At 41.2% G+C, this 60,948-nt stretch overlaps 4 protein-coding genes and 1 pseudogene across 4 annotated transcripts; 1 reads left to right on the top strand and 4 right to left on the bottom strand.

The window, feature by feature from the left end:
• Positions 1-1,238: 1,238 nt before the first annotated feature.
• LOC113266620 (olfactory receptor 1L4-like) lies at positions 1,239-2,169 on the bottom strand. Its single transcript, XM_026514354.3, is given in 2 exon segments — positions 1,239-2,036; positions 2,038-2,169. Coding segments are annotated over 2 exon segments (930 nt in total).
• Positions 2,170-20,907: 18,738 nt separating this feature from the next.
• LOC113266619 (olfactory receptor 1L4) lies at positions 20,908-21,855 on the bottom strand. Its single transcript, XM_026514353.3, has one exon. It carries the CDS (start codon positions 21,838-21,840, stop codon positions 20,908-20,910), a length of 933 nt encoding a protein of 310 aa, XP_026370138.3. The 5' UTR covers positions 21,841-21,855.
• Positions 21,856-36,893: 15,038 nt separating this feature from the next.
• Positions 36,894-37,841, bottom strand: LOC113266378 (olfactory receptor 1L4). Its single transcript, XM_026513914.4, has one exon. The coding sequence runs from the start codon at positions 37,824-37,826 to the stop codon at positions 36,894-36,896; it is 933 nt and encodes a 310-aa protein (XP_026369699.2). The 5' UTR covers positions 37,827-37,841.
• A 1,494-nt stretch (positions 37,842-39,335) lies between these two features.
• LOC113266379 (mitochondrial import inner membrane translocase subunit Tim9-like) lies at positions 39,336-39,600 on the top strand (annotated as a pseudogene).
• Positions 39,601-57,877: 18,277 nt separating this feature from the next.
• On the bottom strand, positions 57,878-58,855 carry LOC113266272 (olfactory receptor 1L3-like). Its single transcript, XM_026513736.3, has one exon. The coding sequence runs from the start codon at positions 58,853-58,855 to the stop codon at positions 57,878-57,880; it is 978 nt and encodes a 325-aa protein (XP_026369521.3).
• Positions 58,856-60,948: the final 2,093 nt, after the last annotated feature.

Below are 60,948 nucleotides of genomic sequence, written 5' to 3'. Positions count from 1 at the left end.
TCCATGTTTGGCAGGAATATCATAGGAGTAACATTTTATTCTCCTCTTTGCATTTTATCAGGTGGCACATGATTTTGAATTGTCCCATTAATGTTGATGTTAATTTTGATTACTTAATTAAAGTGGCATCTGACAGACTTCTCTGTGAAGTTACTTTTCCTCTTTGTTAGCAACATATTTTATGAAATGATCTAACTATCCCATTCCTCATCAAAATTCTTCTCATCTGTTCATTTACCTATATTGGTATGGACTCATGTTTCTTACTTTATTCAGTGAGTTATAATTTATTGCTTCTATGTCCTTTTGATATGTTCCCACCATTTTCCAGGCACTTTCTTGCTTTCTATCACAAGATGTTTCAGGATCATCTTATTTTTTCTCTGTTCCAATCTTGGAATCCACTGCGTCTCCAAAAGCCAGGCTCCCAACAGGTTTGCCCTCTTCACTCTACTTGGATTCAGGACACACCAAATCACCCCTCCTTGAGGATACTCTCATCACCCATTTTTGTATCTGACTCCCCTTTCTAGGATCGACTCCACACAGATGCCTATTTTGTCATTGAAGGAAATGAGACTTAGAGTGATAGCCTTCTTCACAAAACTGGGAAGGCCAAGTTGTGACCTAATTTAGGGTTTCTTGACTTAGAATTCTAGAGCCTTTTTACCACTCCAGGTTAGTCCATTATCCCCTTAGACCATGAAGTAAACAGCTATAGAGTGGTTAGAGCTTTATTATATTTATATTTGTATTTTACTAAGCAAATCTGTGCAGGTCCAAGGGAACCATGTGTAGAATTGATGACTTATTTGGTAGGAACATTAAACCATATGACTAAACCATTGAAAATACACATTGAGAAGCATTTCTTCCTTATTTTTTTATGGCTAAACATATTGGTTTACACTGGTAATTTACATAAGATTCATGAACTAGAGATTATAAAAAGGAAGAGATAAAAGAAGAAGGGAGGAGTTGGGGAATTATTTTATAATCTATTAAGATATTTATCATTATTTAATTTTATGAAAAAGAAAGTCAAATTCTGATTACAGTAAGCTGTTGGCAATCTTTTCCTTTCTGATAACTAGACTATAAGTATTTTTGAGGACAGAAGTGATGATTTATTTTGCCTTTCTCACAGAATTAAACGTAGTACCTACAGGTCATAGGTGCTTAACCTTTAATTATTGGATCAATGAGTAAACTCCTAGAGGGAGCCAAATATTCGTATTCTATTCTTTTCTCCTAGTCAGCTTTCTCAAGGCTCGTTTCATGTCCTTGTTCCTAAGACTGTAGATAAAAGGGTTCAGCATGGGGATTACCACTGTATAAATAACAGTGACCACACGATCCTTTGTCACTGAGTAGGTGGATGAAGGGCGAATGTACACAGAAATGGCAGTCCCATAGAATAGTGCCACAACCGTGAGGTGGGATCCACAGGTGGAGAAGACCTTGTACCTGCCTCGCCCGGAAGGGACCCTCAGAACAGCACGGGTGATAAAAACATAAGAGACAATGATCAAGATGAAGGGACTCATGATCACAAAGGAGCCCTCTGTGAAGGCCAAAAGCTCATTGACAGAGGTGTCAGAGCAGGAGAGTGTCAGCAGTGGCTGGACGTCACAGAAGAAGTGGTGGATGACATTGGGCCCACAGAAGGTTAGGCGGGCCATGAGAATCGTGTGGGTGAGTGAGTGGAGGTGGGACAGCACCCAGGATGCCATCACCAGCAGGAGACAGCGCTGGGGGCTCATGGTCATGGTGTAATGCAGCGGGTTACAGATGGCCATGTAGCGGTCAATAGCCATGGCAGCCAGGAGGAAGCTATCAGTGATTGCACAGGTCACAAAGAAATACATCTGTGTGAGGCACTGAGCAAAGGGAACCTTCTTGTTCTTGCTCAACATGTTTGCCAGCATCCTTGGCACAATGACATTTGTAAAGCAGATGTCCACAAAAGATAGGTTGCAGAGGAAGAAGTACATGGGAGTATGGAGGTGGGTATCCCCCCAGATAGCTGCAATGATGGAGGGAGTTGCCAGCCATGTTGACCAGATACATGGCGAGGAAGCTGGCAAAGAGCCACCCCTGCTCTTTGGGGTCACTGGTCAGTCCCAGGAGGAGGAATTCAGTGATGTGACTCTGGTTTCCCCTTGACATTGTTATCCTGCAAGTAGAAAATATAAAGGAATTTTAGGCACGTGTCCTAGGTTGGAGTCTCCAGTTGCTCTAACTTCCTATGAGTGGCTGGTATAGTTGATGGGAGTATGGATTTTGGTGTCACAGCTTTCTGGCTTTCCATTCTGCCTCTGTCACTGATTTACACAGAGCACGAAGTCACCTCCTGAACTTTCATTTCTTCATCATGAAGGCAGAAATGATGAAATTTACCTCCTCAGACTATTCTGTTTTGGCCAGGATTTCTCTCTGTTTGGCTTCTAAAAATGGATATCAGAAGATCTTAACTTCTCCCTGAAGAAAAGACAGATATATATCCTAGAGGATGTACTCTTAGCTCCAACCTCTTTGGGAAAAGCTTGCAGAATGGGTTTGGATGTTGGAATAACGTATCAGGAGTGTCATGAAACTGGAAAGGCTGCAATCCCGCAGGAGGTGAAACTATATGGCATGAGGGCAGACCACTTTCTGGCAGTGGGAGGGCTTCTGTCTGGTTTGGTTAAACTTTTGTTTGTTTATATGTTTACTTTTTATTTTTTATTTTTTAATTATTTTTTATGTTTTAAAAATATTTTAAAAATTATGTTAGTCACCATACAGTACATTCCTAGTTTTTGATGTAAAGTTCCATGATTCATTACTTGCGTATAACACCCAGTGCACCATGCAATACGTGCCCTCCTTATTGCATGCAAGTGGGTGGCATTAAGAAAGTCATAAGAAGACTAACAGGTGCATATCCTGAGAGTAGATTAGGGTGGAGTAGAGTCATAGGTGCTTGTCTGAACATGAGAATTATATAAAAGGTGCAGATAATACTGAAGGACTAGATAGCAAAGTTCTGGGCTTCAGGAACTGGATTCTTACCTTTGAAATAGGTGCAGAGAAGCAAGATACAGAAGGAACAAAGCAGGATCCAGTTTGGAAGGAATTGTGGCTCTGCTCAGCAGTTACAAAGGCAGAGACTTGGCTGCTGTGGGCCATGATCAGAAATCCATTACCTGCCATTCGTCCCCAGAATCAAAACCTGGCTCTTGGCCAGAATGACTTGATCCTGAGTCAGTCACTATGTTCCTGGCCTTGGGCTCCTAATGTTCACCTTGCCTAGGGTCAGGATTAGTGCCAGAGCAGAACTCAGGGAGAGATTTGCAGATGTGCATCAGTGATTCCAGGTAAAGGGAGAAACAGGTAAGGGAAGATGAGTGAGAGGAAGTCTACACTCAAGGGCACTGAGTACCAATGATTTTTTCCCCCCGATGTTTAAAGCACGGAAATAAAATACTTTGCAATGTTGGAAAGGACCCATATTGTCTGCATCTCTCTAGGCATTTTTCTAAGATACAGAAGCATGGGCTTCTGAAGTATCTTTTTTTCTCCCAAGTGCTTGGAACTTTGGACCAAATGATTTCTCCTACTAGGAAGGGCACAGTGAGACACCATTAACTCGGGGAGGCCCAGGCTATCACTTCAGGGAGGGCAGGGACCCGTCTGGCTGTTAAACACTGTATCCCCAGCTCACCACCATATCCATGTAGCAGGTGCCACATGCAAATACTGAACACATTGAGAGTATTTACATGTGCTAGATACTGTATCATGATTTAATCCATATAAGAACTCCGACAGTATACAGATGAGGAAACCAAACTGTAGATTTATTAGAGACTGCTCAGTAACTTGCTCAAGATCATATTATTAGTAAGTGACTGTATTTCCAACCCAAGCAGTTTGGCCTTAGGGTCTTGTTCTTTGCCATTATGCTAGATTACCTCTCTGTCTGTTGTATATTTGCTAACAGTATAAACTCAGAATGGACAACTTTGACAGCAACTTCAATGATGGGAGCATGTTGCATAGGTGGCCAGAATTAGATACTTTGGATCAGGAGAATTAGTGGAAACAGTCCAGGATTTGGTTTTAGTCCTGGTGTAGTTACTTACCAGCTGTTTCCCTTGGAAGATCTTTGTGCCTTTCTTATTTTTCTCATGGGAAAACGAGAGAGGTACAACACCATTTCCATCAGAATGTTGTGGGCATCAAATGAAGGAACACATCTGAAAAGTGGTTTGTAAATGAGCAGGTGCTGTATCATTGGTAATTGTATAAATAATATGTAAAGTAATATATGAGAATGGAAAATAATAATCCTCATGTTTAAGATATACTACCTGGTCTAGCTAGTTAAGACAAAAGAAAGTGAGGAAGTAAGTGTGTGTGAAATGGTTGAGGTGATCATAGAAAGGAGAGTAAGGTCCTAGCTTCTGGAGAGGTGCCGGACAGGCAACATTAGAATTTCCTGATCAGAGAAGCGGAAGGAACAGAGATTCCAGTGGGTTTCCTGCTTTGTAGAGTCTTTTCTGCAGTAGTGATGGGTAAGTGATGGATAATGCTGACAGTCTTCCCACAACCAGGTCACTGAGAGTGGTTTGTTGTTGTTGTTGCTGTTTTTAAGGTGAATATTGTTTTTTTTTTGAATTTTATTTAAATTCAATTAATTAACATAGTGTATGATTAGTTGCAGAGGTAGAGTTCAGTGATTCATCGGTTGTATATAACACCCAGTGCTTATCACATCAAGTGCCCTCCTTAATGCCCGTCACCCAGTTACCCCCATCCCCCCACTCCGCCTCCCCTCCAGCAACCCTCAGTTTGTTTCCTAGAGTTTAAAAGAGTCACTTATGGTTTGTCTGCCTCTGATTTCGTCTTATTTTATTTTTCCCTCCCTTTCCCTATGATCCTCTGTTTTGCTTCTTAAATTCCACATATGAGTGAAATCATCTGATATTTGTCTTTCTCTGATTGACTTATTTCACTTATGGTTTCAAATAGCTCAGCAAAGCCAGATGACATTTCTTCATCCAGTATTTGGACTTACTCATGTCTTTTGATGTGGGGCAAGAGACTGGTTTGCTACAGCACCCTCATTCCTATGACTATCTCTGTGCATCCTCCTTGGTTCCAAGGCAGGCTGCTTCTGAGCTGAGATAGTGGGAGGAAATGAGGAGGACAGCAAGAGGCAAGGGGGCGTGATGATGGCGTAGGTGCGTGTGTGAGGTAGTGTCAAGGGCCTTGCCCAAGAAGTTTCCAATTAAGAAGCAAATGATTGAACTCCTACAACTCAATAGTAAGAAACCTGATAACCAAGTGAAAATATGGGTTAAGGACTTGAATAGACATTTTTCCAAAGAAGATATGCAAACGGCCAACGGGTATATGAAAAGATGCTCAACATCACTCATTATCAGGGATAATGGCTATTGTCAAACAAACAAAAGACAACAAGTATTGGCAAGGATGTGGAGAAAAGGAACCCTTCTACGTTTTTGGTGGGAATGTAAATTAGTACAGCCATTATGGAAAACCTGTATGGAGGTTCAAGAATTTAAAAAACAGAATTACCGTATGCTCCAGCAATTCCACTTCTGGGTATATAGCCAAAAAAATTGAAATAACTATTTTGAAGAGATAGTAGCACTTTATGTTCATTACAGCATTATTCGTAATGGCCAAGGTGTGGAAACAACTTCACTGTCTGTTGACAGATGAGTGGAATGTGTTATATATCTACCAATGAAATACTGTTCAGCCTTAAAATTGAGGGAAATTCTGCCAGATGTGACAATGTGGAAGAATTTTAAGGAACTTAGGCTAAGCAGAAAAAAGGCAGCCACGGAAGAATAAATATTTCGTAATTCCACTTACGTGATATATCTAAAATAGTCAAATCCATAGAGTCAGAAAGGGAAATGGTGGTTTCCAGAGGCAGGGGCAGTGAGGAGTTATAATCAATGGGCATAAAGTTTCGGTTAAGCAAGATGAATACGCTCTAGAGATCTGTTTTACAACATGGGATTTATAGTCAATAATAATGTGTTGTATACTTAAATATTTGTTGAGGATAAACCTCACATTAAGTGTTCTTACTAAAATTTTTTAAAAATTTTTTTAAATTTTTATTTTTAATTTTTTAAAAGATTTTATTTATTTATTTGACAGAGATAGAGACAGCCAGCGAGAGAGGAACACAAGCAGGGGGAGTGGGAGAGGAAGAAGCAGGCTCATAGCGGAGGAGCCTGATGTGGGGCTCGATCCCATAACGCCGGGATCACGCCCTGAGCCGAAGGCAGACGCTTAACAGCTGAGCCACCCAGGCGCCCCTAAAAAAATTTTTTTTAAAAAGGAAACCAAATAAGGACAGCAGAGAGGGGATTGAGGAGAGTGTAACAGGACCTCTTAATCTCAGGACCATGTGGGGTGTGACTGGGTTGGGTCCAGCTGCAAACTCCACTGAGTAGCCTTGTGGCTATGATTGAGGACTCATCAGACAGTCCTGGGTTCAAGCCCTAGCCTCACCTGATTTTGGCAGAGTGACTTGGGGCAAGCTGCTTAACCTTAGACCTTAATTTTCTGGTTTAGGAAACAAGAATTATATAGTAGGATTTGCCTCTAGACAGTTATGAGGATTCTCATAATATGCATATAAATCAGTTAATAATATAAGTGGGACAGAATAAACTCCTGATAAATCCCAGCTGTAATTATTTCTGTTCTTTGACATTATTTAATGGATTTGTGTATGTAAGCCTTAGGAAACTGGCACATAATTGATGTTCAGGAAGTGCCCGAAGAAATATGTAGAGATCTGAATAACCTGAGTCAGAAGAAAACTCAGCAATCATCACTTCCAAACCACCACAGGGCAGGAAACTTGCAGTAGCCCTGATGATGGTCATCCAGCTTGACTACATCTAGTGACAGGAAACTCACTGCTTTCCAGTTTTTATCCATGGAGTTCTATTGAGCTATAGTTACATTTTTGGTATTAAAGCCAAGAGTCAAGAATTCTAAACCTCATACTTCCAATATCCTTTCTTAACTGATTTCAGTTGTAACAAGTAACCACAATTTTGCTCTTCTTTTACTTGTGGAGTTTTTGATTTGTTCAGCATTCAGTAAGTACGTGTTGAGTCACGGTAGGCCAGCACTCATGGGAGGTCCTGGGGACACAGAGGTCAACAGATACCAAGTTATCCCTACAGGTGTTTGAAGACAGGGACCATGTCTGCCTGCATCTTCACTTTTCCATGTCAACTCTCCTGCCTCCTCTGGCCTAACCCCTCCAGGACACAGCCTCAAGTTTTCCCTCATCTCTAGTCACCCTCTTCCTCCATCCCATGACCAACACTCCCATGTGACAGACCTGTCACCAGCGAGGTAGAGTGTGAATAGGGACTGAGGAGTCCCAGGATCTTCCTCTCTACCCAGAAAAATTCTGCTTTCATGTGTTTTACAGATTTAAAAAAAAAAGGATGATTTTGAAGACATGCTCTCAGTGCTAAAGAAAAGTGTCAAAACTGAAATTCTAATCTACATGATCAATTTGCAGAGGGCCATTTGAAACCCAAAGAAGGAAGCTGGTCATTTATGTATTTATTATATTGAAGTATAATTGACACACAATGTTACAATAGTTTCAGGTGCACAACATAGTGATTCGAAAACCCTATACACCATGCTATGCTCACAGTAAGTGTAGCTACCATCTGTCACCAGTTACATTGCTATTACAGTACCATTGACTGTGTTCCCTATGCTGTGCCTTTCATCCTCACGACTTATTCATTCCATACCTGGAAACCTGTATCTCCTACTCCCTTTCACCCATTTGGCTCTTCGCCCAACTCCCTCCCCTCTGGTAATCATCACTTTGTTCTCTGTATTTATAAGTATTTTTCTGCTTTTTTGTTTGTTTGTTTTGCTTTTTAGATTCCACATGTAAGTGAAATCATCTGGTGTTTGTCTTTCTCTGTCGATGTATTTCATTTAGTGTATTACCCTCTAGGTCCATCCATGTCACAGATGGCAAGATCTCATTCTTCTTTATGGCCGAGTAATATTTCATTGTGTATATATAGCACATGGAAGTTGGTCATTTAATACTGCACCGTGAATTCACAGCAGAGCTGGAGTGATGGCCCAGGTCTTAGGAATTTTCTCCTCCCTTACCATTTCTTGTTTCAGCCTTTCCCACAGCCTGTATCCCCTGCTACTCTGAAGTTGGGGTAAGGCCACTGATGTGGGTTCTCTTTAGTGCAGGACTGACTTTGGGGACACTATGAAGCCAGGCTGGGATGACAGAGGCTGAACTTTTACCCCCAGCATCCAAGCAGCTACACCATTCCTCTGAAAATGTCAGTCTCTTTGCTTGGAGTCTCACACATTCATCACAAATCCTTCCATTTTTTTGTGAATGGAGAAGAGAAACAGAGGCACATGGAGGAGTCTGAGACAAAAAGTAATGGAGGCTGGGTGGTAAGGGTCACATGACTTGGCTTGTAGTCCTACCTGTGGCATTAACATGTTGCATGTAATTGGGCAGCTCATTTCCCTTCTCTGTAAAAATGAATGTATTTGTAGGTTTCTGACACTCCTGGTTAGAAACATCTAGGTGGGGTATGGTTGGGGATACCAGTTACTTACTCAGGTAAGGGATGGTAAGCTCCAGTGGCCTTTGGAAGATCCAAGCACCTTCTCCTCAGCCTTGTTGGTCCTGATGTCTAGCAGAGGAATGGAGGGTTTGGAGCATAGAAAGAATGTTCATATCAGGCCAAGAAAAGGAAAAAGCCCCAGCTTCTGGTGAGAGGTGTCAAGACCTGCAATGTTGGGTGTGTGGGGCATGTGTGATTGTTGCTTCAGTCTAGAGATAAGGTTATCAGCAACTGAAGTTGATGCTTTTCTGCTTCCTCCAGAGAGGTGACCCTTCAATGTAGCCCCAGGCAGTGGAATCATGATTCTTTCTTGCATCCCCAGTCATCCACCACCTTACTGCTTCAGTTCCATCAGATGTTAAGGGATAAGGTGTGTGCTTAGAACTATCTGACTGTCCTGTATGCGACCTCACCCCAAGGAGGTAGGCAGCCTCCCCAGGCACCAACCCCAGGGAACTCATTAAACACTGTGTCTGGGAGAGAAGTAGAGACCTCTCAGTAGAGACCAAGGAAAATCAGGCTGCCCTACCAGTGTTTTTCTTGGATCTCCAGATAATTAGTCACTTGTTATTCTAGTGATTTCTAAGGAGAAAAGAGGCAAATGCATGGAAAAAGCCTGGGGCTTCTCCCAAGATGTGGGAGAATGCATAGAGTCAAGGGAAGAGCCCAGGTATTCACATAAAATTACTCCTCTTTGCTGATAAGCTGGTGCTGATACAGCCACACCTATCAATCCATTCATTAAAAAAACCACTTTTTAAGTTGTAAACTATACAGAACATAAAACTTATCATTTTAACCATTTTAAAATGTGTAGTTCCGTGGCATTAAGTTAACAATCTTGAGCATCTTTTCATATACTTGTTGGCCATTTGTATGTCTTCTTTGGAGAAATGCTATTGAAATCCATAGCCATTATTTTTATTTACTTATTTTTTTTAATAGTAATTTTTTATTATGTTATGTTAGTCACCATACAGTATATCCTTAGTTTTTTATGTAAAATTCCATGATTCATTATTTGCGTATAACACCCAGTGCACCACGCAATATGTGCCCTCTTTAATACCCATCACTGGCCTATTCCAATCCCCCACCCTCCTCCCCTCTGAAGCCCTCAGTTTGTTTCCCAGAGTCCACAGTCTCTCATGGTTCATTCCCCCTTCTGTTATTCTCCCCTTCATTCTTCCCTTCCTTCTTCTACCGATCTTCCTATTTCTCATGTTCCATAAATGAGTGAAACCATATGATAATTGTCTTTCTCTGCTTGACTTATTTCACTTAGCATAATCTCCTCCAGTCCCGTCCATGTTGCTGCAAATGTTGTGTAATCGTTCTTTCTGATAGCTGAGTAATATTCCATTGTATAAACGGACCACATCATCTTAATCCAGTCATCTGTTGAAGGGCATCTCGGCTCCTTCCACAATTTAGGTATTGTGGATAATGCTGCCATAGCTATTTTAAAATTAGGTTATTTGTTTCTTTTCTAATGAATTGTAGGAAAATACTATTTCCCCACAATATATCTTATAATGGGCTAATCTCTTAACCTAATAGATGATCAGATATGTTTTGAAAGTATTTTCTGCTATTCCCGAGTGGCTTTTTTTTTTCACTCTGATTGTTTTGTTTGCTTTGTAGAAGCTTTTTAGTTTGACACATTCTGACTTGTCTAGTTTTTTGTTGTTGTCTGTGCTTTTGGTGTCACATCTAAGAAATCACTGCCAACACCAATGTCAAAGAGCTTTTTCTGTAAGTTTTCTGTAAGAGTTTTATGGTTTCAAGACCTACATTTAAGTCTTTTTTTTTTATTTTTTATTTTTTATTTTTATTTTTATTTTTTTTAATGATTTTTTATTATATTATGTTAGTCACCATACAGTACATCCCCGGTTTCCGATGTAAGGCTCGATAATTCATTAGTTGTGTATAACACCCAGTGCACCATGCAATACGTGCCCTCCTTACTAACCATCACCGGTCTATCCCATTCCCCCACCCCCCTCCCCTCTGAAGTCCTCAGTTTGTTTCTCATAGTCCATAGTCTCTCATGTTTCATTCCCCCTTCTGATTACCCCCCCTTTCTTTATCCCTTTCTTCCCCTACCGATCATCCTAGTTCTTATGTTCCATAGATGAGAGAAATCATATGATAGTTGTCTTTCTCTGCTTGACTTATTTCACTTAGCATTATCTCCTCCAGTGCTGTCCATGTTGTAGCAAATGTTGAGAACTCGTTCTTTCTGATAGCTGAGTAATATTCCATCGTATATATGGACCACAACTTCTTAATCCAGTCATCTGTTGAAGGGCATCTCGGCTCCTTCCACGATTTAGCTATTGTGGACAATGCTGCTATGAACATTGGGGTGCATATGGCCCTTCTCTTCACTACGTCTGTATCTTTGGGGTAAATACCCAGTAGTGCAATGGCTGGATCATAGGGTAGCTCAATTTTTAACTTTTTAAGGGACCTCCACACTGTTTTCCAGAGTGGCTATACCAACTTGCATTCCCACCAACAATGTAGGAGGGATCCCCTTTCTCCACATCCTCTCCAACAATTGTTGTTTCTTGCCTTGTCTATTTTTGCCATTCTAACTGGCTTAAGGTGGTATCTCAGTGTGGTTTTGATTTGAATTTCCTTGATGGCTAATGATTTTGAACATTTTTTCATGTGTCTGTTAGCCATTTGTATGTCTTCATTGGAAAAGTGTCTGTTCATATCTTCTGCCCATTTTTTGATTTGTTTATTTGTTTCTCGCATATTGAGTTTGAGAAGTTCTTTGTAGATCTTGGATACCAGTCCTTTATCTGTAGTGTCATTTGCAAATATATTCTCCCATTCCGTGGGCTGCCTCTTAGTTTTTCTGACTGTTTCCTTGGATGTGCAGAAACTTTTAATCTTGATGAAGTCCCATAAATTCATTTTATCTTTTGTTTCTCTTGCCTTTGGGGATGTGTCATGAAAAAGGTTGCTTTGGCTGATGTCGTAGAGGTTGTTGCCTATGTTCTCCTCTAGAATTTTGATGGATTCCTGTCTCACATCGAGGTCTTTCATCCATTTGGAGTTTATTTTTGTGTATGGTGTGAGATAGTGGTCAAGTTTCATTCTCTTGCATGTAGCTGTCCAATTTTCCCAGCACCATTTATTGAAGAGACTGTCTTTTTCCCACCGGATGTTTTTTCCTGCTTTATCAAATATTAGTTGCCCAAAGAGCCGAGGGTCCATTTCTGGGCTCTCTATTCTGTTCCATTGGTCTATGTGTCTGTTTTTGTGCCAGTACCATGCTGTCTTTGTGATCACAGCTTTGTAGTACAGCTCGAAATCCGGCATTGTGATGCCCCCAGCTTTGTTTTTCCTTTTCAACAGTTCCTTGGAGATTCGGGGCCTTTTCTGTTTCCATACAAATTTAAGGACTGTTTGTTCCAGTTCTTTGAAAAATGTCCTCGGTATTTTGATCGGGATAGCATTGAAAGTGTAGATTGCTCTGGGTAGCATGGACATTTTAACTATGTTAATTCTTCCGATCCATGAGCATGGAATATCTTTCCATCTTTTTATGTCTTCCTCAATGTCTTTCAAGAGTGATTTATAGTTTCTAGAATATAGGTCCTTTACATCTCTGGTTAAGTTAATTCCAAGGTAACGTATGGTTTTTGGTGCTATTGTAAATGGGATGGATTCCCTAATTTCTCTTTCTTCGGTCTCGTTATTCGTGTATAGAAATGCAACTGATTTCTGAGCATTTATTTTGTATCCTGCCACGTTACTGAATTGCTCTATAACTTCTAATAGTTTGGGAGTGGCTTCTTTTGGGTTTTCCATATAGAGTATCATGTCATCTGCAAAGAGAGACATTTTGACTTCTTCTTTGCCAATTTGAATACCTTTGATCCCTTTTTGTCGTCTGATTGCTGTTGCAAGGACTTCTAGTACTATGTTGAATAATAGTGGCGAGAGTGGACATCCTTGTCGAGTTCCTGATCTTAAGGGAAAGGCTTCCAGCTTTTCCCCATTGAGAATAATATTTGCAGTAGGCTTTTCATAGATGGCTTTTATGAGATTGAGAAATGTACCTTCTATTCCTACACTCTGAAGGGTTTTAATCAGGAAAGGATGCTGTATTTTGTCAAATGCTTTTTCGGCATCGATTGAGAGGATCATATGGTTCCTGAGTCTTTTCTTGTTGATATGATGTATCACGCTGATTGATTTGCGAATATTGAACCACGCTTGCATCCCAGGTATGAATCCCACTTGATCGTGATGGATAATCCTTTTAATGTACTGTTGGATTCTATTAGCAAGTATCTTGTTGAGGATTTTGGCGTCCATGTTCATTCGGGAAATCGGTCTGTAATTCTCCTTTTTGATGGGGTCTTTGCCTGGTTTGGGGATCAAGGTAATATTGGCCTCATAGAATGAGTTTGGTAGCTTTCCTTCTGTTTCTATTTTTTGAAATAGCTTTAGGAGAATAGGTATTATTTCTTCTTTGAATGTTTGGTAGAATTCCCCAGGAAAACCATCCGGGCCTGGAGTTTTGTTATTTGGAAGGTTGTTTATCACTGACTCAATTTCTTCATAATTAATTGGCCTGTTTAAGGAATCAATTTCTTCCGGTTTCAATCTTGGTAGTTTATAGGTTTCCAGGAAGGATTCCATCTCTTCCAGATTGCTTAGTTTATTGGCATATAGCTGTTGATAAAAATTTCTAATAATCCTTCCAATTTCAATGGTGCTCGTCGTGACCTCTCCTTTTTCATTCATAATTTTAATAATCTGGGTCCTTTCTCTATTCTTTTGGATAAGTCTTGCCAGTGGTCTGTCAATTTTATTGATTCTCTCAAAGAACCAACTTCTAGTCCTGTTGATCTGCTCTACTGTACTTCTGGTTTCTGCTTGATTGATTTCAGCTCTAATTTTGGTCAACTGCTTCCTCGTGCGTGGATCAGGCCTGTCCCTCTGTTGCTGTTCCAGCTTCTTGAGGTGAGAATATAAAAACTGCATTTTAGATTTTTCTATTCTTTTGAGTGAGGCTTGGATGGCTATGTATTTCCCCCTTAGGACTGCCTTTGCAGTATCCCATAGGTTTTGGACTGTTGTATTTTCATTCTCATTGGTCTCCATAAATTGTTTAATTTGATTTTTGATTTCCTGGTTTATCGAGTCATTCCTGAGCAGGATGGTTCTTAGTCTCCAAGTGTTTGAGTTTCTTCCAAATTTTTCCTTGTGGTTGAGTTCCAATTTCAGAGCGTTGTGGTCTGAGAATATGCAGGGGATAATTTCAATCTTTTGGTATCGGTTGAGACCTGTTTTGTGTCCCAGAACATGGTCTATTCTTGAGAATGTTCCATGGGCATTAGAATAGAATGAGTATTCTTTGGTTCTGGGGTGTAGTGTTCTATATATATCTATGAGGTCCAACTCGTCGAGTATGGCATTCAAAGCCTTTGATTCTTTGCTTAGTTTTTGCCAGGGTGTTCTGTCTATTTCTGATAGTGGAGTGTTGAGGTCCCCTACTATTAATGTATTTTTATTTATATGTCTCTTTATTCTGGTTAAGAGTTGGCTTGTGTATCTTGCTGCTCCCCTGTTGGGGGCATATATATTTATAATTGTCATATCCACTTGTTGAATACTTCCCTTAAGAATAATATAGTGCCCTTCTGCGTCTCTAACTATAGTCTGTAGTTTAAAATCCAATTTATCTGATATGAGAATTGCTACCCCAGCTTTCTTTTGAGGTCCGTTTGCGTGAAAGATGGTACTCCATCCCCTTACTCTCAGTCTGAATGCATCTTTGGGTTTGAAATGAGTCTCTTGTAGACAGCAAATGGATGGGTCATTTCTTTTTATCCAATCTGCAACCCTGTGGCGTTTGAAGCCAGAATTTAAACCATTAATGTTCAGGCTGAGTACTGAGAGATATGCTTTTAATTCTGCCATGTTGTCAGTAAAGTCTTTGTTTGTATTGGCTGTGACTTTCTGTTCTGTATCACTCTTGGGGCCTTTTAACTTTTATAGAACCCCCTGTAATATCTCCTGTAGGGCTGGTTTCGTGGTTACAAAATTGGTTAGTGACTGGCGATTCTGAAATGTCTTTATTTCTCCATCAATTCTGAATGACAGCCTTGCTGGATAAAGGATCCTTGGCTGCATGTTTTTCTCTGAAAGAGCTTTAAATATGCTCCCCCAACCCTTTCTCTCATTCCAGGTCTGTGTAGACAGGTCTGACGTAATTCTGATGCTTTTGCCTTGGTACGTGAGAAATTTCTTTGCCCTGGCCGCTTTCAATACTGTATCCTTGCATCTAATATTTGCGAAATGCACTATGACGTGACGTGGCGTAGGTTTGTCGTGGTTGAGCTTGGGAGGGGTCCTCTCTGCCTCTTGGACACGAATGTTTGTTTCCCTTGCTAGATTAGGGAAGTTTTCAGCTACAATTTGTTCAAATATCTCTTCTAGACCTCTGTTTTTCTCCACCCCCTCGGGGATGCCGATGATTCTAACATTGGATCGTTTCATTGAGTCAGTAATCTCCCGTAACCTACATTCGTGGGCGTGGATTTTTTTAAGACCATCTTCTATTTTCATTTTTTCCTCTATTAACCCATCCTCCAATTCACTAACCCGTTCCTCTGCTTCTGCGACCCTGGCCGTCAGAGCCTCTAGTTTTGCCTGCATTTGGCTCATAGAATTTTTAATTTCTGTCAGATTCGCTCTCATTTCTGTCCTTAGGGATTCTATATTCTCAGTAACCTTTTCGTTAATAGTTTTTTCAATTCTACTCATCATTTTGACCATCGTTACTCTGAATTCCATTTCTGATAATTTGGTTACATCCATATCCATTATTTCTGTGGCAGAGGCCACAGACTCACTGTCTTTTCTTTGTTGGTGGGGGGTCTTCTCCTTCTTGTCATTCTGATGAGGAGAGGTTGCGGGGTTTCCAGAGCCCAAATTATTGACTGGGTCCCAGGCCGTGCCCCTTGTTTTATAGGGATCTTAGGGATGTGGGCTTCTTCTTTAAAGATTTTATTTATTTATTTATGTGGCAGCCAACCAGCGAGAGAGGGAACAGAAGCAGGGGAGTGGGAGAGGAAGAAGCAGGCTCCCAGCGGAGGAGCCCGATGAGGGACTCCTTTCCGGAACGCAGGGATCACGCCCTAAGCCGAAGGCAGGCGCTCAATGACTGCGCCACCCAGGCGCCCGGGTTGTGGGCTTCTTCATTTTTCAGCCTGCCTCTGGGGGAGGGGCCTGCCGCGCCGATACTCAGCAGCCCTGTTTGGGTAGAGTCTCCGCGTCCCCTGTGAGGGGGGATGGGGATGGGCACTCCCTGAGCCGGTATTTCCAGGCTTTTGTTCTCTGGCGGCTTTCCCTGGTGGTTTGCTGTGCCTCTTCTGAGAGTCAGAGCAGCAGCGGCCAAATTTCAGCCTCTGTCACGGAACAGAAGGATTGCGGCCCGTTCTCTACTAATGTTCTGGCCACTTTAACTCTGTTACTGTTGGTGCTGCTCAACCCTGCAGCGTCCCGGGATGTGCGCCCCACACCCGGCGTCCCAGCCCTCACTTCCAGGGCCGGCACGTCTCTGTCCTTTGTGTTTCTAATGCCGCCAGCCGCCCCGCGCGCGCTCCGGAAGCTCCCGGTCTCAGTCTGGATCCAGTGAGCGCACCAGGATTCCGGTGTTCCGCCAGAAGCCTGGTGGCGCGCGCGCACCCGGCTCACGGTCTCAGTCTGCTGTTTTGCGGGTGCCGACTGCGAGTCCGCCCGCTCCCCCGTGCAAGTGGCTACCACTTCCCGGCACCCGAACGCGGCGGCTCCCTCCCCCTTCCGTTTATCTTCCGATATCTGGGCACAGTTTCATGGCTCCCCGCTTCGTACCTCAATACTCAGCGCTGGAGATGTTCATTTGTAGAGATCCAGATGCGTCTTTCTGCGTCTCAGGCTGGTTCCGTGGTTGTTTAGGCTGGTCTGGTACCTATCCAGCTCGACTTGGAGGACCGGCTGAAAACGGTGTCTCCTACTCCTCCGCCATCTTAACTCCTTCCTCTACATTTAAGTCTTTAATCAATTTCAAGTTGGTTTTAGTGAGTAGTGTAAGAAAAGGGTCCAATTTCATTCTTTTCCATGTGGATATCTAGTTTTTGTAACATCGCTTGTTGAAGAGACTACCTTGTTGGGGCGCCTGGGTGGCTGAGTCGTTAAGCGACTGCCTTTGGCTCAGGGCGTGATCCCAGGGGCCCTAGGATCGAGCCCCACATCAGGGTCCCTGCTCCCCTGGGAGCCTGCTCCTTCCTCTCCCACTCCCCCTGCTTGTGTTCCCTCTCTCACTGGCTGTCTCTCTCTCTCTGTTATATAAATACAATCTTAAAAAAAAAAGAGACTACCTTTTCCTCATTGTATAATCTTGATGCCTTTGTTTAAAATTAGCTGACTGTATGGACTTGAGTTTATGTCTGGGCTTTCTATTCTGTTTCATTAGTCTTTGCACCAGAACCATACTGTTTTGATATTGTTGCTTTGTAATATATTTCAGAATCATGAATTGTGAGCGTTCTACTTTGTTTTATATTCTCAAGATTGTTTTGCTATTTGGGATTCTTTGTACCTTCTTTTTTTTTTTTTTTAAGATTTTACTTATTAATTTGAGATAGAGAGAGCACACAAGCGGGGGGGGGGAGGGGCAGAGGGAGAGGGAGAAGCAGATTCCCCACTGAGCAGGAAGCAAAATGTGGGGCTGGATCCCAGGACCCTGGAATCATGACCTGAGCTGAAGGCAGATGTTTGACTGAGCCAGCGAGGTACCCCTGCACTTGCTTTTTAAAAAAATTTTATTTTATTTAAATTCAATTAATTAACATATAGTGTATCATTAGTTTCAGAGGCATAACACCCAGTGCTCATTACATCATGTGCCCTCCTTAATGCCCATCACCCAGTTACCCCATTCCTCTACCCACTTCCCCTTCAGCAACCCTCAGTTTGTTTCCTGTGCTTATGAGTCTTTTGTGGTTTTTCTCCCTCTCTGATTTCATCTTGTTTTATTTTTCCCTCCCTCTGTACTTTCATATGAATTTTAGGGTTCCTTTATTTATTGTTGTATATGCCATTGGGATTTTAGGATTTTTAATGGGGATTGAACTGAATCTGTAGATCACTTTGGTTAGAATGATATTTTGATGGGGTGCTCCGGGTGGCTCAGTGGTTAAGTATCTGCCTTCAGCTCGGGTCATGATCTCAGGGTCCTAGGATCAAGCCCTTCATCAGGCTCCCTGCCAGTGGGGAGTCTGCTTCTCTCTCTGTCTCTCCCCTTTGCCCATGTGCACACGCTCTCTCTCTCTCTCAAATAAATAAATAAAATCTTTAAAAAAATGATATTTTAACAATACTTAGTCTTCCAATCCATGGACAGGTGGTATTTTGCCTTGTATTTGGGACGTTCTTTAACTTCTTTTATGAAATGTTTTTGTTTCCATTATTTAAGTCTTTCACCTTGTTTTTTTTTTTTTTTTAAGAATTTGGGCTATTACGTCTTTACCTTTTCAATTTATTTATTTATTTATTTATTTTATTTTAATGTTTTTTATTATATTATGTTAGTCACCATACAGTACATCCCTGGTTTCTGATGTAAAGTTTGATGATTCATTAGTTGCGTATAACACCCAGTGCACCATGCAATATGTGAGTTTATTCATAAGTAATTTATTCTTTCTGATGCTACTGGTGAGGTAATTACTTATTTCCTTTCAGACTGTTCATCGTGAATGTACAGAATCACAACTGAATCCTTAACCCACACCAGTCTCCTTTCCATTCTTCCATTGCAGCTTCGTTAACAATGTCACCAAAGGCCTTCATGCCATTAAAGTTAATGGAGAGTCTTCCAGGCTTATTTCACTTAAACTCTGTTCATATTTTATTTTTATTTATTTTTATTTATTTTGTTTAAGATTTTTTAGTTATTTATTTGACAGAGAGAGACAGCCAGCGAGAGAAGGAACACAAGCAGGGGGAGTGGGAGAGGAAGAAGCAGGCTCCTAGCGGAGGAGCCTGATGTGGGGCTCGATCCCAGAACGCCAGGATCATGCCCTGAGCCAAAGGCAGACGCTTAACTGCTGTGCCACCCAGGCGCCCCTCTGTTCACATTTTAATGTTGGTTAATAGTCACAGCCTCTTGAAACTTCTGTTCTTAGATAATATGACTACTCCTTTTGTGTCCTCTTTGCTAATACCTTCTCTGTCAGACTCTTCAATGTCAGAAATACTCAGCACTCTTCTCCTCAGCCTTCATGTTTCACACCCCTCCTAGTTTATGTCACTCACTCTGATTAGCAGGCAAAATATGTTCAAGAAACTAAATTTTTGCTAGTTTAGTATTGAGCAAAATCTCCAGCATTTACATATATATAATGAGCTTGCAGTAGAAGGACCCGATACATTTCCCTTCACAGTTCCTCCTTAAACAGGTTTCTAGTATTATTTCGCTATTGTACTTGGCCAGCCTCACAGATTATCTCTCTGTATGGTGGGAGGAGGATCTGTCAAGGGGTTTCCTGGTCTCCTCCCAAGGGCCACATAGAAACACTTTACCTGACTTGGCAGGATGTTCAGGAGGCCTACTTAGACCTTTGTTCTGATTACATGTACTTTCAGAAGGGATTTATTTCATTCTTATGATGTTTATTAGCAAATTTCCAAGTTCACCCTAGGCTTTTTTGTTTGGATAGCAAAACTTTGATTAAAGTCCTTTGATACTATCTGCTCATCAGCTCCCTCCTTCTAGAGTGGTAGCATATCTTATGGAAAGTGCCTCCTACTGTGATAGACAGCACTCTACCTCTGGTTGAGAAGGTTAGGACTAACCTGGGGGACAGATTTGTAACACTTTCACCACAACATGTATCTCCTGGTCTTTTTTTTCTTTAAAATATTTTATTTATTTGAGGAAGAGAAAGAGTGAGACAGCACAAGTAGGCAGAGGAGCAGAAGAAGAGGGAGAAGTAGACTCCCCCCCTAAGCAAGGAGCCCAGTGTGGGGCTCCATCCCAGACTCCGGAGATCATGACCTGAGCTGAAGGCAGATGCTTAACCAACTGAGCCACCCAGGTATACCTCATTTTCTCTTGTTATCTAGAATTCCCTTTAGTGTGAACTTTAGGGAGATTACTTGTTGACAATGAATTATCACAAGTGGTGTGAGTCACACCTGGACCAGAGTATTTAGATGGCAGTGCAAAATCTTCAGGTTTTCCTCAGCTTCTGATGGAGTGATGATTAAGGTTTACAGTGGTGTCTGCTCCATCAGCTTTGGTCCCTGAGTGTTTAAAGTGAGCAGCACCCTATGCTTTTCAGTGGTGAACATGCAGTGTCAATATGAAATAAATCTTTGGTTTCGGGTCCAACGATTTTGACATTGTTTGTTTCATCAGCACAACCTAGCTTATCCTGACTGACACACATTGCTATTCTCCAGGATATAAAGGACATTTCAGCGAGGATCATGGCCGTGTGGACAAAGGCAGAAGCAAGGGGGAAGGGAAAGGAGTCAAGTGCTGAGAATTCACTGTGAGGACACCCTGGTGTTGGTGCGGGCACCACATCTGCTTTGTAGATTCTTCCATCTCCCCAGCCTTATTCTCTCTGTTCTCAAACCGAACAAGCCTCACAGGGCTTTTCCACTGTCCCTCAAACACATTCCAGTGTTTACTGTCTCCTCCTCTTTGTGTGCTTCCCACTATTTGGAATGTTTTGCCCATTTCCTGCTGTATTGAACTTTGATCTGTCCAAATCAGTCCATCCTTCAGGACAATCTTAGGTCGTGATTCCAAGAAGTTTTTTCCCAATTTCCTACCGACTTTGTGTATCTTCTAATTCTCAAAACCAGTAGGACTTTGTACTTTCTTGAGTTCTAGCCAAGGTCAAGCCCATGGGAGAGGTGTTTGGAGATAGCTTTATTTTACTTCGAGATGGCTGTATTTATATACATGGCAGGACCAGTTTCCCTGAAATGTGGATCCCTAGCAGCACTTGGCCTGGGATTGCACATGTAATTGGTCAAGGTCATTGGTAGAAACCAAGTGTTCTATCTTCTAGCTCTTATTGCTTTCCAGCACTACCTTCTCTGACCTGTTTGGGCACCATGTGAAAAATGGGCAGGAGGGGAAGACGATGTGATCATCTCTTAAGTCATCTCCCAGTTAAGGTGTTCCATCTATTTGCTCTTCCTATGAGTGAATTCTGTCCCTTAATTTCCCCAAACCCCTCTTCATATCTTTGTTCCTCAGGCTATAGATGAAGGGGTTCAGCATGGGTGTCACTACTGTGTACATGACTGTGGCTACCCGGTCCTTCACCACTGAGTACATGGACAGGGGCCTAAAATAGACATAGATGACACTCCCATAGAACAAGGCCACTACAGTGAGGTGGGAGCCACAGGTAGAGAAGGCCTTCCACTTGCCAGCTGCAGAGGGAATTCTGAGCACAGCGATGATGATTCGCAGGTAGGAGAAGAGGAGGCACAGGAAGGGGGTCGCGATGACAGCCAGGGTCTCGGTCATGACCACAATCTGGCTGGAGGATGTGTCAGAGCAGGATAGCTTTAGCACAGGCTGGGTATCACAAAAGAAGTGCTTAATGACATGGGAGGCACAGAAGGACAGGCGGGACATGAGTAGCACCCGGAGCAGGGAGTGCAGGTGGGAGATGGTGCAAGAACCCAGGACCATGAGGAGGCAACGCCGTGGGTTCATGACCATATCATAGTGGAAGGGGTTGCAGATGGCCACCAGCCGGTCTATGGCCATTGAGGCCAGAAGGTAACTGTCCGTGTTCCCACAGGCTATGAAGAAGTACATCTGGACCAGGCATCCCACGAAGGAGATAGCCTTGGTCTCTGATAGTAAATTTGCCAGCATCTTGGGCACAATGACTGTTGTGAAGCAGATATCCGTGAAGGACAGGTTGCTGAGGAAAAAGTACATCGGGGTGTGGAGTCGGGAGTCAGAGTGGATAACCAGAATGATGAGTAAATTGCCCATCACAGTGACCAGGTACATGATGAGGAAGATGGCAAAGAGTGGTTTCTGTAGCTGAGGGCTGGAGGAGAGGCCCAGGAGGATAAAGCCCGAGTCACTGCTGTAGTTCTTTGTCTCCATGTCTGTGCCTTCGTGGACAGGGTGTGGAGAAGCAGCTGGAGAGATGTGAAGGGCAATTTCATCAAGTCACCTTCTTCCCTAATCTCCAGCCTATTAAAAAAAAAATCCCTCTGCTTTGTTAGAATTTTAAAGAACATTTACTTTAAGAAACTATTGGGAAGGGAGAGTAAAATCTGACATGGAAAAAATAAAGAAAATTCTAAGCTGCTTTCTCAGTAAGGAACTAAAAGTTTATCCCACATGTCTTAGGAACTTCTAGTAGCCTACCGTGTGTGTGAGTTCTTCTCAATTCTCTTTTTAAATATTCTTCTTAGGTTGTTTCTTGACCAACTGCTTATCTTCTTTTTTTTTCCCCTTCATGTGGCAGGGGAAGAGGCTCTTGGGTCCCAACTTGAGTCAGGATACTTTCATAGAAGGCATATCCATGAATGATGTCGTTTCATAAGGATTCTGTCCTACTCATAGGAGCAGAGGTGGTGGCTGTGGTAATGGGGATAGGATAAATAACATCGTCATCGGTTGTCCTTGGTATCCACAGAAATTAGATAAGCCTCGCTTAAGTCTTCAGAGCAAAACCTGCTTCATGCTTCATGTTTATTTAAGCGTTTTTGTTTGGCTAATATGATTTAGATACTTACGGTTTTGGTTCAGGGATGCCAATCAAAATAGAAAGACTACCATGAATAGCTTACATTACTGTGGTTAATTATTAAAGTATATATTAATTTTTTGATTAAAAAACTATGAAATCCTCATTCTCAACATTCATATATTATTGGAATAGAAAACTTTGAATGTAAGACTCTTTCTTACCACTATCATGGATAAAAACCACACATTAAAAGATACAGTCATTTTGGGAGGTGATGGAGGTCTTAACTAACCATTCTGTGGCAATCATTTCAGAATATGTATGTGTATGAAGTCATCATGTTGTACACCGTAAAGTTACACAATGTTACATGTCCATTATATCTCAGAAAAGCTGGAAAAAGAAGTCAGTTTTCTCAATTTATAACATTCAGTGTGCCTATAACAATACCCAAGGGCATTTTAATGGAAGTTGAGAAGGTCATTTTTAATGGAAGTTGAGAAGGTCATTATAAAACTCATCTAGAGGAGGAAATGGCTACAGAAAGACAAGATAATTTTGAAAAAACTAAAATAATAACAGAAGTTTTCTTTTTTTTTTTTTAAAGATTTTATTTATTTATTTGAAAGAGATAGAGACAGTCAGCGAGAGAGGGAACACAAGCAGGGGGAGTGGGAGAGGAAGAAGCAGGCTCATAGCGGAAGAGCCTGATGTGGGGCTCGATCCCATAACTCTGGGATCACGCCCTGAGCCGAAGGCAGACGCTCAACCGCTGTGCCACCCAGGCACCCCAATAACAGAAGTTTTCTAACCACAATTCAAAGCATGTAATAATGAAAGACAGTAAGCTAATGGAACACACAGAGAAAAACAAATGAGGGGTCAACGTAAAGAATTCTTTATACCTGTATTTAGACCTGTATTTGGATCTTGAACTATGAGCAATTTCATATAATGGGTTTATTTCATAGCAATGAAAAATGGATGAACTATTAAATCAGATATTTGATATTTATGGCAATTGGCTGCAACTTTAGAAAAGTTAAAGCTGGATTTCTATCTAACACACATAGAAATAAATCCCATATAAATGAACAAACAAAGTAAAGATATACAAACCATAAAGTAAGTATTAGCTCAAAAGCAGTATATATTTATGGTCTCAGGACAGGAATGCCATTCCAAGGAAGAAAAAAATGTGGAGGCATAATGACAAAATACTGTACTCAAAAATATGAAAATTACACCAAAAGAGGTAATATGTAAAGCTAAACTATATACTCATGACTCAAAGAAAATGTCTGCAACACATTTCTGAAAAACCATAGAGAAAATGCTTGGCTTCCTTAGTAACCAGAAAATATACATTAGACTGAAATATAATTTTCACCCTTCAGATTGTCAGTAGTTTTTTTTTTCTACATTATCCAAAGAGAAAAAGAACCTCACATATACTGATAATGAGAGGGTAATCACTGTAGGATTTTGGCAATCTCTATCAGAATTGAATATACATTTGTTTATCGAATTGTTCCACTCACAGAAATATACCCTGTAGATAGAGTAGCACAAAGATATGTACACCTTTTTATTTTAGCATTACTTTAATGCCAAACAAAACAATATAAACAAACACTAAATTCTATCCCTGAAACTAATAATACAGTATATGTTCACTAAATTGAATTTAAATAAAAAATTAAAAGAGAAAGAAAGAAAACAAACATTCCCCAAACATCCTAACTATCCACAATAAATGAATTTTTAAAGCAGTTTATACTGCATTCTCTTTATGCAATATCACACAGTGTCTGAACAAATACTGTGGAGCACGTCAGCCAACATTTATTAGCATTCAGTGTATGTCACACTACTGAGCTGAGTGCTTGGCATGTCTTTATCATTTTATTTTCTCCAAATCCTAGGAGATAAGCACTGTTATTATCCCGATTTTAGACACAAAAAGTAGAATTTAGTAAAGGTAAGTAACTGACTAGATCCCACTGTTAGTAAGTGGTAGAGCTGGGATTTTAACTCAGGCAGTCTGATGGCAGAGCAGAAGCTGTATGTTGCTAAGCTGTATTATCAAGCTTACACTGCTGTCCCTGATATTTTGTTAAGTGAGAAAGCAGGTTGCAGAAGGATACATAGAGAATAATTTTTGTAAAGAAAATATTTTATGTTGTGTTTGTTGTGGTTTGTGTGTTTACTTGTGTGTGGCTTCCTCCTGAAGTGAGATTGAAGACATGCACTGGGGAGTTCCTTCCATATTTAACTTTTTATTTTATTGTCCGTATTTAAAAATACTCTACACATGTTTCTTTATATTAATTATATAATTAAGAAGGTGAAATTTCCCTATAATTCCAGTTTTCACGGAAGTAGAGTTGTGTGCATATTTCAAAGTTTTTTTTTCTCTGCATAGATCTAGACAAATACTATATACAGTAAGTGTATCCATAATGCTTTTCTCCCCACAGTTGGTGTTACAGTGGGTATTTGTGTGTGTGTGTGTGTATGTGTGTGTGTGTATCTTTGCACTCATGAGACAGTTTCTTTGGTATGGAATACATCTTGAGATGTAGAATGCTGAGTTGGAGTTTATGAACATTGAACATTTTAATAGACACTCCGAATCCGAGACACAACCTTCATCCCACTATGGGGCGATGTGTTCATTTGACTCTCTGGACTCTTTCTCCATCTCCTTCACCGTGTCTTTCAGCCTCACTGCTGGGACATCATTTTCCCTGGTGGTGAAGGGCTTCTGATCCTTTTTGGGCTTGTACCTGGAATTCCCCTGATCTAGGCAATATTTCTCTGGGGCAGTAGTTAACCCCCTACCCACTGAGCTGAATCAGATAAAATTGTATATTTTCTTATGCCTTGGGCAAGTCGCTTCATCTCCTTAGAGCTGTCAATAAGATGTGCTGGTTCTACATTCTGTCCTGCCTACTCCTGTCACCTGGACACTCCAGTGCCCCTTGACATACGCATATACCTGTGATAGCCTCACATGAAATTGCATTAAATATGTGCAGTTTTTTTGCATATCAATTATACTTCAGTAAGGGTGTAAAAAAAAAAGGAGAAGGGGAAGAGGAGGGGTGAAGGAAGGGAGGAAGGGGAAGGAAATGGGAGGGGTAGGGGAGGGGGAGGAAGAGGAGGAGGCTAAGAAGGAGAGGAAGAAAAGAATAGGTACCCCACAGCCTGTCACAGATTTACCTACACAGGTAATGATAAGGGGACCCTGCCCATTTGGCAGTCCCTGAATACTTTCAAAGGTAGACCTGAAAAGAATTCAGTGATTTTGACTGTGGTTGGTTGAGCAGTCTCTGTGTTTTATGTCTGTGAGTCTCATAGACGAAAGTCAGCTCCACTTACTTGCCGTACTTGTTTGCTGTCCCCAGAGGACAGTTAGTGGAGGGATACTCGTGCTATATCTAGTGCCAGATAATTACCATCTTCTCTATCCTGAGATTTTGAGGTGAAAACGCGGTGTTAATAATTATTGTAGTAGAATTTGGAAATGAAGTGCCTGTGCCTCCTTTCAAAAGTTTAGCCTATAAATCTTAAAAAAAAAAACAAAACGTGGAGGGGGGCGCCTGGGTAGCTTGTCAGTTGAGCCTCCAGCTCTTGGTTTCAGTTCAGGTCACGATCTCAGGGTGGTGAGATTGATCCCCACATTGAGCTCCGTGCTTTGTGCGGAGTCTGCTTGAGATTCTCTCTCTCCCTCTTCCTTTACCCCCCTAAAATAAATAAATAAATCTTAAAAAAATAGTTTAGCCTCCCTGTCACGTCAGTACTGGTTTTGCCTGACCCACCTAAGGGGGAGGTCGGATGAGGCTTTATCACAGCTCTTGCGATGAATAAGAAGCAGCATGGGGTTTTGATTCACAGTCAATTTGAGAGTAAAACTGAAAGGCCTTTGATTTCTTTCAAAAGCACAATTATTATAACGTTATTGGATTCTGTGCCTTCTTAAGTTTGTATTATTAATTTACATACAGTGTTTCACTACCTTCCTATTGTGTAAATGAGATGATGTGTGCAAACACATTTTGACATGGTATGGCACCATGTAAATGAAAGTTATTATGGTTAGTAATAAAACATTTTATGTTCCTGGCCAAAAAAAGAGAGTTGAGTGAAAGAGCTTGGTGAAGCTTTCTATAGGTGGTTAGTATGATTGCTCATGACATTTTATTTTATTTTATTTTAGATTTATTTAAGTATCTGAGTGAGAGAGAGAGGAGGGGCAGAGGGAGAATCTCAAGCGGACTCCCTGCTGAGCACCGAGCCCATCCTGGGGCTCCATCCCTTGATCCTCAGATCATGACCACAGCTGAAACCAAGAGTCAGTTGCTTCATGGACTGAGCCACCCAGACACCCCAAGAAATGACATTTTAATGACGATTTTGGTCCTCAGTTAGTGGTGGGAAGGACCAGGGCAGACTTAGGGTCTTTCTAAGACTTTTACTTTTATTTATTTATTTTTTATAATAATTTTTTATTATGTTAGTCACCATACAGTATATCCTTAGTTTTTGATGTAATGTTCCATGATTCATTATTTGTGTATAACACCCAGTGCACCATGCAATACGTGCCCTCCTTAATACCCATCACCAGCCTATCCCAATCCCCCTTCCCCCTCCCCTCTGAAGCCCTCAGTTTGTTTCCCAGAGTCCAGTCTCTCATGATTCATTCCCCCTTCTGTTTACTCCCCCTTCATTCTTCCCTTCCTTCTCCTACTGATCTTCCTATTTCTTATGTTCCATAAATGAGTGAAGCCATATGATAATTGTCTTTCTCTGCTGACTGATTTCACTTAGCATAATCTCCTCCAGTCCGTCCATGTTGCTGCAAATGTTGTGTAATCGTTCTTTCTGATGGCTGAGTAATATTCCATTGTATATATGGACCACATCTTCTTAATCCAGTCATCTGTTGAAGGGCGTCTCGGCTCCTTCCACAATTTAGCTATTGTGGACAATGCTGCTATGAACATTGGGGTGCATGTGGCCCTTCTCTTCACTACGTCTGTATCTTTGGGGTAAATACCCAGTAGTGCAATTGCTGGATGATAGGGTAGCTCTATTTTTAACTTTTTAAGGGACCTCCACACTATTTTCCAAAGAGGCTGTACCAACTTGCATTCCCACCAACAATGTAGGAGGGCTCCCCTTTCTCCACATCCTCTCCAACATTTGTTGTTTCCTGCCTTGTCCATTTTTGCCATTCTAACTGGCGTAAGGTGGTATCTCAGTGTGGTTTTGATTTGAATTTCCCTGATGGCTAATGATTTTGAACATTTCCCAAGACTTTTAAATTACACTATCCCACCTTAAAAAGTATATACTCCCTTCCCTGTTAGATGGGAAATAGAAACTATTTCTCTACTTCACAACTTCCTCTATTGGAATTTCCCACGTTGTGGGCATCCGTCATCTCAGGTTGATGTTCCCTTCATGCTTGCTCACCATTGATGCAGGGCCCTTCTCCTAGCTGCCAAACCACATCACACCGGGGGCTATATACTTGAAGCAGAGCATGCCCTTCCTAAGCAGGAAATAAAAGTGGTTGGTGTGTAATGTGCTGGTGAAAGCTGCACATCATGCAAGCACCTACTCCTGTGAATGAGCAAGGACAGTTGGGAACTGACTCAACTGGAAAAAATTCAGCTACCCTTTCTTGGGAAGGTTCTGGGCTTAGCACTTGTCCATTGACTCCGCACACTAGCACTATGTTGTTAGAAGCGTTGCTTTCCCCCTTTGATAGAAAAAGGGACTGAAATTCAGAGAGCCACGCAGCTGATAAGTGGCATTGCTGAGACTCACACCCAGGTAGGTGTGGTTTCAAATTGTGTTTTATCTGTGCTAAACGATGCTGTCACACCTATTTGCCACACCGTGCACATGTAGTAGAGGTACTACAGAAGTCCTCTTACTTCCCAGTGCCTCATGCCTCCTGTGACCCAGTTCTCCTCCTCCCTCCTTTGTGCCCGTCCACTGGAATCTTTCAATTTCCTTCTTTCCTACTGCCCTTACCGCCTCCGATTCCATGAAGCCATGTGCTCGCCCCTCTTCCTTGCCTTCAGAGGGGAATGATTGCAGGAGGCTTTGGACCTCAGCTCTGCCAGATTCTGAGAAAACAGTAGCTCTTTCCTTTTGCCGCATCAGTACCTAACTTAGAGTCTCTCCTGGGTCAGGTGCTTAGAAACCAGTTTCTCTCTGACCTCTCTCTTCCCTCTTCCAGCAGAGGGACGAACAGATACAGAGCATCTTGAACAGATCTGACCTGCTTTGGGATCCTGCAGAGCCCTTTGCAGGCATGGCCCTTGTCTTTTCAGTTCTCTGAAATCTTTATGCCTAGCTTTCAGTCATCAGATTAGAGCTTAACCCAGCCATTGCCAGCTGTTAAATCATAGATTCCAAGGCAAGAGGACGTTGGAAATATGCCCACTGGATTCTTTTTTGTGAATTCAGTCTGTCTCAACATACCTTTGGGATCCCTCTGACGGACCAGAAGTGCTTAAAGTGGGAAAGTGGGACTTTTGCTAAAACCCAGTCTGTTGTGTCCCTCTGCTGAGCTGGCAGTGCCTCACCCAGATGTCTCCTATTGGAGACACCCACTTCACTGCATCTCTTCCCGTGGCTATTCTCAGTCATGGTAACAGAATAGCTAGCAGTGACATGGTGCTTATATGTGCCAGACACTGCTTTACGAACTTGACATACATAAATCATTTAGTTTTTGCAACACCCCTTTTCACAGATAAGGAAACGGAGGCACAAGGAATTGAAGTGACTTACCTGAGTCCACACAGCTAGAAGGTGTTGGAGTCCAGCTTGAGAAAGTGTGCTCTTATCCCCTACATTGCACTAGCTTTCTCATTCACTTGTTTTCCCGCTGCCCTAGTTTCTTTAAGGAGGTCACCCTGAGGCTCTTGGTTTGCATGATGTCGGCTGTGCCCCTTAAAGGAAGGGACCAGTGCCTTGCACAAGCATGTTCTCCAGAAATGTGTGATAGATGGTAAAAAGAAAAAAAAAGAGAGAGAGAGAGAGATGAAATCTGTTGGCTTTTGAGATGGAGGAGAGAAGATAGGATTAGGAAAAGGGAGGAAGATCATAGTTGACCCCCAGTTTCTGTTCCCAAAGACCCCTCAGCCTGCCTACCTGTGGGCCTGACAGAGGAGATTCAGGGTCCTGACCAGGCTAGGGGGCCTGCCAGGGAGGTAAGATCAGGCTCTGAGTCTGTGAGGGAGCAGGCCATGGCAAGGGCAGACCTACTTTCAGAAATGTGCTCTCTTCTCCCTATGTACAGTGGGTGTTGGTGGTGGAAAGGGAGACCCAGGGGTCTGTCCTCTGTGAATGCCAGAGCCCTGGGGGCATTGGCCCTGCGGTCTTCCCAGGAGAGAAGAACATTACTGATGTCCTTACTGAGCTCTGTGTTCAGGAGCTTGGTGGGAACCTGGGCTCTAGAGGTGTCGCCTCATGTCCCCGGGAAGGGAATTAGGGCCGTGCAGCAACAGGGGTGGAGGTTTTCATGCACAGTTATGTGAAGCATGGGCACAAACATGTGAGTTCATGCACACATGCGTGCTCTCTATTCATGTGTGGGCTCCTTGTGCATGTCTGTGTGTAGGCTTATGTGTGCCTGCCTGGAAGGAGAGGTGATGGTGTCTGACATCTCCGAAGTTCTGTGTCTGCATGCATGACTGTATCTAGGTGCAGGTGTAGTGTTCTGGGGGAGGGATTAAGATGTGGGTCTGGAGCCAGTTGGAATAGATTCAGATGCTGGCTCTGCCTCCTATAGGCTCCTTTTGCAACTTTAGACAGATATTTTTTAAGTGATTATTTGAATTCCAGTTAATTAATATACAGTGTAATATTAGTTTTAGGTATACGATATAGTGATTCAGCACTTCCATACAACACCCTGTGCTCATCACCACAAATGCTCCCCGTAATCCCCAACACCTGTTTCCCCCAATCCCCTCCCCCCATGGTAACCATCAGTTTGTTCTCTATAGTAGTTAAGTGTCTGTTTCTTGGTTTGCTTCTCTCTGTTTTCCTTTGCACATCTGTTTGGTTTTTTAAGTTCTACACATGAGTGAAATCATATGGTATTTGTTTCTCTGACTGACTTATTTCACTTAACATAATACTCTCTAGCTCCATCCATATTGTTGCAAATAGAAACATTTCATTCTTTTTGATGGCTGAGTAATATTCCATCATAGATATATATATATGTGTGTGTGTGTGTGTGTGTGTGTGTGTGTGTGTGTGTGTGTGTGTATGTATGTATATATGTGTGTATACCACCTTTTCTTTATCCATTCATCAGTGGATGGACACTTGGGGTGTTTCCATATTTTGGCTATTGTTGATAATGCTGCTACAGACATCAGGGTGCATGTATCCCTTTGTATTCTTTGGGTAAATACCTAGTAGTGTAATTGCTAGATCATGGGGTAGTTCTATTTTTAAATTTTTGAGGAACCTCCATACTGTTTTTCAGAGTGACTGCACCAGTTTGCATTCCCACCAGCAGTACAACAGGGTTCGCCTTTCTCCACATTGTCACCAGCACCTGTTGTTTCTTATGTTGTTGATTATAGCCATTCTGACCAGTGTGAGGCGATATCTCATTGTACTTTCATTTGTTTTTCTCTGAAAATCAATGATGTTGAGCATCTGTTCATCTGTCTGTTGGCCATCTGTATATCATCTTTGGAAAAATGTCTGTTTATGTCTTCTGCCCATTTTCTTTTCTTTTTTTTATAGTATAATTTTATGTATGTATGTATGTTAGTCACCATACAGTACATCATTAGTTTTTGATGTAGTGTTCCATGATTCATTATTTGCGTCTATCACCCAGTGCTCATTACAACACGTGCCCTCCTTAATACCCATCCCCCCACCACCCTCCCCTCTGAAACCCTCGGTTTGTTTCCCAGAGTCCATAGTTTCTCATGGTTCATCTCCCCCTCTGATTTCCCCCCTTCAGTTTTCCGTTCCTTCCCCTAGTGTCCTCCATGCTATTCCTTATGTTCCACATATGAGTGAAACCATATGATAATTGTCTTAATCTGCTTGACTTATTTCACTTAGCATAATCCCCTCCAGTTCCATCCATGTCGATGCAAATGGTGGGTATTCATCCTTTCTGATGGCTGAGTAATACTCCATTGTATATATAAACCACATCTTCTTTATCCATTCATCTGTTGAAGGGCATCTCGGCTCCTTCCACAGTTTGGGTATTGTGAACATTGCTGCTATGAACACCGGGGTGTAGGTGCCCCTTCTTTTCACTACATTTGTATCTTTGGGGTAAATACCTAGTAGTGCAATTCCTGGGTCATAGGGTAGCTCTATTTTTAACATCTTGAGGAGCCTCCATACTGTTATCCAGAGTTTCTGTACCGACTTGCATTCCCACCAACAGTGTAAGAGGGTTCCCCTTTCTCCACATCCTCTACAACATTTGTTGTTTCTTGCCTTGTTAATTTTTGCCATTCTAACTGGTGTAAGGTGGTATCTCAATGTGGTTTTTGATTTGAATTTCCCTGATTTCTGCCTGTTTTCTAATTGGATTATTCCTTTTCTGGGTTTTGTTGATTGTTTCCTGATATTCTTTAAACATTTTTTCCTTTAATGGACTTAATTTTTTAGAGCAGTTACAATGCCACAGCAAAATTAATTACATAGTACTGAGTGTTCCTGCATACTCGCAACCCTCATACATTCACAAACGCCCTAATTATCAACAGCCCCAGCAGAGTGCTACAGTTGTCATAATTGATGAACTCCACTGACACATCGTCATCGCTCAAATCCATAGTTTACAGTAGGATTCATTCTTGGTGGTGTACATTCTGTGGGTTTTGACAAGTGTATTGACAACATTATAGCATCGTAGAGAATAGTTTCTGTGGCCCTAACATCTTTGGTATTCCACCTATTCATTCCTCCCTTCCACCTGGCAATCACTGATCCTTTACTGTTTCCATCACTTTTCCTTTTCCAGAATGTCATATAATGGAATCATATAACATTGAGCCTTTCAGATTGACTTCTTTCATTAAGTAATATACATTTAAGGTCTTCTATGTGTTTTTCAGATTTGATAGCTCATTTCTTGTTTGTACTGAATAATACTTCATTGTCTGGATATACCACTGTTTATCCACTCAGCTACTGAAGATATATATTCAAAAATAGCTGGAGATGATTTTACTGTTACATGGGGGATGTGAAAATCTTATTCTGCCACCTGATGCAGTCTTCTGTGTTGTGTATGGTGCTTCAGTTCAGAAGCCTGGCCTCTATCCCAGGTTCCCAGCTTTACAGTGGCTCCAGAAGAGTCCTGTGTATGGGTACTGTCTTCCACTTTACAAGACTTGCCATAATAAAGAAGATGTGGTCCATATATACAATGGAACATTACTCAGCCATCAGAAAGAACGATTACCCAACATGGACGGGACTGGAGGAGATTATGCTAAGAGAAATAAGTCAAGCAGAGAAAGACAACTGTCAAATGGTTTCACTCATTTATGGAACATAAGGAATAGCAGGGAGATTGGTAGGAGAAGGAAGGGAAGAATGAAGGGGGGGTAAACAGAAGGGAGAATGAACCATGAGAGACTATGGACTCTGGGAAACAAACCGAGGGTTTCAGGGGGATTGGACTAGGCCGGTGATGGGTATTAAGGAGGGCACATATTGCATGGAGCACTGGGTGTTATACGCAAACAATGAATCATGGAACACTACATCAAAAACAAATGAGGTACTGTATGGTGACTAACATAATAAAAAATTTAAAAAAAAATCTGTACACACAACAACAACAGCAACAACAACAACAACAACAAGAACAACAAAAACCCAAGACTTACCATAGTCACTGTTAGGTTGGGGTTGGAGTGGGAGCCCTTCTTATGGTTCCTTACCTGGTTTCTGACTCCTAGGCTGCCTCTGATTTAAGTAGCTCTCCCACCTCCCTAACAAGGGGCAGCTGTTTGTTGGGTTAGGGTGGAGCTTGGTGGTGGCCGGATTGGATTAGGGAAATCTAAAAATCACAAGGCCTTCTGGCAGGAATCTGAGAGCTGACCATGGTAAAAGCAGTGGGACTAGGTCCCCAGGTTCTTTATGCCTATGTGGACCTGGCTAGTTTCACCTTCATCTTTTGAAGTTCTCAGTTCCATTAAACCCTGATTATTTCCATTTTGTGCAGGAAAAGCAGGGTTACCTATGATGCAGAATAGTAGGACTCTGACTCAGATGAACTGAGTTTCTAGGTATGTCCCTAAGAATTTCTTTATGGTATGTGTCTGAAATTCTTGATACATCCAGAGACAATGACCTTTAGAACATATCTCCTGTCCAGGGAATGCAGGGGCTCTGGAGAAGCTTGGTGGTGTTTGTACTTAGCATTGAACACCAGGTTCATCCTAACTGGCTCATTTGCTTGTTCCGTGTGTAAGTTCTGCGGACGGCTGGAGACTGGTTGGCTGGGAAGAGATTTTCTGCTGTGGGGGGGGGGAATAAATCCATAACCTCATCTCTTGAAACTTCTACTCTTGGAGGATTCGACTCCTCCTTTTCTGTCCTCTTTGCTAATACCTTCTCTGTCGGACTCTTCAATGTCAGAAATATTCAGCACTCTTCTCTAGGTCCTTCTCAGCATTCATGTTTCATACCCCTCCTAGTTTATGTTACTTACTCTGATCAACAGGCAAAATATGTTCAAGGAAGTAATTTTTCTTAGCTCAGTATCGTGCAAAATCTCCAACATTTTCATATATGTAATGAGCTTGCAGTAGAAGGACCCAATAAATTTCCTTCACAGTTTCCTCATCAAATGACATGCTTCTAGTATTATTCCACTATTGTATTCAACCAGCCTCACACGTTATCTATCTATACGGTAGGAGGAAGAGCTGTCAAGGGGTTTCCTGGTCTACTCCCAAGGGCCACGTAGAAGCACTTCACCTGACTTGGCAGATGTTCAGAAAGTCTGCTTAGACCTTTGCTCTGACTATATGTACTTTCATAAGGAATTTATTTCATTCTTACTGATGTTTATATAACAAATTTCCAAGTTCACCTTGGGCTCCTTTGTTTGGATAGCAAAACTTTGATTAACGTTTTTCGGTACTACCTGCCAACATCAGCTCACCCTTCTGAAGTGTGGCAGGATATCTTGTGGAAAGTGCTTCCTATTCTGACAGAAACAGTACTCTAGCTGTGACTGAGAAGGTTAGGACTAACCTGGGGGCCAGATTGGTAACTTACCCTAACGTGTTATCTCATGGTCACCTGTCATGTACTTTATGGAATACCTATAGAATTATACCTAAAAGATCTTGATTTCTTAGTGACTACGTGTTGTTGAGAAAAAGGAGTCTGGGACTGATGGCAGAGGGGACTCAGAAAAAAAATATGTTTAGGGCGCCTGGGTGGCTCGGTCGTTAAGCGTCTGCCTTCAGCTCAGGGCGTGATCCCAGGGTCCTGGGATCGAGCCCCACATCGGGCTCCTCCGCTGGGAGCCTGCTTCTTCCTCTCCTACTCCCCCTGCTTATGTTCCCTCTCTCGCTGGCTGTCTCTCTCTCTGTCAAATAAATAAATAAAATCTTAAAAAAAAAAAAAGAAAAAATATGTTTAGTTTCCTGGAACCAAATGACTTACTTATGTTTAGAAGTTACTGGAAGGTGTAATTAATGAATTTGTGTATTCCATATATGCCAGGCATTATTCGTTTTTAAAGTGGTTGATTATACATGATTCAAATGATGGCACAGACATATAGGAAGTAGAAAGAGTACAGGCTTTGTAGGCCAGCATCCCAAAAGCTGAGTGACTAGTGGGGATAGTGGTGCAAGCCAGGTATGCCCATACAATATGAAGGCAAGTGCAGCTTGAGTTTTTTTGTTTTTTTGGGTTTTTTTTTTGGGATTGCTGGTTGCTTTTCAATCACTGGACAAGTCACAGTAACAACAATGGCAGGAACCTTAATGTGGGGCCCCAGGTATCCCTTTGTTCCATTAGGCCACTATACACCTCTGGTTAGGGTGTTAAGGCCAAATGTCCGATATTCAAGTTGAACTCCTGCCATCAGCAAGCTTATGGTTAATAAAGCTGGTGGTTATTCAAACTTGATGAAATAAATGAGGCAGGATTCCCAGACAGTATAGGATCTTATGTTATTTTTGTTATTGAAATTGATAATCAGGTGCAATTGATTAAGCAACAAATTCACACTTGTGTATTTGTGTGTTATTAGAGTTGTGTATAGTCTTAAATTTGTGCATCTGGTAATTGTGGTCTCCATTTGACAGATGCACTATTGAATTGTGCCTCCTGGTTCCCTTGTGTTTGAGAGGGGTTGTAAGTGGTCACAAGTGGTGTGAGTCACACCTGGACCAGAGTATTTAGATGGTAGTGCAAAATCTTCAGGTTTTCCTCAGCTTCTGATGGAGTGATGATTAAGGTTTACAGTGGTGTCTGCTCCATCAGCTTTGGTCCCTGAGTGTTTAAAGTGAGCAGCACCCTATGCTTTTCAGTGGTGAACATGCAGTGTCAATATGAAATAAATCTTTGGTTTCGGGTCCAACGATTTTGACATTGTTTGTTTCATCAGCACAACCTAGCTTATCCTGACTGACACACATTGCTTTTCTCCAGGATATAAAGGACATTTCAGCGAGGATCATGGCCGTGTGGACAAAGGCAGAAGCAAGGGGGAAGGGAAAGGAGTCAAGTGCTGAGAATTCACTGTGAGGACACCCTGGTGTTGGTGCGGGCACCACATCTGCTTTGTAGATTCTTCCATCTCCCCAGCCTTATTCTCTCTGTTCTCAAACCGAACAAGCCTCACAGGGCTTTTCCACTGTCCCTCAAACACATTCCAGTGTTTACTGTCTCCTCCTCTTTGTGTGCTTCCCACTATTTGGAATGTTTTGCCCATTTCCTGCTGTATTGAACTTTGATCTGTCCAAATCAGTCCATCCTTCAGGACAATCTTAGGTCGTGATTCCAAGAAGTTTTTTCCCAATTTCCTACCGACTTTGTGTATCTTCTAATTCTCAAAACCAGTAGGACTTTGTACTTTCTTGAGTTCTAGCCAAGGTCAAGCCCATGGGAGAGGTGTTTGGAGATAGCTTTATTTTACTTCGAGATGGCTGTATTTATATACATGGCAGGACCAGTTTCCCTGAAATGTGGATCCCTAGCAGCACTTGGCCTGGGATTGCACATGTAATTGGTCAAGGTCATTGGTAGAAACCAAGTGTCCTAGCTTCTAGTCAGGGCTCTTATTGCTTTCCAGCACTACCTTCTCTGACCTGTTTGGGCACCATGTGAAAAATGGGCAGGAGGGGAAGATGATGTGATCATCTCTTAAGTCATCTCCCAGTTAAGGTGTTCCATCTATTTGCTCTTCCTATGAGTGAATTCTGTCCCTTAATTTCCTCAAACCCCTCTTCATATCTTTGTTCCTCAGGCTATAGATGAAGGGGTTCAGCATGGGTGTCACTACTGTGTACATGACTGTGGCTACCCGGTCCTTCACCACTGAGTACATGGACAGGGGCCTAAAATAGACATAGATGACACTCCCATAGAACAAGGCCACTACAGTGAGGTGGGAGCCACAGGTAGAGAAGGCCTTCCACTTGCCAGCTGCAGAGGGAATTCTGAGCACAGCGATGATGATTCGCAGGTAGGAGAAGAGGAGGCACAGGAAGGGGGTCGCGATGACAGCCAGGGTCTCGGTCATGACCACAATCTGGCTGGAGGATGTGTCAGAGCAGGATAGCTTTAGCACAGGCTGGGTATCACAAAAGAAGTGCTTAATGACATGGGAGGCACAGAAGGACAGGCGGGACATGAGTAGCACCCGGAGCAGGGAGTGCAGGTGGGAGATGGTGCAAGAACCCAGGAGCATGAGGAGGCAACGCCATGGGTTCATGACCATATCATAGTGGAAGGGGTTGCAGATGGCCACCAGCCGGTCTATGGCCATCGAGGCCAGAAGGTAACTGTCAGTATTTGCAAAGGCTATGAAGAAGTACATCTGGACCAGGCATCCCACGAAGGAGATAGCCTTGGTCTCTGATAGTAAATTTGCCAGCATCTTGGGCACAATGACTGTTGTGAAGCAGATATCCGTGAAGGACAGGTTGCTGAGGAAAAAGTACATCGGGGTGTGGAGTCGGGAGTCAGAGTGGATAACCAGAATGATGAGTAAATTGCCCATCACAGTGACCAGGTACATGATGAGGAAGATGGCAAAGAGTGGTTTCTGTAGCTGAGGGCTGGAAGAGATGCCCAGGAGGATAAAGCCCGAGTCACTGCTGTAGTTCTTTGTCTCCATGTCTGTGCCTTCGTGGACAGGGTGTGGAGAAGCAGTTGGAGAGATGTGAAGGGCAATTTCATCAAGTCACCTTCTTCCGTAATCTCCAGGTTATAAAAATGCCCATTGACATTTTTTTTCTTATTTTAAAGAGTATTTACTTCAAGACATTCTAGAACAAGAGGGAGTAAAATCCAGTAAGAGAAAAATAAGAAAATTTCAAGTTGCTTTTTACATGAGAAACTAATGTTTTCCCTTGTGTCCTTAGGTAATTCTTAGCCTAATTTGTCTGAGTTTTCTCAATTTTCTTTCTAAATATTCTTTTTTTTGATGTGTCAAAGTTTATTAAACACTTCTGTTCGCATATTAAATAACCATGCTAAGAAAAATATTCTGGTGGCAGTAGTAGGGATAACACTGGCAATGGAGTAAAAAAGTATATCATTGTTTTCTCCAGGTGTAAAATAAAAGACATTTTCTTTAATTGCAACTTCAGTCTAGCTAGGAAGTGAAAATAGCATTTTTCTCCAGCCTCATTGAGGTATATTTGACCACATTTTATATATTTAAGGTGTACAACAAGATGAGCTGATATATGCATACATGGCAAAAGACATTTTAAGGAAAGGAAAAAAAAAAGAAATTTAGCACAAAATGCATATAAATTTGAGAATATGGTGCTTTAAAAACAGACATCTGCTTAAAAATTTCAGTAAGGAGCACTGGGTGTTATATTCAAACAATGAATCATGGAACACTACATCAAAATCTAATGATGTACTGTATGGTGACTAACATAACATGATAAAAAAAATTTCAGTAAGGGTCATATTCTATTTAGGTTGTTTCTTGAGCAACTCTTTAGATTTTTTTTTTCTTCTTCTCCAGGGGATAGCTTTACATACATGACTTATTTTGACTAAGAAAGTATGAAGCCCTCATTCTAAACATTTAAATATTACCAGAATAGAAAACTTTGAATGTAAGCATCCCGTTCCACCAATTAGGGGAAAGACAACACAAGGATGGCCTCTGTTACCACTTTTAAGCTATAGTGCTCAGATGGTAGTGTAGGCCTGTGAAAAAGCAAAATTAATGAAATAGGCATAATATTTAACTTGTCATTATTCTTAGCTGACTTGTTTGGCTATCTAGCAAAATCCAAGGTACTCATCTGAGAACTTTTAAACCTATGAAGATTTATCAAAGTGGCCAGATATAAGATATCATACAAATATTCATATTTATCTTGTAGTAGAAAAATATAATGGAGTAAAAGGTTTCAATTGGAAATGGCAAGAAAGTCTAACCATCCAGCCACTGTAGTGTCTGCCTTGACCCAGACCCTCTGTCCCTACATCGACTAGTAGTGCAGCCCCACAGCCTCACACTGGTGTAGGACGTGAGAGCCTGTGCTCCAGTAGGAAATCCAGCCTCATTGGAGACATTCAAGCGAAGGTTGGAGAACTAATTTTCCAGAACAACAAGGAAAGTCATGCATCAGGAAAGGTATAAACATACCAAAAGCATATGGCAGCACAAATACCAGAATCTGATCAGACCAAACAGCTTAAGGAATTTCTTGGAACCTACAATAAACTTACAGAAAGCTGCTATTTGGACTGTGTCAAAGACTTCACAACAACAGAAGTAGAACCTGAGGAGCTGTTCAGAACATCACTGACAGAAATATTTGACAATGAGACAAAGTATATCCATGAGATTTCAGGAATATCATATTTAGCTGAATGAGGCCCTGGCAACCAAAGCAGAACCCCTTGGCCAATCAGGATAGAGAAGTCCTGATGGATGGACTTTTGACAAAAGAATGCCAGCAGTTGTTGTGATGGAAAAGAGGATTCATCTGCTGGATTCTTCCTCCCACCCCCTCTGTCCCTCCCCGCTCGTGCATTCTCTCTCTCTCTCAAATAAATAAAAATCTTAAAAAAAAAACAAAACCATTGTTTCTTCCACAAAAAAAAGAAAGTCTAAAAAATATTTGGTAATAAATCTGATAGAAAAAAGTAAAAAGAAATGAGAAAGATCTCTCTTCAGAAAGTGTAACAGAACACAAAAGGATGTCTGAATAAATGGAGATACTATACTTCTAAAAAGGGAAGAGTCAATTTAAAAGTGCCAATTCTGAGATTGCACATATAAGTACATTATACAATAGCTGTCTTTATCTGTTTAGCATCATGCCCACAAGTTCCATCCAAGTTGTAATTGGCAGGATTTCCTTCTTTTTATTGGGAGTCTAAAAGAGACAAATTCATAGAAACAGAGTACAATTGTGGTTACAGGAGGCTAGGATGGGAGAAATGGGTACATGTTGAACAGAAGGTACAAATTTCCATTTGTAAGGTCAATAAGTTCTGGAGACCTAATGTAAAGTATGGTGACAAAAGTTAGCAATTTTGTATTATGTACTTGATATTTGCTAAGAGAGTAGGTATTATTTGTTTTAATTGAGATATAATTGACGTATGACATTGTGTAAACTTAAGTTGTAAAATGTGTTCATTTGATGCATTTAAATTGCAGTGTGACTATCAACATAGCATTAGCCAACACCTCTGTCACACCACATAATTATCATTTCTTTTTTGTGATGGGAACAGTTAAGATCTACCACTCTTAGAAACTGAGAGGTTTATATATAATTCAGTATTGTTGTCTGTAATCACTATGCTGCATGTTAAATCTCCAGGATTTATTCATCTACTGGTTTCGAGATTGTATGCTTAAACATCTCCTGGATTCCCCCACTCTCCCAGCCCCTCCTGACCAACATTCAGTTTGAGAGAGTAGTTCTTAAATGTTCTTATAAAAGAACCAGAAATGGAATTATGTGGGGTGAAGGAGATATTAACTAACCATACTGTGGGAATCATTGCACAACATATATCAAATCATGTTGTAGACCTTTAACAAACACAATGTTATATATGTCAATTATATCTCAATAAAGCTGTAAGAAAATTCTTCTAGAATTAATAAAATTTAGTGCACCTGTGATAACACCCCAAGAGCATTTCTTTACCCAAGGGCATTTTTTTAAAAAAAGATTTTATTTATTTGAGAGCGAGGGAGAGAGGCAGAGATAGCGACAGAGATAGCAAGAGCATGAGCGGGAGGAGAGAGAGAAGCAGGCTCCCTGCTCAGCAGGGACACCTGGGCACACTCAGACACTGGGCTCCATCCCAGGACTCTGGGATCATGACCTGAGCCAAAGGCAGACACTTAACTGACTGAGCCCCCCAGGTGCCCTCCCAAGGGCATTTTTAATAGGACTTGAGAATGTCATTCTAAAATTCATCTAGAGGAGTAAATAGCCTGGGAAAGACAATTTTGAAAAAAATTAGAATAATGACAGGGTTTTTCTTTTCTTTGAGAGTGAGTGGGGGAGGGGCAGAGGGAGAGGGAGAAAGAAAATCTTAAGCAGGCTCCATACCCAGCACTGAGTGTGACATAGGGCTCCATCTCACAACCCTGAGATCAGGACCTGAGCGGAAATCAAGAGTTGGATGCTCAGCTGACTGAGCCACCAGGTGCCCCAACAGAGAGTTTTTCTAACTAAAAATCAAAGTATGTAATAATGAAAAAAAAAAAAAGATAATCATACACAGAGAGAAAAACCAATCAATGAACCAACTTAAAGAATTCTGTATGCCTATATTTACACATGCATATATAATCTTAATCAATAGACATGCTAAACCTTTGTAAAAAATAAGGCTAGATTTTTTTTCCTAACCACATAGAAACAAAACCCATATGCACAAACTAGAATTAAAAAATCCAAATCTTAAAGTATTAGCCAAAAATAAAGGGCATATTTATGTGGTCTCAAGATGTGGATGCCATTCCAGTTGAGAAAAAAATGTAGAGGCAAGAATGACAAAACACTATGCTCAAAAATGTGAAAATGACACCAAAAGAAATCATAAGTAAAACTTAAATATTAACTATTGACTTAAAGAAAATATCTACAACACATTTACCAAAGAAAACATACCAACCTAGTTGGTAATCAGAAAATGTAAATTAGACTGAAACACAATTTTCACTCATTGGATTGTCAATAAAATTTTTTAAGCAATATTCAAAAGGAAAAAAACCCCTCACATACACTGGTAATGAGAGGATAATCAGAATAGGATTTTGGCAGTCTCTGTCAGAATCGAAAATCTACATTTCTTTGTCCAGTAAAAATCTATCCTTTAAAAATATTCATATATGTGTAGCATAAAGATACATACACACATTTTTGTAACATTACTCATAATACCAGATTAAGAGAAAAGAAAAACAAAAAAACCAACAGAGGAAACAACCTAAACATCCGTAAATTATGAAAACAATTAATAGTGCATTCTCATTACTCAATAGCACCCATCCTCTAAAGAAATAAGATGGCTAATGATAGTCAACATTTATTAGTACTCAGTATATTCCACCCTGAGGTAAGTGCTTTTCATGTATCTTATGATTTTATTTTCCCCTAATCCTAGACAGGCACCATTATTATCCTTCTTTTTCTTTTTTATTAGATTCAGAGGTAGAATTTAGTGATTCATCAGTTGCATATAACACCTAGCGCTCATTACATCAAGTGTCCTCCTTAATGCCCATCACCCAATTACCCCATCCCCCTACCCACCTCCCCTCCAGCAACCCTCCGTTTGTTTCCTAGAATTCAGCATCTCTTATGGTTTGCTTCCCTCTCAATTTTTATCTTATTTTATTTTTCCTTCCCTTCCCCTATGTTCAGCTGTTTTGTTTCTTAAATTCCACATATGAGTGAAATCTTATGGTATTTGTCTTTCTCTCACTGTCTTATTTTGCTTAGCACAATACCCTTATTTTCAGTAAAAGAATATAATTTAGTGAAGTAACTCACCAGATTCCCCAGTTAGTAAGTGGTAGAACTGGGATTTTAGTTCAGGCAGTCTGATGGCAGAGCAGAAGCTATTCATTGCTAAGCTATATAATCAAGGTAATACTACTGTCCTTGACATTTTGTTAAGTGACAAAAGCAAGTTGCAGAGCAATGCATATAGAATAATTCCATTTTCTGCAAAGAAATATATCTCCTTTATATTTGTGTTTGTTGTGGTGTGTGTGTGTGTGTTTAAGTGTGTGCGGTTGCCTTCTGAAGCACGATTATAGGGATGGAGTGAGGAATTCCTTCCATATTTAACTTTGTATAGAGATATGTCTGCTTAGGGATGGCACAGGGCTCTTTCCAGGCGTGGTTCTACTCTTTTCAGCAGTGTTCAGTGTTCACTCCTATATCAGGTTAGAATTTTACCCAGCCATTTCCAGCTGTTAAATTCTAGATTTCAAGGCAAGTGGACATTGGAAATATGCCCCCTGGAATTCCTTTTTTGTAAATAATTGTCTTCTGTCAGTCGCAACATACCTTTGGTGTCCATCTGACGAACCAAAAGTACTTAGAGTGGAATTTTTGCTGAAACCCAGTCTCTTGTATCCCTTTGCTGAGCCGAGTGCCTCACCCAGATGTCTCCTACCCGAGATACCCACTTCATTGCAGCCCCTTCCCATGGATTTTCTCAGTCATGGTAACATAATAGCTAGCAGTGACACAGTGCTTATGTGTACCAGTCACTGCTCTAGGAATTCTACATACATTAAGTCAATTAGTTTTCACAACACCACATTTTACAGATAATGAAAGTGAGGTACAAGAACTGAAGTGACTTGCCTAAGTCCACACAGCTAGAAGGTGGTGGAGGCCAGCTTCAGAATGTGTGCTCTTATCCCCTGCATTATCCTAGCTTTCTCGTTCACTTGTCTCTTGTCTTTGAGATGGAGGAGAGAAGATGGGATCAGGAAAAGGGAGGAAGATCATATGAAGATGTCGATCCCTGTCTCTGCTCCCAAAGACCCCTCAGCCTGCCTACCTGTGGGCCTGACAGAGGAGATTCAGGGTCCTGACCAGGCTAGGGGGCCTGCCAGGGAGTTAAGATCAGGCTCTGAGTCTGTGAGGGAGCAGGCCAGGGCAAGTGCAGACCTACTTTCAGAAATGTGCTCTCTTCTCCCTATGTACAGTGGGTGTTGGTGGTGGAAAGGGAGACCCAGGGGTCTGTCCTCTGTGAATGCCAGAGCCCTGGAGGCATTGGCCCTGCGGTCTTCCCAGGAAAGAAGAACATTACTGATGTCCTTACTGAGCTCTGTGCTCTGAGCCTTGGGGAACCTGGGCTCTAGAGGTGTCGCCTCATGTCCCCGGGAAGGGAATTAGGGCCGTGCAGCAACAGGGATGGAGGTGTTTCATGCACACATATGTGAAGCATGTGCATGAACATGTGTGTTCTCTGTTCATGTGTGCTCTCTATTCATGCATGGGCTCCTCGTGTGTGTCTGTGTGTAGGCTTATGTGTGCCTGCCTGGAAGGAGAGGCGATGGCATCTGACATCTCCGAAGTTCTGTGTCTGCATGCATGACTGTATCTAGGTGCAGGTGTAGTGTTCTGGGGGAGGGATTAAGATGTGGGTCTGGAGCCAGTTGGAATAGATTCAGATGCTGGCTCTGCCTTTTATAGGCTGTGTAGCTTTTGCAGTACTAAACTTTTTGAGCCTCGTGTGTGTGTGTGGGGGGTTTGTTTGCCTTTCTTAAACATTTTATTGCTTCAGTTTCTTCAAGCAGATATTCCAGTTTCACTAATTACTAAGTGGGGGAATTTGGGCAAGTTGTTTAGCTTTACTAAACCACATTGTCCTCATCTATAAATGCATAGCAATCACAACTTAGATATTTTCTTTTTTTTTCTATTTTTTCCCTGTAATAGTCTTAATTTTTTTAGAGCAGTTATAAGTTCACAGCAAAATTGATCACATGGTTACAGAGAGTTCCCACATAGCCACAGCCCCCACACATGCACCAAACCCCCCGATTATCAACATCCCCACCAGAGTGCTACAGTTGTCATAATTGATGAACGCCTCTGACACATCATCGTCACTCAAATCCATAGTTTACATTAGGGTTCACTCTTGGTGTTGTACATTTTGACACATGTCTCTTGACACCATTATGGTATCATAGAGAATAGTTTCACTGGCCTTAAACTGCTTGGTGCTCCACCCATTCATCCCTCTCTCCCACCTATGCCCTGGCATCCACTGATCTTTTACTCTCTCCATAGTTTTTCCTTTTCTGGAATGCCAACTATTGGAATCCTATAGCATGTAGCTTTTGCAGATTGGCTTCTCTCATTTAGTAATATGCATTTAAGTTTTCTCCCTGTGTTTTCCAATCTTCCTGGCGCATTTCTTTTTTTGTACTGAATGATATTTCATTGTCTGGACATACCACTGTGTATTTATTCATTCACCTACTGAAGGAAGGACAGTAGCAACATCCTTGGTGCTTCCAAGTTTGGCAGTTGTGAACAGAGGTACTATAAACATCCACGTGCAGGGTTTTGTGTGGAGGTAAGTGTTCAGCTCCTTTCGGTTAGCACCAAAGCGCGTGACTGCTGGATCATATAGTAAGAGTATGTTTAGTTCTGTAAGAAACTGCCAGACTGTCTGTACTTTCTGAACTTCCACCAGTAGTGACTGAGAATTCTTGTTACTCCGCATTTTTGTCAGCATTTGGTATTGTCAGTGTTTTGAATTTTGGCCATTCTAATGGATGTGTTGTGGTATCATACTGTGGTTTTATTTTGTATTTCCCTGATGACATATTTCCTTTGCTTATTTTCTGTGTATTTTCTTTGGTGAGGTACCTTTAAAATCTTTGTCATATTTTATTGGGGTAATTTATTTTCTTATTGTAAAGTTTTTGAAAGGGAATCTTTTGATACATATCTCAGCCTCAGAGAGCACAGAGCAGGGTGGAGAGGGGCGTAAAGGGACAGATGGAAGCTTTCCATCACAACCCCATCAGACGACCAGAATGATCTATATTAAATTATAAACAACTTGGTAATTATTTGGTTACTTCTCTGGTCTACATCCTTCAAAGGGTCCCCTTGCTGACATCCTGTGTTTTCTAAGTGGTTTGTCATGATATGTAAATATACAGAATTAACATGGAGTAATGTCAATTTTACTCATTTTTTAAGAGGGAGAAGAACAGCATTGTTCTATATTTATGGCATAGAATGAGAGCTTTGCATGAATCGTAGTGATAGAACATATATAACCTGAACGTTTACAAGTTCTTCATCCTTCAGGAGAGTTGCTTTTCCCTTGAAAACTCACCTCTCACAGGGTGACATATGGAAGTGTTGAATTACTCTATTGTACACCTGAAACTAATATAACACTGTATGTTAACTAACTGGAATCAAAATAAAAACTTAAAAAAAAAAAAGAAAAGTCAGCTGTCCTGGACCATGCCCCCATGCTCAATACAGAATACCCTTGCTTGTCCCGTGAGCTTATCTCTGCTGTTGCTGTTCACTCTGATTTGTTTCACTGCAAAGTTTGACTAGATCCTCTCTCATTTTTCAAAACACACAATGCTCAAGGCTTTGTCTACCAAGACTTGAAGGTAACACAAAGAGATAGCAATGGAGAAAACTATAAAAGTAGACGGCTGATCTTACTGTCCCTAGATGCCATTGGCTCTGCACTCTTTTTTGAGGGGCTTCCCTTCTGATCCTTTCTTTCCTTATCCTGGCAGCATAATCTTATGGCAAATTTATCTTTCCCAGAGGAAAGACCCTTTTTCCATGTTCTCATTTTCTCGAGTTTAAGTCCCTAACAACATACTTCTGGACACAGCAGAGGACTGTAGGGCTGCCAGACTTACCAACTCTATGGGGAACTAATATCAATAATCTCCACAGAGATGATACCGTCCAATGAAGACAGTCATTTACCTTTGTAACAGAATGCATGCTATCTCAGTCTGAAGCTCTGCAATGATAATATCCTGGCTCAGGGCCTCCTCTAGAACAGTGAAGAAGTATTCTGTTTACAATTTTGTGATATAAAAAAAATCTCACTAGGAATGATTTCTCCCCGAAGAAAACTGATAGCAAAGACCCGTAAGTAGTAGGTAGTAGAGGGTGACCAACTGGTCACATAATCCATATTCCTGGATGGGAAGATAATATAGTAAAAATGTCAGTTTCCCCAAATTAATACATATATTCAATAGACTCACAAAATTCTAAAAGGGTCTTTATGGAATATGTCAGATCTACTCTAAAACTTGTTATGAGACTTTTGGGTTTTCCACATAAAGTATTATGTCATCTGCGAAGAGAGAGCGTTTGACTTCTTCTTTGCCAATTTGAATACCTTTTATTTCTTTTTGTTGTCTGATTGCTGTTGCAAGGACTTCTAGTATTATGTTGAACAACAGTGGCGAGAATGGGCATTCTTGTCATGTTCCTGATCTTAAGGGAAAGGTTCTCAGCTTTTCCCCATTGAGAATGATATTCGCTGTGGGCTTTTCATAGATGGTTTTTATGAAATTGAGGAATGTTCCCTCTATCCCTACACTGTGAAGGGTTTTAATCAGGAAAGGATGCTATATTTTGTCAGATGCTTTTTCTGCATCAGTTGAGAGGATCATATGGTTCTTGTCTCTTCTCTTATTAATGTGTTCTGTCACATTGATTGATTTGAGAATTTTGAACCACACTTGCATCCCAGGGATAAATCCCACCTGGTCATGATGAATAATCCTTTTACTGTACTGTTGGATCCTTTTAGCTAGGATCTTGTTGAGAATTTTGGCATCCATATTCATCAGGGATATCGATCTGTTATTCTCTTTTACGATGGGGTCTTTGCCTGGTTTTGGGATCAAGGTAATGCTGGCCTCATAGAATGAGTTTGGAAGTTTTCCTTCTGTTTCTATTTTTTGAAACAGCTTCAGGAGAATAGGTATTATTTCTTTTCTGAATGTTTGGTACAATCCCTGGGGAATCCATCAGGCCCTGGACTCATGTTTTTTGGGAGGTTTTTGATCACTGCTTCAATTTCGTTACTGGTTATTGGTCTATTCAGATTGTCAATTTCTTCCTGTTTCAGTCTTGGTAGTTTATAGGTTTCCAGAAAGGCATCCATTTCTTCCAGATTGCTTAACTTATTGGCATTTGGTTGCTGATAATAATTTCTAATAATTATTTCTATTTCCTTGGTGTTAGTTGTGATCTCTCCCCTTTCATTCATAATTTTGTTAATTTGGGCCCTTTCTTTTTTCTTTTGGGTAAGTCTAGCCAGTGGTTTATTGATCTTATTAATTCTTTCAAAGAACCAGCTTCTAGTTTCATTGATCTGCTCTACTGTGCTCCTGGTTTCTAATTCATTGATCTCTGCTTTAATCTTAATTATTTCTCTTCTCCTGCATGGCTTAGGGTTTATTTTTTGTTCTTTCTCCAGTTCTTTAAGATGTAAAGTTCGTTTGTGTATTCAGGATTTTTTTTGGAGTGAGGCTTGGATGGCTATATATTTTCCCCTTAGGACTGCCTTTGCAGTATCGCATAGGTTTTGGACTGATGTGTTCTCCTTCTCATTGGTTTCCCTGAATTGTTTAAGTACTACTGGGTATTTACCCCAAAGATGCAGATGTAATGAAAAGAAGGGCCACATGCACACCAGTGTTCATAGCAGCAATGTCCATGATAGCCAAACTGTGGAAGGAGCCAAAATGCCCTCCAACAGATGGAAGGATAAAGAAGTTGTGGTCCATATATTCAATGGAATATTACTCAGCCATCAGAAACGATGATTACACAACATTTGCAGCAACATGGATGGAACTAGAGGGGATTATGTTAAATGAAATAAGTCAAGCAGAGAAAGACAATTATCATATGGTTTCACTTATATGCAGAACATAAGAAATAGCATGGAGGACGTTAGGAGAAGGAAGGGAAAAATGAAGGGGGGGAATCAGAAGGGAAGATGAACCATGAGAGACTGTGGACTCTGGGAAACAATCTGAGGGTTTCAGAGGGGAGGGTGGTTGGGGGATTGGTTAGCCCAGTAATGGGTATTAAGGAGGGCACGTATTGCATGGAGCACTGGGTGTTATATGGAAACAATGAATCATGGAATACTACATCAAACACTAATGATGAACTATATGGTGACTAACATAACATAACATAATAAAATAAAATAGAAAAAAAATAAGGAGCATTTAAAAAAATTTTTTAAAGTTTTTTTATTATGTTCAGTTAGCCACCATATAGTACATTATTAGTTTTTGATGTAGCGTTCAATGATTCATTAGTTGCATATAACAGTGCTCATCAACTAATATTACACTAACATTAAATACCTCGAATTTAAATTAAAACTTTTTTAATCTGATGCCTTTCAACAGATAAAAAAAGTTTTAATTTAAATTCACCTTAGTTAATGTTAGTGTAATATTAGTTGCAGGTATAGAATATGGTGATTCAATATTTCAATATAATACCCGGTGCTCATCACAAGTGCTCTTAATCTTTATATTTGCATATGTCAAGATATCTTTCTCTAATAGGTTTGTGGGTAAAGCTCAGGAGGGATTTTCAGTTTGTACATTATAAGTTCTGTTTAAATTTCACAAGTAGACTGTATTCATGTATTATCTGTATCCTCAGAAAATAAAAAAAAATTGACAAGGCAAAAAACAACAAATGTTGGAGAGGATGTGGAGAAAGGGGAACCCTCTTACACTGTTGATGGGAATGCAAGTTGGTACAGCCACTTTGGGAAACAGTGTGGAGGTCCCTCAAAAAGTTAAAAATTGAGCTACCCTAGGACCCAGCAAATGCAGTACTGGGTATTTACCCCAAAAATACAGACGTAGTGAAGAGCAGGGCCATATGCACTCCAATGTTCATAGCAGCATTGTCCACAATAGCTAAATTATGGAAGGAGCTGAGATGCCCTTCAACAGATGAATGGATTAAGAAGATGTGGTCCATATATACAATGGAATATTGCTCAGCCATCAGAAAGAACGATTATACAACATTTGCAGCAACATGGACAGGACTGGAGGAGATTATGCTAAGTGAAATCAGTCAAGCAGAGAAAGACAATTATCATATGGTTTCACTCATTTATGGAACCTAAGGAATAGCAGGGAGATCGGTGGAAGAAGGAAGGAAAGAATGAAGGGGGGTAAACAGAAGGGGGAATGAACTACGAGAGACTATGGACTCTGGGAAACAAACTGAGGGCTTCAGAGGGGAGGGGGGTGGGGGATTGGGCTAGGCCGGTGATTGGTATTAAGGAGGTCACGTATTGCATGGAGCACTGGGTGTTATACACAAACAATGAATCGTGGAACACTACATCAAAAATTAATGATGTACTTTTTGGTGACTAATATAACATAATAAAAAATTTTAAAAAAAGGAAAATTTAAAAAAAGGAAAGAAATGTGGAAGGTGAGAAAAATAGAATTAAACTATTTTTAACACAGTGCCTCTTCGTATACTCTCTTAGCATCAAATATTGACATATAAAAACCTTAAATAAATACTCCAGGATATATAAAAACATAGCTAGGAGACAGAGGAAGAAGGTCATTTATTTGCTAAGCCGTGAAATCCTAACAGTGGCAGTACCAAATTTCACGAGCCAGCTGGGGTCCCCTAAAGAGATCAGTGGTTCACAACCTTGACTGTTCTTTGGAATCACCTGAGCTTTAAAACCACTGATACCTGGGTTACATCGTAGAGATTTTGATTTAATTGGTCTGGGATGCGGTCCTGGACATCAGGATTTTTTGAAAGCTCCCCAGGTGATGCTACATGTGCAGAGGAGGCTGAGAACCACTGCTTTAGATAAGGTAGACACTATTGCAAAGGTCTTTAATTAGGAGACCAAAAGGAATGGGGGAGTTGATTTTTATGCCTCAAGGATAGTGTTCTTCTTCTTCTTCTTTTTTTTTTGGTTCCTTCTTTTTTTTTTTAATAATATTTTTTTATTATATTATGTTAGTCACCATACAGTACATCCCTAGTTTTTGATGTAAAGTTCCATGATTGATTACTTGCGTATAACACCCAGTGCACCATGCAATACGTGCCCTCCTTAATACCCATCACCAGCCTATCCCATTCCCCCACCCCCCTTCCCTCTGAAGCCCTCAGTTTCCCCCCCTCCCCTCTGAAACCCTCAGTGTCCCAGAGTCCATAGTCTCTCATGGTTCATTCCCCCTTCTGTTTACCCCCCCTTTCTTCTTCCCTTTCTTCTCCTACTGATCTTCCTACTTCTTATTGTTCCATAAATGAGTGAAACCATATAATTGTCTTTCTCTGCTTGACTTATTTCGCTTATGTTCTTCAAAGCATATAAGGGAAAAAGTTCTGGCTAGAACTGGCTTAAACATTGTTTCCCCCTAAAACTGGTTACTCAGTAGCTCCCTCTAATGTTGCCCTTGCATGAATGGGCTCATATGGGAGGAGGCAAAGCCTTAAAGTTATGGCATCCTCAATTACCTTTCTAGAATCAGAGCAGAATGTAGCCCCTTGATAGGAACCCAGGGGAAAGCAGGAGAACTCTTTAATGACATTGTGCCTGAAAAGTTTCTGAATAACTATCATGGTAGAAGCTCCCTCAGAGGGATGAGGTACAATCTCAGCTTTCTTAATGAGACTCTGGGGAGATCTTGCTGGTGAACCTCTAGGATCCCTTACTTTGATGCTAATTAACCACTGAGGGTAGCTTCTTACAGCCCAATTAAATCGAGTTCTGAGGTAAAAGTTAGTCTTCTTGTGAATGGTTGCTTGGGAATTAATCCTGGAGCCTCTCAGCACATCAAGTCATTCTCAATGTAACCATGGCCACAGCTGATCACAACACTATCCCTAGTCAAAGAAACAGACTACCCAGGCACACCCATTTCATTGTGTAGTCAGAGAAACTGCTGTACATTGAGAATAAAAGTGTTGGTGTCCTGGTCAGAACATTAGTCATCTGGCTCATAACTCTTCTGGAATAGGAGTCCAGAAAGGATTCTGGGGAAAGTTATGGCTGTTCTTGAGGATATCCTCACACAAGTTAAGGTGGGGTCACAGATTGCTCCCATTTCTCCCCATGCTGTTTGGGTAGACACTTGGGATGCAGAGTTAGTCAGTTCTGAATTTGAGTTCTGTTTATCACTTAGCTGCTGGTGACTTTGGGCAAGTCACTTCACCTCCTTGAACTTCAGTTTCCTCTTCTTTAAAATGAGGTCATTAATTCCCATCAGTCAGAATTATAGGTGATTGATTTATGCTAGTTATCTTCACATTACCATGAAAACTTGGTGTATATTGGCTGGCATTTTTAAGTTTATTAAAACTGTACCCCAAAATGTCAATGTTAGCTCCCGAGATGATGGAAATTATGAAGGCATTATGGCCAGGGAACTCAAGAAAATTTGGATTCCCCTCTAAGACTCAGCTGCCTCTTTCTGTGAGGTTATTAATGAAAATGGTGCCCAAGGAAAAATGGCAAAATGGAAGTAGGAGATTTGGTGGTTGGTGCTTGTGCTAGTTGCTTTCCAAAAGCCCTGAAGGGTGGGGGCTGGATTGCCAGTGCTAGAACATTCTTTAGAATGTAGGGATTAGAACCTTCATCCTTGGCTTTGGAGCTTATCTGCTATTCTGGCATAAAAGATTAATGTCCCAGTGGAAGTCCTGTTTCTAGGTGCACTTTGGCCAGCCCAGCATGGAGGTATTCCCATAGGCACCCTCAGCCTCACAGTCCCCAGCCTCATCTCATCTAATGACTTGTCCTTCTTTTAAAACTCATCAAGAATGTACTGGGGAAAATTTTGGGCCCCTGAAACACCCACAGTTTTTCTTTTGAGCAAAATGATCTTGTTTGAAATCTCCTGTAGAGAGAGGAACCCTAAGCAGATACTCATACAAAGCAGTTATATTTCCTTTGTATGACATATAGTTGCCAGTACAGTAGTTACACTGTATGAAGAATGATTTGCTATTTCTTTAACTTCTTTTTGAGTCTTGGTTGTAATTGGTTCCTTCTTTTTTTTGTGGACCTAGCAATGCATCTAAGGTCCTTTTCTTTCTTTGTTTTTCTTGTAAATTAAGGTGGTGCACTAATTATTTTTTTCTTTTTTGAGAGTTTTTATTGAAATTCCAGTTAGTTAACATACAGTGTAGTATTAGTTTCAGGTATACAATACAGTGATTCAGCACTTCCATACAACACCCGGTGCTCATCAAAAGTTCGCTCTTTAATCCCCATCACCTATTGAAACCATGACCCCACCCACCTCTCCTCTGGTAACCATCAGTTTGTTCTCTGTAGTTGAGAGTTGGCTTCTAGTTATTAATGTTAGAAACAAATGGAAAAGCAATTTAGTTAAATTCAAGTCAGGTCAAGTAAAATCTTACTAGGGAGAATACGGTCTATTCAGCTGTGACCTCACCTGTGTTAGAAGAAGGCAGGATAAGAAGCTGTCACAGGGGGACACCTGGGTGACTCAGTTGTTACGCGTCTGCCTTCGGCTCAGGGCGTGATCCCAGCATTCTGGGATCGAGCCCTGCATCAGGCTCCTCCGCTGGGAGCCTGCTTCTTCCTCTCCCACTCTGCCTGCTTCTGTTCCCTCTCTCGCTGGCTATCTCTCTCTCTGTCAAATAAATAAATAAAATCTTTAAAAAAAAAAAAAAGGAGCTGTCACAGGTTCTTCTCTTTCAGAGCTTAACAGGAAGGTAAGACCCTCTCAGATTTCCCACATAACTCATGAGACCAATGGCAGGGACATCTTCTAAGATCCTGTGGTCACAGTAATTCTTTACCTACTTGAGACTTCAGTTTAATTAGTGTTTCCTTGTCTTTTTGTTGTAATGTTGACTTTTTCACTCTCATCTCTTACTAGTTGAGTTCTTGGTCTTAATTTCTAGTTGAGCGAGAGGTTATGTTAAGTTCCCAGTTTCATGGGGCGCCTGGGTGGCACAGCGGTTAAGTGTCTGCCTTCGGCTCAGGGCGTGATCCCGGCGTTATGGGATCGAGCCCCACATCAGGCTCTTCCGCTAAGAGCCTGCTTCTTCCTTTCCCACTCCCCCTGCTTGTGTTCCCTCTCTCGCTGGCTGTCTCTATCTCTGTCGAATAAATAAATAAAATCTTAAAAAAAAAAAGTTCCCAGTTTTATATTCCCGGAGATAATCCACGAATCTGAGACCTTCAGGTTTTGAAAACAGATTTCATTGCCAAAATGGAAGATTTATGGCAAGCAGATATTGTGAATTAAAAATTTGGGGATTACTACAGAAAAGCTAGCTTACCTAGACAGCCAAATCCGACCGACATCTTTCCACTAGTGGAGAGTCAGTGGAGGGGCTAGTGAGAAGGTGAGTACATAATAGCGTGAGTGCTTGGGTTGTCATGGAAACTGGAGTGTGTGAGGCCACAGCCAGGGGGGCTGAAGAGCCATTGAGCACTCCCCCCAGATGCTTGGAGACTGGCAGAGCCCGTTGGGATAAACACTCCCGCCCGGGGCCCTTCATAGCAGGGGTCACCCTTGGTTCTCCCTGAGCTTGCTCAACAAGAGAAACAAGGTTTCTTAACTGTTTCACCGTTTTTTGTTTGACTATATTATTATCAGATATATATGTAACTGTAAAGAAACAATCATATGCATTGTCTTTCTTTGTTATTCATGTAATATTCTGAAATTAAATTTCTTTTGTTTCATAAAAAAAAATTTGGGGATTAAGCACCACTTACTTTCATTTATTTTTATTCTAAAGAATTTATTTCTTTTAGAGAGAGAGCGAGCGAGCAGGGGGATGGGCAGAGGGAAAAGAAGAGAGCAAGGAGCCTGATATGGGGCTTGATCTCAAAACCCTGAGATCATGACTTGAGCCGAAACCAAGAGTTGGATGCTTAACCAACTGAGCTGCCCAGAAGCCCTAGTACTTTTCAGTTCTCAGCAGCAGAATTATCAAAGATATTGTATTAATTTTCTGGGGCTGCCATAACAAAGTGCCATAGATTTGATGACTTAAGCAATGGAAATTTATTTTCTCACAATTTTGGAAGCTGAAAGTCTGAGGCCAAGGTATTCGTAGGGTTGGTTTCTTCTGAGGACATTGTTTTTGGCTTGCAGTCTTCTATCTGTATCTTTGCAAGATCTTACCTCTGTGTGTTTCTGTGTTTTAATCTTCTCTTCCTATAAGGACACCAGTCATCTTGGATTGGGGACCACCCGAATGACATCATTTTAACTTAATTACCTCTTTAAAGACCCTATCCCCAAATAAGTCACATTCTGAGATGAGCTGGTTAGGATGTCAACTTATGAAATCATGAGGAAACACAATTCTGTCTAAAACCCCAGTGTGTTAAGCACCAAATTCTGAGCTCTCACTTGGGATCCACATATATCCCAGGGAAGAGTTGAAGGAGAAATCAAAGCAATGGAACACATTTAGATAACACTAGAGAGTCTCTTGCAAGGTCCTTTAAGTCTGAATCTGACAGTAGATTGGACATGTGCCCTGATCCCCATATGAGGGCTCTACTGGTGCTCCTTTTGCTCTCAAAATTAAAAAGAGAAATATAAAACGGTGGCATTATATTTGTAGACAGCAGAGACTGGGCATTGCCCTTAGTATTTTCCTGTAGGTTATTTAAATTGTTTTTTAAGGACCTAGAGTGGCTCATTCAAATAGATGAGTCATGGGCATTGAGGACACATGATGTAATGAGCATTGGGTGTTAAATACAGCTGATGAATCACTGAACTCTACGTCTGAAACTAATAATATACTATATGTTAATTAATTGAATGTAAATAGAAAAACCAAACAGATGAGTGACAGAAACAGAAGCCAAGTTGACGGAGAGACTAGACTAATATCAAAGGGCTGTGGCAAGAACCCTTCATGTTGGCCAAGGCTGGTATCACCATTGGATCATCATTACAGAGCATAAGAAGTCATGTGGGCCAGTCATCAATCTCATCAGCAAGGCCTAGCCATCACCCATGGTGACAAATGAATGGGAAAAAGTCAGATGTCAGTAACTGAATCAGCATAGTACCAAAGTACAGACTAATCTAAACAAAACAAAGCAAAAAACAAACAAGAAAAATCCTGTTGTCTTTGAAGACATCAGGGGGAAGTTGTGTGAGTCCTGAGAGTTTAGAAATGGGACTTGGAAGGAACAATGATATCCATGAGATGTGGGAAATGAATGAATGGGGCTCAATTAGAAATAAAAATTCACTGAGATAATACTACACTGGGTTAAGAAAAGTCAGAATTGGGATACAATGAGATAGACTGAGGGCCCAAAACCAAAAATAAATTGAACTATAGAAATGAAGATACGGAAATAAAATTCCATTTTCAGATGCCCAAGGCCTGAGGCTTACAATCCTGTGAAAATTCACTTGTTATATATGTACCAGTACTTCTTTACAGCCATAGCAGACACTGTAATCAGTCTTTATTCATCCTCCTGTATTCAGCCCAGAGTTTGATACAAGTTTTTTCACTACAGCAAGACAGGATGTCCTTATCAACTATTGAGAATTGGCATGGAATTTAAATTTGCCACACATGGAATAAAGGAATGAAATTGAGGAATATATCCTCACCCAGGATGTCCCTTGCCCTAGGTTAAGGATGACTGAGGCAAAATCAAAGGGATATAAAGACTCCTTAGTCTATTATTTAAAACTTTAAATTGGGGCGCCTGGGTGGGTCAGTCATTAAGCGTCTGCCTTCGGCTCAGGGTGTGATCCTGGTGTCTGGGATCGAGCCCCATATCAGGTTCCTCCACTGGGAGCCTGCTTCTTCCTCTCCCACTTTCCCTGCTTGTGTTCCCTCTCTCGCTGGCTGTGTCTCTCTCTGTCAAATAAATAAATAAAATCTTTAAAAAAATCTTTAAAAAAAAACTTTAAAATTATGCATCTATTTTTTGTCTGAAATACCATGAGAGATTAATTTTATTGACTTAGACATTTCCATCTCTAAAATGCAAACACCTGGATAGAGAGAGAATCTCACTATGTTGCTGTTGTTAAGTGTAAAACAATTTCTTTACTTAAGCATAAAGTAATTTATCTGACCGCTTTCGTATGTAGTTCTTTTTCCAACTGAATTGAGAACCTCTTTTTTATGAGGCTTTGTAAACCAAAAGCATCTTACTAGTAGTAGTTTACATACATTGATTTTTTTTTAAATTATTGTCAATTAGCCAACATATAATACATACATCCATTGGTTTTTGACTCTGTCTTCAGGGGCCATAGGAAATATTTTTGATTACATAGAACAAATTTTCCTTCATTCTGAAAAAAGTAACAAATAGAAAATACATGGATATACAGGCATCTTTAGTGAGAGGAGCACACAGGCAAGGAGTTTCAGGAAGCATTGTTTGATGAATGCAACTTGAACTTATGAAAGGCAGGAAGAGTAGAGAACAGAACACATATGGAGGCATAGAGCTGGCTTACTAATAGTTACGTGATTGGTGTCGGATTTTGTGAATCTAATGACTCCAGAGCCCAGGATATCCAGCTGTTGGGAGAATTAATAAAAAGAACCATAGTTGTATCATGGCATGATCAGAGAACACAGACTCTGCAGTTGGGAAGCTCGGAAGCTCCTAGTCCAATAGGGAGGTAATACACACACACACACACACACACACACACACACACACACACCCCAACCATTTGCTAAAAAACTTCTATTTCAGATAGAACAGGGTGGTTATAAATGCAAAACATTTTTGCACATATGTAGATTTCTACATAAATGTACAAAAATTCTCTTGTAATTCAAGTGACCAAACTTGGATGAATTTATAAATGAAGGAAACGTGGGCGGTTCCATATAAATATAGAGGAATAAAGGGAATATGATTTTCTGTAATAGGGAGATACGGAGGTGATCTACATTGTAGCATACATACCAAGACATGGAAGGTACTGTCAACTATGGTATGACAGACACCAGAGGTTGGAAAAGTACAGGGTGCAGCTACAATTGAGCAAGAGTATATTCTTCCAAAATTTTTTTTCTCACATGCTGGTGTGTGTCTGTGCATGTGCGTGCACCTGTGAGTTTGTGCAGGTGTATGTACATGAGCACACACACCCACACCCACACTTTGCAGTCAGGATCCACAGATTTTGTTGGCTCGTGTAGTAGAAAGCATATTCATTTGAGCCTTCATCCTGCTTATCAGTTTCTCTAAGCCCTGTTTCATGTCTTTGTTTCTCAAGCTGTAGATGAATGGATTCAACGTCGATGTCAGTACAGTGTAGATGATTGTTGCTACTCGGTCTTTGACAGTATATCTGGACAAAGGGTGGAAATAGACATAGCCAATACTCCCATAAAACAGAGTCACCACAGTGAGATGGGAGCTGCAGGTGGAGAAGGCTTTGCATTTTCCAGCCACTGAGGGAATGCTGAAGACAGCAGTGAGGGTTCTTAGGTAAGAGATGACAATGCAGATACATGGGGCCATCACAGAAGCCATCCCTTCTGTCATGGCCACAACTTCATTGACAAAGGTAGAAGAACAGGCCAGTTTTAGAACAGGGTTGACATCACAGAAAAAATGTTGAATAACATTTGATGCACAGAAGGTGAGCCGATTCACCAGGAGGATGTGTAGGAGGGAGTGGAGGCAGGAGAAAGTTGTGGAGAAGGCCACTAGCAGCATACAGCGTCTGTGGTTCATCACAGTGACATAGTGGAAAGGGTTACAAATGGCTACATAGCGGTCAATGGCCATAGCTGCCAGGAGATAACTGTCTATGTTTCCAAAGACCAGGAAGAAATACATCTGTGCCAGACATTCAGCATAGGAGATGGTCTTTGTCTCTGATAAGAAGTTCACTAACATCTTGGGGACTACGACTGTTGTGTAGCAGATATCAGCAAAGGACAAGATGCTCAGGAAGAAATACATGGGGTTTTGGAGTTTAGGATCAGAGCGGATAGCCAAGACGATGAGCAGATTCCCCACCAAGGTGACCAGGTACATGATAAGAAAGAGGACAAAGAGTGGCTTCTGGTCCTCTGGACGAGAGGACAGTCCTACAAGGATGAATTCAGAGAGTCTTGTCAGGTTGGACATTCCCATGGACTTGAATGCACCTACAGATGAAAGGTCCTGTCAGTTAATGGTTCTTATGTCATCTAGGACATGCATCTTTCCATCTGGTTCTTACAGTGAGAATGAGCAGTTCTAATAGAGCATTTACTCTAATGTTTTTCTTCCTGAATATGAACAAATCAAAGCCAAAGGTGTATTTTCACTTGTTCTTTTAGAATCTTTGAGATAGAGGTCTGTAGAAAATAGTTTCAACCTGGGAGAAAGAGAGGGAAAGAGACTGAGCATTTGATTACATTCTTCTCCTCCCTACTCTGTGGCTGATAATCACAGGAACCACAGAAGCCACAGAAGGTTCTCAGGTCAGCTTCTCATAAAGATTATTTTGGTTAACTCACATCTAGATAATCATGAAATAGCTATCTCACCTAGTTTGTGGTTGATAAATAACCATCCTTTTAAATCAACAGGCTTCTTTCCACATCATTTGCAATGGAAGCAGGAAAGTCAGTTATTTATTTATTTATTTATTTATTTATTTATTTATTTATAGTGGGGGAGGTGCAGAGTGAGAGGGAAAGAGAGAATCTTAAGCAGGCTCCATGCCCAGCAGAGAGCCACATGTGGAGCTCGATCTCAGGACCCTGAGATCATGACCTGAGCCAAAATCAAGAATCAGATGCTTTTTTTTTGGGGGGGGTTACAAAATGGTGGTTTTTAAAGCAGTGGGACAGGACCCCTGGACAGAAAGAGCTGCTGCACAGGGGTCTTGAGGAGTGGCTTATTTTATATTCAGGAGTTGGGGGAAGTAAAGAAAAGGGTTTCAAAAGAACTTTCATATGCTAAAGAGGACCAACCTTCAAGATACCTACAAGATACCAGATGTCTTGCCATTGTCAAGTTAAAGTTGTTTTCCCCTCTAGCAAGGTATTAACATTAAGATAGTTGGGAGATCCCTGGAAGAATGTCACACTTGTCTCACCCAGGAGTGGGGGGTGGGAGGGAGGTTGCAGGGTGTCAGCTTGTGCTTTGTCTTCGGCTTGCCTTGTGCTCCCTCATCAGAGAATCAGATGCTTTTTTTTTTTTTTTAAGATTTTATTTATTTGACAGAGATAGAGACAGCCAGCGAGAGAGGGAACACAAGCAGGGGGAGTGGGAGAGGAAGAAGCAGGCTCCCAGCAGAGCAGGGAACCCTATGTGGGGCTCGATCCCAGAACGCTGGGATCACGCCCTGAGCCAAAGGCAGACGCTTAACGACTGAGCCACCCAGGCGCCCCTCAGATGCTTAACTGAATGAGCCACCCAGGTGCCCCAGCACAAAAGTCATTTAAAAGAATTGAATTGAATGTTGAATCCAATGTAAACAGAGGGCAAAGAGAGCTGGGGAAGGGAAAGTGAGAGAGGGACTGAATTTGTATGGCTTAGTCCATTGGGAGTCTGCCTTCGGCTCTGGTCCTGATCTCAGTGTTGAGCCCCATGTCGGGCTCCCTCAGCCTGCTGCTCGCCCTTCTTGTGCCCTCTCTCTCTGGCAAATAAATAAATAAAAGTATTAAAAAAAAAGAAAATTCTCTTCCCAAATTTACTTTCTTTGGCTGATAATTCATATCTTTAGGTCAGGGAAATGGAACTCACAGGTTAGACTGGTTAAAGAAAGATTGACTGTAGAGTATAGATATAAAAACTCAACATTTAGCACAGACATAAGTTAGCTCTCTTAGTTAGTGTCCAGTGATGACTAATTATCTGTCTGAGGTCCGATATTCATACCTTCTCACCAGGCATTCTCAAAGTTGACTTCTTACTGGCAAGGACATTGACGTCTCACATCATATATTCATTCCCCTCCCCTCATTTCTGCTCCACGGAATTATTAGTGAAAAAGAAGACAAACTGTGCCAAGAGAGAATACAGAAGATGTGCCTGATTGTAGAAAATCTCCCAAGGCTTCTTAAATCTGAATGCTCCCTTGCATAGATTCTTACATCTTTCCCAATCTATAGATGCTCACAGCCCCTGCTTCTCTCATGGGAGTATCTTCTGATGCTGTGTTACTAAGTCCCTGGTGTTTGGTGGGGGAGAGAGTAAGAGCAGAAACACACATTAACTTTGTGCAGGATTGTCTC

Source organism: Ursus arctos, unplaced genomic scaffold (genome assembly GCF_023065955.2).
Source record: "Ursus arctos isolate Adak ecotype North America unplaced genomic scaffold, UrsArc2.0 scaffold_18, whole genome shotgun sequence".
Classification (NCBI taxonomy): domain Eukaryota; kingdom Metazoa; phylum Chordata; class Mammalia; order Carnivora; family Ursidae; genus Ursus; species Ursus arctos.
Note: the sequence above shows the minus strand (reverse complement) of the source record. Positions and strands in the feature narration are given on the sequence as shown.

Excerpts from the sequence above, each read along its gene's own strand:
- LOC113266619 (XM_026514353.3), bottom strand. The coding sequence starts at position 21,840 with ATGGAGACAAAGAACTACAGCAGTGACTCGGGCTTTATCCTCCTGGGC.
- LOC113266378 (XM_026513914.4), bottom strand. The coding sequence starts at position 37,826 with ATGGAGACAAAGAACTACAGCAGTGACTCGGGCTTTATCCTCCTGGGC.
- LOC113266272 (XM_026513736.3), bottom strand. The coding sequence starts at position 58,855 with ATGGGAATGTCCAACCTGACAAGACTCTCTGAATTCATCCTTGTAGGA.